The sequence below is a fragment of the Lithobates pipiens genome, unplaced genomic scaffold (assembly GCF_037356315.1).
Source record: "Lithobates pipiens isolate NorthernLeopardFrog02 unplaced genomic scaffold, aLitPip1_a1.2 Scaffold_8, whole genome shotgun sequence".
Taxonomy (NCBI): domain Eukaryota; kingdom Metazoa; phylum Chordata; class Amphibia; order Anura; family Ranidae; genus Lithobates; species Lithobates pipiens.
The window spans coordinates 136,423,544-136,491,916 of NW_027507903.1; the positions used below are offsets into that span (position 1 = coordinate 136,423,544).

Sequence of the window (68,373 nt, forward strand, 5' to 3'; positions counted from 1 at the left end):
TGCTGAGGCTGACCAAACATACACTCTAAAGCCGCGTACACACGTAGCGGTATGTCCGACGTACTTAGTTTGGCGGACTTCCCGCCAGACTGTCCGTCGGACTTTCCGAACGGGCTACTTGCCCACACACGGCAGTTTTTCAATGGACTAATACAGCGTACTAAGTCCGCCGTACTATCCGCCCTACTTTTGAAATGAACGGACTCGCCCACAAACGCGCAGGAAAGTCCGCTCATTTCGAGCGCGTCTCCAGGTAGGCGGGGCCCGCGAAGGAGACGTCGCTGGCCCCGCCGCCTGGTATGGACTTAAAGGGGAACCCCAACGCCGAAAAAAATCTGCGTGGGGGTCCCCCCCAAGTCCACAACAGACCCTTGTCCGAGCACGCTACCCGGCCGGCCAGGAAAGGGGGGGCGAGTGCCCCCCTCCTGAGCGGCCCCCCCACCCCAAAGCACCTTGTCCCCATGTTGATGAGGACAAGGGCCTCTTCCCGACAACCCTGGCCGTTGGTTGTCGGGGTCTGCGGGAGGGGGGCTTATCGGAATCCGGGAGCCCCCTTTACTAAGGGGGCCCCCGGATACCGGCCCCCCACCCTATGTGAATGAGTATGGGGTACAATGTACCCCTACCCATTCACCTGTAAAATAAAGTACAAAAAAAAACACAACACACGAGATAAAATAATTTATTGCACAGCTCCGGGGGTCTTCCGTCTTTGGGTGTCTTCTCGCCGGACTCCTCCGCTATCTTCTTGTAGCTCTTTTACTAGCGGAGGAGCCCGGCATTCTTCTTCGTCGCCGCGGCCTCTTCTTCCGACTTCGGGGGTCTTGTCCCCCTCTTCGGTTCTTCTGCCGGGCCACCGCGCCTTCTTATAGCTTTTTTACAGGCGGTGGCCCGGTCTTCTGTCGCCGCCGTCGCCGCCGCCTTCCGTTCTTCTTCTTCTTCTTCTTCTTCTTCTTCTTCTCCAGGAGATGTTGACTCGACGATCTCTCCGGCCCCAATGCCAGGGACGCGCTGCGCTGCCACTTATATAGTGACAAGGAGCTGTGTCACATGGGTTGATGTCACATGGGTTGGTCACATGGGTTGATGTCACATGGGTTGATGTCACATGGCGACAGTCCCAGCATCCTCCGGGACTGTGACACCGTAAGGGGGCGGGGTCACCATGTGACACCAACCCATGTGACATAAACCCATGTGACACCGCCCCTTGTCCCTATATAAGTGGCAGCGCAGCGCGTCCCTGGCATTGCGGCCGGAGAGATCATCGAATCAACATCTCCTGGAGAAGAAGAAGAAGAAGAAGAACGGAAGGCGGCGGCGACGGCGGCGACAGAAGGCGCGGTGGCCCGGCAGAAGAACCGAAGAGGGGGACAAGACCCCCGAAGTCGGAAGAAGAGGCCGCGGCGACGAAGAAGAATGCCGGGCTCCTCCGCTAGTAAAAGAGCTACAAGAAGATAGCGAAGGAGTCTGGCGAGAAGACCCCCGAAGACGGAAGACCCCCGGAGCTGTGCAATAAATTATTTTATCTCGTGTGTTGTGTTTTTTTTTGTACTTTATTTTACAGGTGAATGGGTAGAGGTACATTGTACCCCATACTCATTCACATAGGGTGGGGGGCCGGTATCCGGGGGCCCCCTTATTAAAGGGGGCTCCCGGATTCCGATAAGCCCCCCGCCCGCAGACCCCGACAACCAACGGCCAGGGTTGTCGGGAAGAGGCCCTTGTCCTCATCAACATGGGGACAAGGTGCTTTTGGGTGGGGGGGCCCCCCCTTCCCCAAGGCACCCCCCATTTTGAGGGCACGCGGCCTGGTACGGCTCAGGAGGGGGGGGGCGCTCGCTCGCCCCCCCTTTCCTGGCCGGCCGGGTAGCGTGCTCGGACAAGGGTCTGTTGTGGACTTGGGGGATTTTTTTCGGCGTTGGGGTTCCCCTTTAAGTTCATACCAGGCGGCGGGGCCAGCGACGTCTCCTTCGCGGGCCCCGCCTACCTGGAGACCCGCTCGAAATGAGCGGACTTTTCTCCGGGCGGGAAAAGTCCGCCCATTTCAAAAGTACGGCGGACTGGCATACACACGGCCGGATTGTCCGCCGAAATGCGAGTCCGGCGGGAAGATTGGAGTGCAACACGGCATTCTAAGTCCGCCGTACTTTCGGGTCAAAAAAGTATGCCGTAGGCTACACACGGTGGGATTGTTTGGCGGACTTGAGTTTGCCGGACTTTTCCACCGGATTGTTTGATCGTGTGTACGCGGCATTAGCCACAAGGGTTTTTAGGTGGACTAACTCGGTACTGATACACAATGACATTTTTTTTTCTTAGAACAAAAATGATATCATTTATTACATATAAAAAACATACATAGGTCTCAATATAAAATTTCAAAACAATATACAAATACTCAAAGGTTTCCCCAAAAAGTATCTGATGAAGGAATTTTTTCATAGATTAACCAGTCCTCTACTAGTTTAACAGTACATAGACCACTTCATCAGGAAGAATAGTCTAAAAAACAAGTAATATAATAAGACACAAGGCAATTTACAAAATATACAAAAGCATATGACAAACATAATACTCAGCAGTAGCACTGAGAAATTGCTTACTCAGCAGATCCACAGCAAAGGGAACCAGGCTCTAGCTGATGTGACAGCAAACAATTCCACTTTGCACAGCACTATTCCACAAATTCTGGGACCGTCATTACTAACAGATAAAAGTATTACATCCAAAGAAGATTTTATTTTTTTAGTTCTCAAAAAACAACAGAGCAATCTGGACACCTACGTCCTTAAACCCCCACTTCAGTCACCCAACAGGACAACCAGCCTAACATTGTAAATTTGACTCCCTCCCAGCTGACAGATGATGAGCTTTCTGTACTTCAGCTGGATCTGGCATCTGTCCACTTAATCCACTTATTGTCACAGAGACTATCAAGGATCTTTACCATTTTTCTCATAATCTCACATTTAAATTTATTTTGACAAAGATCGAGGACAGCTCTTGAATGTGAGCTTGCTGAGCAAATGAAACACTTCGCAATAGAGGCATTTCGGGCACTTTGAGACCTCCTGCATCTTTATGATGAAGGGACTACGGAGGATATCAAACCTTCCTCCCCTTCTCTTATGGCACCAACGGTATCCACCTGCATTACTTTTCAGACCCGTGAGACTAACCAATTCCCATTGAGATCCCATAAATTTCCTAATCTTATAACCTGCCCAGCCATTTGGGCCTTTCGGGGTGAAGCTATCAGGGACCTCAAAAAACAGCGCTGTCACGAGATACCATCAAATCTCAATATCAGACAAATTAAAGCACTTTACAAAAACGTTCTGATTTGGTTATCAACCAATCGGACAAAAGCGGCAATATCTTCCTAATGACACATACTCAGTATCAAACAATGTGCCTGGCTGTTCTGAATAACCACAATTGGTGTAAACCCATCTCCCCTGCCCTCATTTCCACTTTTGCCTCAGAACTACAGGATCTTTGCACCTTCTATGAGGGCCTCATTGACAAAGATAGCCTGGAGTTCATGGTTCCCAAATTTCCATGCGTTCCCACCTTTTATACCCTTCCTAAAACCCACAAGAATATTCATGTACCCCCTGGTAGACCAATCATCTCTGGAATAGGATCGATTACAGACAACTCTAGTAAATTTGTAGATGCTTTCTTAATGCCTCAGGTACTTAGTCTTCCATCTTATATACATGATACCACTGACCTTTTGAAATATATTGAGTGGATCCAGATCCCTCCAGGAGCAGGGTTTCCGAATGGCTGGATTATTCCTCAGAGAACAAGAACAGACTTCTTGGCCTCTGAATCAATTTATTTTGCGAATATTACAATTTATACTGACTAAAAACTACTTTACTTTCAATGACCAATTCTACCTACAGACTCAAGGAGTCGCTATGGGGACATCATGTGCCCCTGCTTATGCTAATTTGGGTGGATGGGAAAGACATATCACCTCTGACGACCTTTACATATTTTTTCTTGAACATGTCCTTCTTTGGTACAAGTACATCAATGACCTGTTCGTAGTATGGACCAGCACCAGAGATAGACTATTGGAGTTTATTCATGTTTTAAACAACAATAGTTTTAATCTAAAGTTCACCTTTAGTTTTGATGATAGGCAGATCCCTTTTTTGGATCTGACTATCATCAAACAACAGGATGGCCCAATAGGTACAAATTTGTTCCATAAACCAACGGCCGGAAATACGCTCCTACATGTGTCAAGTGCTCATCCAAGGCCATTATTGCGCAGTATTCTGTAAGCGCAATATTTGCGCCTACGAAGAAATTGTGCTTTGGAGCACGGACGATCATCTCTCCAGCGGGTCCAGCGATGGCTTATCTGAATCAGCGCAGCGAATCCATCCACCTTCTATCTCCACTGAGGAGACACTGCGGGGATTCCGGGGGCCTGACGTTTGTTATATGCGGAGGGCGGGGCCACCCGTCACCTGACCCCGCCCCCCTCTGACGCAAGGGGAAATCCGGGGTTCCCCGTGACGTATGGGTGACCCCGCACCCCTCTGATGTAACACAGGCAGGTTTCCGTTACAACAGAGGGGGGCGGGGTCACCCATACATCACGGGGAAGCCCGGGTTTCCCCTTGCGTCAGAGGGGGGCGGGGTCAGGTGACGGGTGGCCCCCCTCCGCATATAACAAACGTCAGGCCGCTGGAATTCCCGCAGTGTCTCCTCAGTGGAGACAGAAGGTGGATGGATTTGCTGCGCTGATTCAGATGAGCCATCGCTGGACCCGCTGGAGAGATGATCGTCCGTCGCTGGATAGCAAGAGTGGATTACCACCGCTGGAATCTTTTTTTTATTTTTTTTTATTTTTTATAAAGGAATTTTTCAAAAGTGTCTTTGTCTTATTTAACTATTTTTTTACACTTTCTTTGTGAAATGGTAGGGGTACTTTTGTACCCCCTTACCATTTCAAACGGGGGGCCGGGATCTGGGGGTCCCCTTGTTAAAGGGGGCTTCCAGATTCTGATAAGCCCCCCGCCCGCAGACCCTCACAACCACCGGCCAGGGTTGTGAGGATGAGGCCCTTGTCCTCATCAACATGGGGACAAGGTGCTTTGAGGGGTCACAGACCCCCAAAGCATCCTCCCAATGTTGAGGGCATGTGGCCTGGTACGGTTCAGGAGGGAGGGGGGACCGCTCTCGTCCCCCCCTCTTTTCCTGCGGCCTACCAGGTTGCGTGCTCGGATAAAGGGTCTGGTATGGATTTTTAGGGGGACCCCACATCAATTTTTTATTAATATGACGCGGGGTTCCCCTTAATATCCATACCAGACCTGAAGGGCCTGGTAATTGAATTTGGGGGACCCCCACGCTTTATTTTTTTTTTTTTTTTTTTTTTTTTTTTTATCAATGACTTTCAATGAGTGTTCTCTGTATTACGGAGCCGACAATTCATAATAGCTGCGAGTGATTTTAAAGGACTTTTTTTCCTGCATAAATGACACTTTGTGCAGGGACAGTTCTAAGCACCAGAAACATGCGCCCCTTCACAGGCATACTATAGACACCCCCCCCCCCCCACGAAATTTAAAGGAATATTACACTTTTATTATTTCACTTTAATCATTATTAAAATCACTGCTCCCGAAAAAACGGCCGTTTTTAAAACTTTTTTTGTATTGATACATGTCCCTTGGGGCAGGACCCAGGTCCCCAAACACTTTTTAGGACAGTAACTTGCAAATTAGCCTTTAAAATTAGCACTTTAGATTGTGAACGTTGGAGTCCTATAGACTTTAATAGGGTTCTAAAGTTCACACTAAGTATGCTATATACTAGCTCCGTCAAATCTTCTTTATACATTCGACAGACACCATAAGCCTTCAAAGACAGATTCGACCGTAATTCATGTGGATTTTCGGACGAATGCAATTTTTGAACGAAAAACAAAATAAATAAAAACGAATTTCGGGAGTACCTAAATAAATAAATGTTTCAGACAGAAACAAAATTCCAAAACAAAATATTTTACTCTGCACATGTCTAATATATAAATCATTTATTAAACATAAACAAGATAAAAGTAAGTACCACAGTTACCGGCAATATTATGGGTATAACACACCTCTCAACCCTAACTGCCGAGACAACTGGGGTCACATACAGGTTTATTCTCTTGTCCTACTATTTCAACATGTTTCACCAGGTCGGCTTCATCAGGAAAAGGATGAGAATATCCAATAGACATAAAATGACAAGATATGCAAAGCCTTAGGTGTGAAGAAGGAAAAAGGAAGAGAAAAGCATAACAATTAATGAACAACCATTCAAATATCAAATACAATGAATGTACAAATATGGCCTACAACAATACAAAAAAAAAAAAAAAAAAGGAGAAGAAAGAGAGTAGAAGGAAGGAAAGAAAAAAAAGGGGGGGGGGGAGGTAGAAGAAGGAGAGAAAAAAAAGGAAAAAGCAAAACAAAAACCAATCCAACTGCGTCAGAATACCCTTAGGGAGGGGTGAAACATCTATGATCTCACTGACAAATATAAAGGCAGCAATGCCTGCAATATGTATAATATAACATCAATATGAGAATTAGATTGGGCATAAAGTGAGCCCAGATCCATAGGACAACTCCTAAATGGAATATACTCACTAGAAATATCTCACATTTGTTATATATGCTTCTCACCTCTATATATCCTAACGTAGTGTGGCTCCAACCTCACAAAGAATCTTTCTACTGAGGGAGCACACCAGAAAAAAGAGGATCAAAAAGTCCCAATGCAGGGTAAAAAAACATCTAAGAAAAATCTAGGCAGCGAGAGAGGGAAAGGGAGTCCATCTAAATGAATCAACAGCAAACAACCATAGATCAATCAAAGTCCCAATGATTTCTCCTCCCAATTCACCGCAATAAAATAATCAAAAAGTACCTTACACCAAGTCCGTTTGTCTCAAGAGCTCCCAAACCACCTAAACTGGCTTGCAACATGTGTGCCCTTTATGTTGCCAAAACAGCACCATGTGGACACCGAAGGGGAGGTCCCCACAGCACGGACTAACACCCACATTCGGAAGTGAGAACAACTTCCGGTGTGCCCCTGAAGTGATGACAACATCCTGTAGGCTGTGACTCACAACATAAACAACATAAACATACCGTGCAGACGCTACCAAGTGAAGGAACACAATCCCCCTAGGGGTCAAGGTGAACTCGGGAAACCGTAGAAGATTGAGAACCTCAAAGCAGACCTGCAACCTGCAGGAAAGCCATAGAAGATTGCAGGTTGCAGGTCTGCTTTGAGGTTCTCAATCTTCTATGGCTTTCCTAGTTCACCTTGACCCCTAGGGGCAGGGGATTGTGTTCCGTCACTTGGTAGTGTCTGCGCGGTATGTTTATCCTTCTACACACCTATGGCTTTGCATATCTTGTCATTTTATTTCTATTAGATATTCTCGTCCTTTTCCTGATGAAGCTGACCTGGCGAAACATGTTGAAATAGCAGAACAAGAGAATAAACCAGTTCGCTCAGAAGTCAGGGTTGAGATGTTTGTTATACCCAGAATGTTGACTGTAACTGTGGTACTTACTTTTTTCTTGTTTATGTTAAATAAATGATTTATATATTGCTTTTTTACATTGTTGTCTGTTTGTGTATATGGTGTACCTTTAAAATCCCAGTTCCTCAACTCTTTGTGCCTTATTATTACTAATGATGTTGGTACGTTTCTTGATGATAATTGCTGCTGACCTCCTTCCCATACCTGTTTTGTGTTTATATTATTCCGTTAATGATAAACTTACCACCGTAGGCCGACATATTGGACTGTACCATCGCTTTGATGTTATGGCTGTCAAATTTTTAGTCCTGGAAGTAGTTAAACAAAACCCAAGAGGGGGCGACTGAAATAGGATTATTTTACAATGAGAAACAATGGGGATCAAACATTTCAAACATCTCAGTAGTCTGATTCACCGATTGTATATATTGTGGCTAGTTTAGACTACCAAAGTTTGCTGGCAATTAAAAAACTGTGTGCTAGGTGCTAAACAGCTCTATAATTAGGGAATTGTTACAAGCCAATCAAAAATTGCTGACTCTAAAAAAGCAACATACCTCAAAAGGTGTTGTCTGTTCAAGAGCTGATCGAAAAGATCCTTGTGTAGCCAAAAAGTAATTTACTGGACATCTCCACACCACAGGACGCCTGTGGATTGCAGGTTCCTGGGCAGAGATCACCGCGCATGTGCTAGAGAATGTGTGTGCATCGGACACGGTAAACATCCGAAGGGCTCATCCCCCAACTCTGCGCATACCATGGTAGCCAAGAGCGTAGCAATTGCCACTCCACCCTCAACATGAGAGACAAAGGAGGGACGGAATGCAAGGCAAGGGGCTTAAGTGGCCGCATAATGCACTGCATATATCCCTTTTCAATGGAGGGCCCCCCTCCTGGTGGTCATGTGGGTTGTTGCAGCGGTACTGCAAAGAAAGGGTGGAGGAAATGATAAGACAATGCATTGTATAAAGTAAAAGATATGTAATGCATGCTTGTAAAAAAGCATAGGTGCCAAGAAAAACTTAGCTGCAATGCTGGTTATTATATCAAGAAATGCAGGTATACCACTTTCCTGCTTGGCAGAATTAATTACACTTTACATAGCATTAACACAGATATTTAAACATGTGTTAAGTCATTGCTGAAATCCTTAAAAGAAGCCATAATTTATCAAAAACGAATCAGAACAGTGGAGCTAATTAGGTAGGCGAAGCTGGACCGAGTTGGGTACACCCTTCCCCCCTCCTTCTCTCCCCATCCTGTCTACTTCTCTTCCCCCTTCTTCCTTTCTCTTTCTTTTCTCTTACCTTTTTCATATAATACAAACTCTTGGGAAGTACACCCCTCCCAGCAACCGCATAAGGAGTAGCGTCCAATGCTTAGTTGTTCGTTAGGGTGTGTGTGTAGATACCCCTGCGATACCCTTAGGGAATTGGGGACTCCGCTCCCAGTGGGGACCTTAGCTGACTTAGGTTGGGTTCTCTGGGAGCGCAGGAGTGATCCATAGCCTGTATACAGTATAAAGGTCATCGTTTTCACTGTGTGATATTACTCTGTATGGTGCACCAGCTGTTGAGTGTTATTGCGTGTAAAGTGTACTCCTGATTGTTTCTTTGAACTTTCAATAAAAACGAATTAACAAAAGAACAGTGGAGCTAACGAACTGTGGATGCCCTAACGGGCATTTAACTTCTGTATTAAGTGGCCTAAAGCTACTGGCCTCTTAATATTTCTAGGATAGTTAAAATCAATTGAAAGAAGGACACCCAAGAACAGCAAAGAATCAGAGGTGGTACCCCACAGGTCCCTCTTAGAAAGGGCCTGCAGGATAACACCTCGTTGATTCCAGGAGGCCTGGTAGCCCCCAACCTCTCTATCCAAAAGGTCTCTTTCTGAAGAATTTTGTTATCCCAGTTGCCCCCACGTGGATCTTGGGGTATTACCTCCAACACAATGAAATTGATCATGCTTGAATCGGACTTGTGATATAAGCATAAATGTCTGCTAACTGGGGTAAGCATTTTAGCCCATTGGGAATAATGAATATGATCGTAGATCTGTTTTTTGAGGGGACGAATCGTTTTCCAACATAATATGCTCCACATTTACATCTCATTAAATAGACTACCCCCAGCGTTTCACAAGTAGCATTAAACCGTGGATAGAATTTTTCTCCATTGGGTAGGCAGAAACTAGTACCTACTTGTATTCATGGGCAATAAGAACATTGTCCACATATGAACATCCCCTTAGGAAGGGTTTCTGACTGGCAGTTAGGTCTATAGTGACTTGCAGTCTATCGCCTATGGAGGGGCTTTTTTGGAAGACAATTTCCGGAGTATTACGTACGTATTGGTGAAGTATTGGGTCCTCACTTAAAAAGTGCCAGTGCTTGGTCAAACATGTCCCGAGTTGTTGGTGTTGGGCAGAGCATCTGGTTATGAACTTGGTGGTCTATTGTTCGGCGTTAGGCTTGGTCTTTGGATACAGTAAAGTAGTTCTATCTTGTTTTAACGGTTTGTTGTATGCCTTTCTTCAGAGGCTTTTGCTGTAGCCACGTTCATGTAAATGTGTGCGAAGTTCAGCTGCCTGACTTTTAAATTGTGTTTCATGAGTGCAATTTCATCTTAGACTAATGTATTGTGCATACAGTATGCTGTGGAGCAGGGCTAGCGGTATTGTAACTGTTAGAATTACGTTGATGCATGATTCTCCAAAGCCGAAACTGTCACCGTCCATATCATAAGTATGTCATCAATATTCCTTAAAAATTCTTTAATGGAACATGATCACCGACAATGGGATCTTTACTCCTTTGTCCTAAAACTTTTGTCATATATTTCGAAACACAATTGTTTTTCCTTTCTCGACTCCCACTATCTCTAGGCACAGGGTGTTGCCATGGGCACTTGTTGCACACCAGAATAAGCCAGCCTGTACCTGGGGGGGTGGGAGCACGAGATTTTTTCAGATGAAAGTATGAGTCAATGCCTGGACCAGGCTCTCTGCTGGTTCAGGTATATTGACGACGTACTTATAATATGGGCAGGGACGGTTTCCGCTTTGGAGACTTTCATGCATCAACTTAAATCTAACAGTTACAATTTAAAATTCACCTTTGAGTGCCAACTTTGAGGGCTTAGCAATCAATCTGTCTTGTCTGCTGTAACCTATATTTACTTATGCCTTAAATGTTATTTGTACCTTACTGAGCTTTTGCTTTCCCACACGCCCAGCTAGCCTTTCCCTGGCTGCTTTTCTCTTCACCTCAACAGCAGACATGTGACTCCCCTGATAAGTGTAGCTCCCCTTTTGAGGGAACTGCCCCTTTCTTGTATTGACTATGTTTTAGATCTCTCCGCCCATTTGAGATGGGCAATTCGCACTTGCATGATAGCATGATCTCACGCATGCGCAGTGCAGGGAGCCAGACCCGATGTCTGTGAAGCAGCTTTTTTGAAGCCCTTTGTGCATGGACCCTTAGGCAGAACTGCATGTTGGTATGCACTACACCACGTTACAATGCGCTTTGTTGCATAATTATAAACACAATGTCAGTTGTTGGCATTTCAATAAAGTTGATGCATTGTAATTGGCCCATTGCCCTGTTCCCTTTTACAGTGCATACCAGCAGCCTTGGTATTATGTGGTTGGCTGGTGCGAACAAGCCTTGACTCATAGTTTGGGAGGACCTCCATGGCTCAGTCACAGCAACTCTATATCTTTTAGGCTCCATTGGCGATTTTTCATGATGTAGTTTGTCTCAGTTGTCTCAGGCCATATTGTCATTTTGCTACAGGTGGAATCCCTTGTTATTAGTTTATTCTCTATTATAAAGCAGTGGTTTCCAAACTGTGGGATGGGTGTGGCCCTTTATTTGCATTTATCCAGCCCTTGGGACACTATCCCCCCCCCCCCCCCATTGATACAAGGTACCGTTCCTCCCACTGATACCAATGATGGGGAACTATTTCTCTGCCGACTCAAGGCACTATTCCTTCCACCAATACCAATGATGGGGCACTATGCCTCCCACTGATACCAATGAGGCTGTACTATTCCTCCCAGGGACACCAACGATGGTGCACTATTCCTTTCTCTGATGCCAACAATGGGGCGCTATTCCCCACCAATGACCCCAATAATGGTGCACTTTTCCTCCCACTGTTACCAACAATGGGACACTATTCCTTCCAATGACACTAAAGATGGGGTTCTATTCCTCCTTCCGCTGACCACCATGTCTGGGGCATTGTTTACTCCCACTGAAGCTGGGACATTTTCTACTTCCATTAGCCACAGTCCAGCCTCCCTAAAGTCTGAAGGACAATAAACTGGCCCTTTGTTTCAAAAGTTTTGAAACCCCTGTTATAGAAAATTGAAGGAGCATTACTTGAAATTGTTGTGAAATTTGAACAAAATGGTGTAGCCTGGATATTTGCAACTAAAGAGATATACTGTTAGTTTGATATATAATTATGCCAGCAGCCAAACACAACTAAAATGATTTTGTTTGGAAGCTTTTGCCTTTAAGTCGACTATTCATTGGTCAGTTAATATTGCAAAACCAGTCAGTAGACCTAAAATTAGACCTAATTTTTTTAATTAGACCTAATTTTAACTTCATGTTTCATCTGTCAATTTATCAGTTTCTGATAATTGTGTCTTATCTTTATAAAATTTTATATGGATAGCCAGTAACACTGGCTCAGTTGTTTTTTGCCATTTCCAACTTCATGATATTGGTATACTATGATATGCTTATTTCTAGAGAGCTGCTAATAAAGTCCATGTGATACCAAAGACGGGGTACATTATACTTTAACCAGGCCATAACTTTAATCTACACACTGTAATGATTCTAATTCTGCATTAGAATTTTATTTTCACACTTAGATCCCTTTCATACTGAGGTGCTTTTCAGGAGCTTTGACGCTAAAAAAAACACCCAAAAGCTCAGGAAAACCTATTTCAATTAAAATCAATAAATGCTTTTACACTGGGGCAGTGCGCTGGCAGGGCGGTGAAAAAAGGCCCCCCCCCCCCCCCCCCCTGAAGTTAATGATAAGTTCTGGAAGTTTAGGCAGTTTAGAAGTGCCTAAATGTGAAAGTGGCCTTATGACAGTCACAGTGTTAAAATGTCTCCTTTATTAAAAGCCATCATTGTTTTAATAATTACTCATAGTTGAATACTGTCACTGTTCTTACGTATTTTTTTATTTGGTTTTATATTACTAGGTCCTTCCAGAGAAGCTTTCCACCAGAGTTCATCAGTAATCACTGTAACAAAAGGAAGTCACGTTATGCTGAATTGCTCTATAGATATTTCAGAACTTTACCATTATTCCTTATTTTGGAATATTTACAATAAAAAAGGACAACAAATAGAAAAATTTAATTTTCCACAAGTCACTCCAACACGTAATTTTGCTAATTTATCATTGGTGATTGAAAAAGCCAAAATAGTTGACAATGGAATTTACAACTGTTCTATCAGGAGAACTTTACCACCTCCTTCAAAGAGCTTTTTTGGTCCTTTAATCCAGCTCCTTGTCCAAGGTAAGATAAATGTGTAAGGGGGTCCTTAGGGGGATGGTGTTAATCTCTCTTGAAGTGTTCTAAATTTGGTCTGTCTTCTCTGTGATTGGTGGATTGCCCTAGTCAAGAGAGAGCATGTGTTGTGTGTGTTGGCTCAGTTGAGAAGAGCCTGGAGGATGAGAAGTCATGTCTATAGAGCTGGTGAATGACAAGTTGTCATGTAGCTGTAGGGGTATGGCACTGATGGCTAAATTCCCTCACATGTCATTAAGGATCTGAGGTAAGGAACAAACATCTTTGGGCCTCCATGTGAAGTAAAAGTAAAAAGGAAGCATTCCTATGAAAACTTAATTATGATGTGAGACTGACGCATATGCACCTTAAAAGAACACCTGGTATTTTAGGTGCTTTAGGAGTGAAAGGTGGCTGAGACATAATACATAGAGGTTGAAAGTGCAGAGATGAGTTGGACCACAGGAGAAGAAGCTGGGGCTAGAGAACATGAGGGACAGTTTGGTGCAAATTATCATAACAATATTTTGCCCAAATTATCCTATCAATATACACTATATTGTTTCAATATTGAGTTGGCCCACCCTTTGCAGCTATAACAGGTTCAACTCTTCTGGGAAGGCTGTCCACAAAGTTTAGGAATGCGTCTATGGGAATGCTTGCACATTCTTCAAGAAGTGCATTTGTGAGGTCAGACACTGATTTGGGCTTGCTGTCTCCACTGTAATTCATCACAGAGGTGTTCTGTTGGGTTGGGGTCAGGATTCTGTGCATGCCAATCAAGTTCCTTCACCCCAAACTTGCTCATCCATGTCTTTATGGACCTTGCTTTGTGCACTTGTTCAAATCATTTGGTGGAGGGGGGATTATGGTGTGAGGTTGTTTTTCAGGGGTTGAGCTTGGTTCCTTAGTTCCAGTGAAGCGCACTCTTAAGGTGTCAGCATACCTAGACATTTTGGACCATTTCATGCACCTGACTTTGTGGGAACAGCTTGGGGATGGCCCCTTCCTGTTCCAACATGACTGCGCACCAGTGCACAAAGCAAGCTCCATAGACATGGATGAGCGAGTTTGGGGTGGAATTTCACCGGCCTGACCTCAACCCGTTTGGGATGAATTAGAGCAGAGACAGCAAGTCAGGTCTTCAAAGCATTGTATATGAGGTCTTTTTTATAGAAAGTTTGAAGATTAAGTAATATTCTTTAGGTCTTTTTATAAATACGCTTAAGTTGTAATGGTGCAAAAGCTTAATATTCTTTTCTTTTTCTACTTATCTTTAGCTCCCCCAAAAATGGTTGTAAATCATGCTTTAAGCAGTGAACATGAAGTCACTGTAGTGTGCAGTCTGTTTGAATTTTATCCAGAAGATATAAGTGTAGAGTTGGAAACAACTTGTGGAAAAGTTCTAAAGCCAGTGAAAAACTCGACCTTTGTAAAAAATGTAGATGGGTCTGTTAATGCCACCTATGAGTTCTGGATGAATATTACCAGCTGTTCCAATCATCCATCAGTGACATGTGAGGCTAATCATGTTACTGGTATGGTCAAACATACAACTGGTCTTGCCACATATACTTGGCAAAATAACCATACGCCCATAAGTACAGGTATGTTATGTACAATAACCCAATTTTTTATATTGCATTTGCATCTTCCTAAATCTGAAAATTATATGCTGTAACTACATTTTCATTTGATGTTTTTATAAACTATGACTAGATGACTTGCAGTCTATAATTATGTAAAACACCTTTCTTTATTCCTGAACACTTCATTATCTCCTAATACTGATGAGTTAATGTACCAAAATTAGATTTATCTGATTTACAAATTTAAAAAAAATCTAGGAACTCAAATTTTTAATTTTAATTGCAATAAAGTGAAAGATGGACTGTTTTACTGGTTAGTTGTGGCTCTTTGGAAGGCTAATAGGCAAGCTATCATCACCCAAATGTCCCAAACCTGTAATTTAAGACCTCTTTTTTGTCAAATCTGATGAGGTATGTTAACGGGCACTATGTTGCACATAAGGTGTTGCATTAAGGTACGTTGGGATAAAAAATCAGACATGACGCACCACAACTTATGCTATTGCAGCTTTCTATAGTGTATCAGGGAGCTGTTCTAAAATGAGTCACGCATATGTGAAAGGGGACAGAAAGATCATATAAGATCTTATCATCTATAACAAGACGAGGTGGCCCGGCAGAAGAACCGAAAAGGGGGACAAGACCCCCGAAGTCTGAAGAAGGGCGGCGGCGAGTAAGAAAGCCGGGCTCCTCCACTAGCAAAAGAGCTAGAAGAAGATAGCGGAGGAGTCCGGCGAGAAGTTCCCCCGAAGACGGAAGACCCCCGGAGCTGTGCAATAAACTATTTTTACCCTGTGTTGTGTTTTTTTTGTACTTTTTTCACAGGTGAATGGGTAGGGGTAAATTGTACCCCATACTCATTCACATAGGGTGGGGGGCCGGTATCCGGGGGCCCCCTTATTAAAGGGGGCTCCCGGATTCCGATAAGCCCCTCACCCACAGACCCCGACAACCAACGGCCAGGGTTGTCAGGAAGAGGCCCTTGTCCTCATCAACATGGGGACAAGGTGCTTTGGGGTGGGGGGGCCGCACGGCCCCCCCTTCCCCAAGGCACCCCCCATGTTGAGGGCACGCGGCCTGGTACGGCTCAGGAGGGGGGGCGCTCGCTCGTCCCCCCCTTTCCCGGCCGGCCGGGTAGCGTGCTCAGACAAGGGTCTGATGTGGACCTGGGGGGACCCCCACGCCGATTTTTTTCGGCGTTGGGGTTCCCCTTTAAGTCCATACCAGGTGGCGGGGCCAGCGACGTCTCCTTCGCGGGTCCCGCCTACCTGGAGACCCGCTCGAAATGAGCGGACTTTTCTCCGGGCGGGAAAAGTCCATTAATTTGAAAAGTACGGCGGACTGGCATACCAACGGCCGGATTGTCTGTCGAAATGCAAGTCTGGCGGGAAGATTGGAGTGCAAAACTACTTTCTAAGTCCGCCTTACTTTCGGGTCAAAAAAGTCTGCCGGAGGCTACACACAGGGGGATTGTCCGGCGGACTTGAGTTTGCCGGACTTTTCCACCCGATCGTTTGATCGTGTGTACGCGGCATTAGTGGCCATATGCTAGACAATTCAGCAGCATTAAATGAGAGATTAAGGTCTAGTTCCCTTTCGTAGACATATGAGGGGGACCAGTTTTAGTACTAGCTAAAATTTGCTTCTAGAAAATCGAAACAAGTCATCTAGCATGAGGGTCAGAAATACATATGCGTTCACAAGGAAACACCTGGGATAGTTGGGAGTTGGAATTGAGATAAGGTTGGAAAAAAAATTTGGATTTGCAAATTTGCAAATGTCGGAACAGTTCCAACTGAGGAAGTCCAAATGTATCACACAAAGGTGTCCGTTTATGAAGCAGTGATCAGTGGAGATCCAGAGGATCGCCGCTGATCACAGCCCATAAACAGTTTATAAACCAGAGATAATGGGGGAGAAGTGTTTGAACTTGTTCTCCCGCCGATTATCTCCCCTCACTGAGAATCCTCATAGAATGACACAGTAACAGCCAGTTTATGAAGCTGGGATCTCAGTGCTTCACTGGCGATCTGTGTCAGAATTCACACTCCCCGATTCACCAGCTCAGAGGTGGAGAACCGGGGAGTGAAGAGAGAATGTGGGGGGATCTGAGGAGGAAAGAGGAAGATAATTAACTTCCTTATGCCTCGTTCAGACCCCCCAACACTGTAACCATGTCCCCCTGTCATATTTATGTGTATACATATATTTACATATATATATATAATGTGTATATGTATATATATATATATATATATATAATGTGTGTGTATATACATGTATATATAATGTCTGTGTGTGTATACATGTATATATTATGTAGGGGGACGCTTTATTTTACTAACATTAATCACACGGTGTGTCAGTGTATTGAGCTGTGATAATTTATCACTGCTTAATAAATTGACATCTCTGTGTATCGGTGAATTTCTAGTACTGTAATCTCGTAAAGTCTCACGAGATTCCAGTATTAGGGGCCGTTCTCCAGTTTTAGAAGCGTTTGTAGATCGCTTCACTTCTCCAAGGGTGAAGCGATCTACTCCGCTTTATAAACTGGCATACAGAGGAGAAAGATCTCCTCTGTGAATGCCGGAGAATGAAGCAGTGACTAGATTTCACTGTTTCATAAAAGGACACCATAGTAGGAAAATAATGTATGGAGGAGGCAGATACCATATTATATAAACGGGATAAATTAGCTGTTTTCCATGCTTTGCAATCCAGGCAAGGTAAAAATCGAGATTTTTAACAAAAGAAAGGAGTGGTAAATTAGGAGATTAAAGGCCAAGAGAAGTTTTGCATCTGTCCCAGATGGATAAAGAATGTTTTGTGATAGAATTTGCGAATAAAAGTACGATCATAACATGGTAGATACAGAAATAGGGTCACAGTCTAAAAACATAATTGTTAACCATAAAGCAATTTCTTTGATTGCCAAGTGTGAAAGATGTGGAGCATAATTGTAAGCAGAAATATTTGGGAGACCTAAACCTCCGTAGCATTGTAGGAGACCAAGTGGATTTAGAGAATCAAGGTTTTGTTTTACCACAGATAAAGTAGATAATTTTGCGCCGTATAAGCCGTAAAAATTAGATGGAACTGGGATGGGCAAAACTCTAAAAAGATATAAAAACATGGGCAATATAGCCATTTTAATTACATAAATTTTGCTCATCCAGGATAGAGAGATAGAGGACCACTGTGATAACAATTCAGCAATCTGTTTTGGTAATGGAGGGAAGTTAGCTGAGTATAAGTCAGTTATCTCAGGTGTGAGTTGTATTCCTAGGTATGGAAGTGTATGAGGTTTCCAAGAGAAGGGAATTGAATATTTAGCAAGCTGAAGGTCTTAAAGAGGGAAGGAAATGTTGAGTGCAGTCGATTTTTGATAGTTAACTATTAAGCCTGAAATGTGTGCAAAAGTTTAGGACAGAGAGAAGATTATGTGCTGTGATATGGGGAGATGCCATGAAGATTAAGATGTCATCTGCAAAAAACACATACTTTATGATGACATCCAGCTAATTCAACACATTTTATGTTTGGATCAGATCTATTTAAATGGGCCAATGGTTCATTGAGGAGTGCAAATAGGAGGGGGGGAGAGGACACCCTTGAGGGGTGGCTCTTCCAATAGGGAAAGGGTATGATTTAAAACCAGTATATTTGATAAATGCATTTGGCTTGTCGTATAAGGATGAAATCCACTTGAAGAAATTAAGTCCAAACCCTCAATTTTGAAGAATATATTATAAGCATTGTAAGTATGGCCACAAGACAGTGTCAAATGCTTTTCTTACAGCGAGCAATAAAAAACATGCAGGTAGACATCTAGATTTAGCGCCATGGGCATGTAAAAAAGCTCTACGAATATTATCACTTGCTTGGCGCAAGTTGGTAAACCCAACTTGATCTCGATTAACAAGTTTGCCCATTACTTAATTCAAGAGGGTCGCAAGTTTTTTAGCTAGTTTAATGTCAATATTAAGAAGGGAAATAGGATAGTAATTTGTCCAAGAGGCTGTATCAGATTTATATTTGGGAAGCATGGAAATTATGGCCATTAAGGATTCTGAACAAAAAGAATGTCCCCTCAACAACGTATTTAAGGCCTCATTTAGGATAGGAGATAATATATCAGAAAATGTCTTGTAGTAGGAATAAGAAAATCCATCTGGGCCAGGAATTTTATTAAGTTTTAAAGCATTAATAGCCACGATGACTTCTGTTGCAGAGATGGGACACTCAAGTCATTCACGGTGGGTTTGTGAGAGTGTTGGAAGGGTAATTTTTGAAAAAATGGAATCAGCAGCAGCACGGTCAAAATTATTATTGGGCGAATATAATTTAGCAAGATTTGAGTGGAATGTGTGTAAAATGTTGACAGGGTTACTTGTTTATGAATTACGGTTTAGTCTGAGTCACACAGATGTTGTAGGTTTTTGCAGTGAGCGTAAGGTTTGAGCTAATAGGGTACCTGGTTTGTTTGCTTTGAGGTAACAAAGGTGTAGTGATTTACGTATTCATTTTTCTGCAGCGTCACTGAGAAACAGGCTGAATTCTAAGCGAGCTCTATCAAGCTTTAAACATGAATCAAAAGACAGAAAGGGAAGTTAGGGATTTTAGCGGTGCTAATTAACAAGTATAATTAATTAAAGTACAAAATTTGTAATACAAAAATTTATTAAGTTTCAAGTTAAAATCAGTAGCAAATTCTGCTTAAAAAATACAGGATAATACAATACAGTGGTCGCTCTTGTCAAACACACATAGTCCCAACATGTTTCGCATTGGGTTGCTTCTTCAGGGGATGTGTGAATGTTTGAACAGTATCTTCTACCACTACATAGATGGTAAAGTAGGGGAATTGTCCACCTCAGGGGTTAGCCGCAGCAGCGCTGAATCGCAGGGGGCTAAAAAACCAGCCCAGGATAGTTGTAAAAATAAGGGCGCACGTATTGAGAATTGAGCACTTAAGGAGACACACCTGCACGAAAGTACCAACTGGGCGGCTGAGAAATACGAAGTCTGAAAAATCAGGCGTCACCCTTGGCTGCAGCCAAGGGTGACGCCTGATTTTTCAGACTTCGTATTTCTCAGCCGCCCAGTTGGTACTTTCGTGCAGGTGTGTTTCCTTAAAGAGGGATTCCGCCCAAAAAAAAATATTAAAAGCCAGCAGCTATAAATACTACAGCTGCTGACTTTTAATAAATGGACACTCACCTGTCCCGGGTTCCAGCGATGTTTCAAACTTTCAGGGATGTGGTGCCATAATTGTTAGGTGTTGTGTGACGCTGAGCCATTAAAATTATTCCATTTCTATCAAGCTTTAGTACAAGGGGAGGGAGAATTTTGGAATGCATCGTGCCCATAGATTTAAGGCATTTTTACATTTTTGGTGTAGGAGCTTATGCTTGCATTTGAGAAATGATGCTTGCCGGTAAAGCGTACCTCGAATTACAGGTTTATGGGCTTTGTGAGTGAGAGGAAATATCTGCCGAAGTTTTATTAATGAGATAGTCATTAAGAACATGTTTAATATCTTGACAATGGGACGGGGGAGTTAGAATAGAAACATTAATGCACCAAGACGAATCCTGGGATCTCAGGATAGGGGAGGAGATGGTAGTACAAACTGTACTATGATCAGACCAAGTAAAGGCCGTAATAACTGATGATAGGGTCTCTGGGGCAATGCCAACACTATGACCAATCCTAGAAAATTATTTGTGTGGATGGGAGTAATATGTAAAGCGTTTACGAGCTGGATTGAGCTCACTCCAGAAGTCTAATATGTTATGCTTAGAGATAAGTTGCTGAAATGAAAGCTTAGGGGAACAGGAGGAGGGAGAAGGGGGAGATTTATCGAAGGAGGGAAAAAGAACTTGGTTTGAGTCTCCACATAATATCACTGTACCTAACTTGTGTGAATTAATTACATGAAAAATATGGGAAAGAAATGATAATGGAAGTTTATTAGGTGCATAATATGATACAATGGTTACAGCAACATAAGAAATGTGCCCAATAAGAATGAGGTAGCGGCCTTCAGGATCTTTCATTTCAGATGAAAGTACAAATGGTAGTAGCTGCCAAGGCTTTATATACCTGTGGATAAGAGGAGCTGAAAAACTTAGGAGTAAAGTGTTCAGTAAAATGGGTCTCCTCTAGGCAAAGAATGTGGATTTTAGCTGTGGAAAGTGAACAGAATGCTTTAGTGCGTTTTTGTGGTATATTAAGGCCTTGGACATTTAGGGTCAAAATGTTTAAGGGGTCCATACTGGTAACATAAGGAGTTGCCTAATAAAAACTTTAAGTTCTGACAGTAGGGTGGCATACAATTCAGTATAGGGGGTAAGAAAAAGGAAAGGAATGGGCTCTTATATCGAGCAGATATTACTAAGATTTGTAAAATAATAAAGATAGCTAACAGCTCAACAGAGCGGCGTACTAGGGGAGCGACAATCGGTCCACCAGAGGCCAAAGAGCTACCATCAGAAGCCCACATAATAATGGGGATCCGAGGGTAGGAAACTGGAGGCACAAAAACACCACCAAAGGGAACACTGCCAACAATAGTAATACATTACTAGAGGCGATTCAGTTCGCATTGTGCGCTATACAAGTATTTCATTCATTCATTCATTCATTCATACATAAATAGAAAGGATAACATTGTCCCAATGTCACAAAAAGTTCCATACCCATCAATATGTCATGAGAAAGCATATGAGGGATGGAAGGGATGGGGTAAGGTGAAACGAATAATAGCTTGAGGCTACGTAAAGAAATATAGCGAGCAACTCGCTGCTGTCAGCAAAAAAATCAAGTGAGTTCTAAACTGGTAAGACAAAAAATAATAATTTTTACCAAACATCTAGGTAATTGGAAGTTAAAGATATAAGAATACCTGACATCAATCCATAGAGTCCTTAGGAGTTGGCGTAGGAGAAGAAAAACTACCACATTTTGATTGCCCCTGGCGACCTTTATTTTCTTCAGCACGAGTTTATTTTTGCAGGATAGGGGTAACTATTCAATTTTGTGCATGGCTTTCATTGAGAATGAATTCTAGAAGCTGAATGTTTTGTAAAGAAGATTGGAGTACTTCAGCAGAATGGCAGACATATTTAGCTCCTTGATAAGTGAGGCGAATTGAAAATGGAAAGCCCTATTGATAAGTGATTTGATGTTGCTGTAAAACTTGAAGAAGTGGCTTCAAAGCCCGATGCTTAGAGATGGTGAGCTGAGATTATGGATGAGCCGAACAAACCCCCCCCCCCCTGTTCACTTCACATCCAGAACATGTTGAATAGGCAAAAACTTGGTTCGAACACGCGAACACCATTAAAGTCTATGGGACACAAACATGAAAAATCTAAAATGCGAATTTTAAAGGCTTATATGCATGGCATTTTCACGAAAAGTGTTTGGGGACCTGTGTCCTGACCCAGGGGTCATGTATCAATGCAAAAAAAAGTTTTAAAAATTGAATTTTTTTCTGGCACAGTGATTTTAATCATGCTTAAAGTGAAAGAATAAAAGTGTAATATTCCTTTAAATTTCATACCTGGGGGGTGTCTATAGTATGCCTGTAAAGTGGCGCATGTTTCCCATGTTTAGAACAGTCCGAGAGCAAAATTACATTTCTAAAGGACAAAAAGTCATTTAAAACTACTCGCGGCTATAATGAATTGTCGTCCCGGCAATACACATAAGTTCATTGATAAAAATGGCATGGGATCTCCCCACAGAAATTTAAAGAAAAATGCGTGGAGATCCCCCTTCAGGTCTGGTATGAATATTAAGGATAACCCTGTGCCAAAATTTTTAAAAAATGGCGTGGGGTCCCCCTCAAAATACACACCAGACCCTTATCCGAGCACGCAACCTAGCAGGTCGCAGGAAAAGAGGGGGTGACGAGAGAGTGCCCCCCTCTAGAACCGTACCAGGCCACATGCCCTCAACATCGGGAGGATGCTTTGGGGTAGCGGCCCCCCCAAAGCACCTTGTCCCCACAACCCTTGCCCAATGGTTGTGGGGGCCTATGGGCGGGGGGCTTATTGGAATATGGAAGACCCCTTTTAACAAGGGGACCCCCAGATCCTGCCCCCCGTGTGAATTGGTAATGTACCCCTACCATTTCACAAAAAAAGTGTCAAAAAGGTTAAAAAAGAGACGGTTTTTGACAAGTCCTTTATTAATTTCTTCTTCTTTCCCCGCTTCTTCTTCTTTCTTCTTCCTTCTGGTCTTCCTTCGGTGTTCTTCTTCTTCCTCCAACTGCTTCTTCTCCATCTTCTTCTTCCTCCACTTCTTCCTCTGGTTTTCTCGTCTGGCATCTTCCTCCGGCTTCTACTCTGCTTCATCCTCCACAGAAGATGCCAGACGAGAAGACCAGAGAAAGAAGAACATGGAGGAATAAGAAGAACACCGAACATTTGTACCCCATTACCAATTCACACAGGGGGTGCAGGATCTGGGGGTCCCCTTGTTAAAGGGGGCTTCCAGGTTCCGATAAGCCCCCTGCCCACAGACCCCCACAACCACCAGGCAAGGGTTGTGGGGACAAGGTGCTTTGGGGGAGGCCCTCCCAATGTTGAGGGCATGAAGCTTGGTATGGTTCGGGGGGCACTCTCTCATCCCCCCCTTTTCCTGCTAGGTTGTGTGCTCGGATAAGGGTCTGGTATGGATTTTTGGGGGCCCCACACCTTTTTTTTACATTTTGGCGCAGGGTTCTCCTTAAAATCCATACCAGACCTGAAGGGCCTGGTATGGAATTTAGGGGGACCTCCACGCATTTTTTTTTACATTTTGGTTTAGGGTTCCCCTGTGGGGAAATCCCATGCCGTTTTTATCATTGAATTTTTATGTGTATTGCCGGGACTTTTTTTCCTTTAGAAATGTCAGACTGTTCTAAACACAGGAAACATGCGCCACTTTACAGGCATACTATAGACACCCCCCAGGTATGAAATTTAAAGGAATATTACACTTTTATTGCATTATTAAAATCACTTCTCCTGAAAAGACAGCCATTTTTAAAACTTTTTTTTGCATTGATACATGTCCCCTGGGGCAGGACCCAGGTCCCCAAACACTTTTTATGACAATAACTTGCATATAAGCCTTTAAAATTAGCACTTTTGATTTCCACCATAGACTTTTAAAGGGTGTTCCGCGGCTTTCGAATTTGCACGAACACCACAAATTGTTCGCTATTCGGCAACCGGGCGAACAGCCAATGTTTGAGTCGAACTCATGTTTGACCTGAACATAAAGCCCATCCCTAGCTGAGATAGATCAGCAAAAATTTGATAGGTATGTCCCTGGAAAATCTTTTGCTCATGCTGCAGCTAGAAGTTGTTCCTTGGTACGGAAATAGTGAAATTTGGCAATATCGCATGGTGGCCCATCAGCTTTGCTAGGTGTGAGGGCTCTACGAACCCTGTCCATCTCCATTTGTTCGACTGGTATGGAAGGCTATAGTTCCTGAAATATGGATAGCATAAAGGCTTGGAAATTAGTGACAGATTCAGGTATTGGACGCATATGGATATTGGAACGCCAGGCCCTATTTTTGTAATCTTCTAAACAAGATTGAAGGACTAAGTTTTCCTCTTTCAGGTTTTCAAATTCAACTGCATAAGCTTGGGTGTTATTTTCAAGTACATCAACCCTCAGTTCATTATTTGCAGTGTGTTGGCCCAGTTCTCTGATTTCCTTAGTCAGACTGTCTGTAATAAGATCTGAGGTCTGTTTAAGGGCTTTGTGAAGCATTTTTTTCAAATTGCCTCAGAACAGAAGAATGAGCAGGGTCTGTAAAAGATGTAATTTGTAAAGTTTGTATAGATTGATCTGAGTCATATTCCCCCTGTGTTGCCAAATATACCTTATGTCGCTGAGAGAATTTCACTGAGTGTGAGGTACCAGTGGGAGGGGGTGCTGCTAGTGCCATTTTGACTGAAGCATTTTTAGCTTCATTTTCAGGCGAGAACTCCCAAGAACCATTACATTAAGTGGCAGGGGTTATTAGCAGACCAAATAACAATATTTACCGGGTTAAGCTGAGCCTGGACACGGTATAATATGGCAGAAATGTCCCTTCAGGAGCAGAGCTCTAAGCTGTCATGTCTGATCAGACTTTGTTCAATAGGAGTAAGAAGAAACTGGAAAACATCTGAAATGGCATAAGAGCTCTACCTGATAGCTGGGTATAACAATACAACATAGGCATATGCAATATTTACTATTTACTTGACCATAACAAAGAATAATTAGGAATGTGTACAACACCACAATACAGTATGTTCCGGCAAGATGTTGCTTTTATTAATCCCAGGCACATACAGCTCTTACAATAGTGAATGTCAAGTTATATGAGCTAAAGGGGGCCTCAAATGTAGCCCTTGAAATTACCAAAGGGCTACACATAATGTTCAATCAGTGGCGGAATTACCAGGGTCGCACCAGTCGCATTGGCGACTGGGCCCTCTGGTTCCGTCACTGTAGGGGGGCCCGCGCCGCCTGGGAGAAAGTACAGTACACTCACGGTGTACAGTCATTCACGGGGAGTCCGCTCAGCCCATCCTCTCCTGCCGATCCGCCCATCCTTACCGAGCGCATTCACGGGCACACTGCAAGGCTCCGCCCATCCTCTCCACCCATCCTCTCATCCCACACTTAGGGGCACAGTCCCCGCCCATTTCATCCATCCTCTCCACCCATACTCTCTGCCTGAACTCACGGGCACAGTCCCCGCCCGCTCCGCCCATCTTCTTTGGCCCTGCCTGCACTCACAGGCCCCGCCCATCCCCACTGCTCAGTGCTACTGCTCATCCAAGCAAGACCCAGCAAGGAAGGGGACAGAGTGATCTGCAAGTGAGTGGCACCCATCCCTCAATATCAACACTGCCACTGATCCCCACACCACCACTACTGCACTGATACCCCCACACCACCCCCACTACTGCACTAATACCCCCACACCACCCCCACTACTGCACTGATCCCCCCACACCACCCCCACTACTGCACTGATACCCCCACTACTGCACTGATCCCCCCACACCACCCCCACTACTGCACTGATACCCCCACTACTGCACTGATCCCCCCACACCACCCCCACTACTGCACTGATCCCCCCACACCACCCCCACTACTGCACTGATACCCCCACACCACCCCCACTACTGCACTGATACCCCCACACCACCCCCACTACTGCACTGATACCCCCACATCACCCCCACTACTGCACTGATCCCCCCACACCACCACCACTACTGCACTGATCCCACACACCACCACCACTACTGCACTGATACCCCCACACCACCACCACTACTGCACTGATACCCCCACACCACCACCACTACTGCACTGATACCCCCACACCACCACCACTACTGCACTGATACCCCCACACCATTACTGCCACTGATCCCCACACCACCACTACTGTACTGATCCCCCGCCCCACACCACTACTGCCACTGATACCCCCCACACCACCACTACTGCCACTGATACCCCCCACACCACCACTACTGCCACTGATACCTCCCACACCACCACTACTGCCACTGATACCCCCCACACCACCACTACTGCCACGAATACCCCCACACCACCACTACTGCCACTGATACCACCACCACCACTACTGCCACTGATACCACCACCACTACTGCCACTTATACCACCACCACTACTGCCACTGATTCCCCACACCACCACTACTGTACTGATCCCCCGCCCCACACCACTACTGCCACTGATCCCCACACCACCACTACTGCCACTGATACCCCCCACACCACCACTACTGCCACTGATACCCCCACACCACCACTACTGCCACTGATACCACCACCACTACTGCCACTGATACCACCACCACTACTGCCACTGATCCCCACACCACCACTACTGTACTGATCCCCCGCCTCACACCACTACTGCCACTGATCCCCACACCACCACTACTGCCACTGATACCCCCCACACCACCACTACTGCCACTAATACCCCCCACACCACCACTACTGCCACTGATACCCCCCACACCACCACTACTGCCACTGATACCCCCACACCACCACTACTGCCACTGATACCACCACCACTACTGCCACTGATACCACCACCACTACTGCCACTGATTCCCCACACCACCACCACTACTGCCACTGATCCACCCCACCATGACCACTACTGCCACTGACCCCATCCTTGCCACTGATACCATTCCCCTCCCCACCCCTCAATCCCACCCACCACCCCCAACCACCATCCTTGCCATGGATCCCATCCTCCCACCACCGCTGCCACTCACCCCATCCAATCCCCCCCTTCCACTACCACCCATCCCACCCTCCCCCAACCATCACCCTTGGCACTGATCCCATTCCCCCACCACCTCTGCCACTCATCCCATTCAATCCCCCCTACCACTGATCCCCCCCACCACAACCCTTGCCACTGATCCCATCCCCCTCACCGCTGCCACTTATCCCATCCCCCCACCACCACCGTTGTCACTGATCCCATCTCTACCCGACCACCACTGCTGCCACTGATCCCATCCCCCCCACCGCTGCCACTCATCCCATCTCTCCCTCGCCGCTGCCACGCATCCCACCCCCCACCACCGATGACACTGATCCTCTTTCTCCCCAACCGCCACTGATCCCATCCCCCACCAACACCGCTGCCACCCACCCATCCCAGGGGCGTAACTACAGGGGTTACAATTGCAATAGCACACATGTTGCCCCTGACCACCTGGATGGGGGGGCATTTAGAGGAACAAATACCCCTCCATTTTTCTCCTGCAGCCACTAAAATTCTGCTTCTCCTCCTCTCCTTCTGATAGGCATTCAGTGGCTGCATGAGGAAAATGGAGGGGATTTGTTCCCCCTTCTATCCAGGTCCTGCTGCCCCTGAGATCAGTGGGAAGGGCCCTGGCACGGAGGTCAGGGGGGCCCTCCATCATTTTTTGCACCGGGGCCCTGAAAGTTCTAGTTACGCCACTGTGTTCAATATATGTAATGTTTTTGAGGACTGTAAAACTGCAGACCTAACAGGTAAAACGAGGGTCAGAGAGTGTGGACATGCTACATTTTTGGCTGGGGATATGTTATGGAAGACAAAACAAAGCAGGGAACACATTACACGAGGCTAGTAGAGATCAATGCTATTACCCTACTCCATGTTTCCACTACAGACTGCTGAGGTTCAAGGGCCACACATCACATAAAGGGATGCAGGTTGAACACCATAGTCTTACAATTATTTAATGCAGACCCATCTAACAATGAATCCTTTCCACATCCTCTATTAGAGGCAGTTGCTCTCAGCCAATTTAAGGTGATGCAATTCATTAAAAACATTCTACAGCTGACAGAAAAAAGACAGACTGAGTGCACATAACTTTATACTTTGTAAGATCACAGCAGAATTCTGCCTGCCTGGAGTTGTTCTTTAAAGACCAGAGAGATTGCTATGTTAGGAGATATTTGTTTTCTTATAAATTGCGTTCTAATATGAACTTAAGAAATAAAGTACTGTACAGAATGATTACAAAAACCAAAATCACAATTTGTTTTCTTGGTAACATCCTCAGTGATAATGTTCCACAACCTAATTTTAGATACTTCTGTTCAAGATGTTCAACTAATGCTGTACACAATCGGTGGAGTCCTGTTGTCACTGCTTCTGTTTTTCTTCTTCTACAGAACTGGTAAGATGTTTTAATATTTAACTTTGCAATAAGCATTCTGTGTTAAAATGGGGGAAGCTCACCAAAAGTTACAGTTATAAGTGTATTTTTTTGGATTCTACAGAAATAATCTTCCAGGAGAAATCACGCTTTTGATATCACTTTTCATGGAGTCTTCTGTGCTGCATTTGTGGTGAGCACAGCATAGTGTGGCGGCATTAACCACTCAGAGTCCAGAAGCAGTAACAGAACTTCATTATAAATGTAGTTCAAACCAGTACAACTAACCAGTGGGAAGTCAACCCAACTAAGTGGACTTACAGTATGTTGCAGAGAACAGTGTAGCAGTGGGTTACTGATGCAATAACAGTATCTGTCTTGGGGGGATGGAATGCAGTCTGGTTGGTCTGTGCCCAAACGGGGAGGTTTCCAAGAAGTTTAACGTGTCCCTGCTCTTTCCTTACTCATCTGGAAACTATCCCTACTGCTAATACTGTCCCTGACAGACAGCTGACCTGACCCTACACTACCTGCATGCAAAATGTGCACCAAGCCTGGGAGCCAGGGTCTTAAATAGACTCTTCCTCTTCCAAGATGACCACCGGAGTCACATGGGGCAGCACCATCTAATCTTATAGCTTCCCCAGTGATCCAGGAAACCATGGAGGAGCCGTGTTGCTCTTGACTTCCTCTGTCTCTGCAAATCCGATGTGGTTGAGTGCCACCTGCAGTGGAAAAAGTAGACTGTACCTGCCTACACATTCACAAGCTCTCAAACATTTCGGAGATAACAGTTATGACATCACATACCATGTTGTTGATGAGCTTTCATGAAAACTGCAAATATGAGTATAGAGTAATTTTACCTGAATGGTATATACCAAAATTGATAAAGGCCAAAACAATAGTGGTAAACAATATAGATAGAATTGGGAAGAGCCGCTAGCACCAAATATAGCATACCCTATCACCGTGACAGCAAAGCTTGGCACCCCAGATGTTTTGGAACTACATTTCCGATAAAGCTCATGCACTCTGCAGTGTAGTTAAGAATGGTGGGAAATGTAGTTCCAAAACATCTGGGGTGCCAAGCTTCACCATCACTGCCCTATCATAAATCAACAAAAAAAATATTAAAAAGTACTAAAACCATGAAACCTAAATATAAATGACAAAACATCCAAATTAATGTAAATAACAGGAAAATATTAAACAAATAAGTAACAGGATTGGCATTTAGCCGGAAAGATCCTATAATATACATTTACCTACAGGATTAAGTGTTATCAATAAAATCACATGGATCAAGTCCCATCACTGTTGTGGGATGTACAGTATTTTTCAATCCCAAAAATATGGTATTTTCAATATTGTGGTTGTTTACACCAATTTATGATTACAGTTAGAAATCTTAACTAATTTGGATCTTTTGTCATTTATATTTATGATTTCATTGTTTTAATTAGGTATGTACCAACACCATTTTTTTTTAAATGAGTACAAGTACCAATACTTTTTTTTTAGTACTCGCCGATACCAATTGCCGATACCTACTGCAACTGTTTCATTTTAACTTCAGCTATCACCAATGGTACAAAGCATTGAAAAGTTATTTAAAAATTAAAAAATTGACTTTTTTTTAACTTAGCGCTTTTTCAATGTGAAATGTGTAAATATATGTTAATATACTGTATATATGTAAAAATATTCACTAACAAAGCAAACAAAAAAAAGTTGTAATTGTTTATCGTTTATAAAATGAACAGAAGAAAAAAAAGCAGGAAAATAATAATTAAATGGAGGAAAATAGGGCATTAAGGCTGATTAGAGTATATTAAGGGTTAATAGAGGTTAAACAGAGGAACATTTGTTCATCCCTTTGATCTGCAGATGAAGAAACAGAAATATACAAAAAGAAACAATGCTTCTTTTTGTTTTAGTGTTTGGCCTCATTCCCACAAGGCGGATTCGCTTCCATGGAGTCCGCCTCTGTCCATTGGCTCAGCAGGAGATCTCTCCATTGATCTCCGCTGAGCCGGCGGATGACAGGTCCCTCTCTGTTCACTGAGCGTGGAGGGGCTTGTCGAGCTCCGCTGGTTTTTATGGAGAGATGGGGTTAAAATGGACAGCATGTCCGTCTTCACCCGATCTCACCCGTTCCGATCTGCCAGTGACGGATCCAGACGTAGGGCCATCCGTCTGCTTTTGGTGAATTGGACCGGGTCGGATGTCAGCAGACATGTCACCGCTGACATCCGTCGCTCCATAGACCAGCATGGACAAACTGACAGGTGGATCTGAACGGTCCGACAGTGTGAAAGGTGCCTTTCAGTGCTGAGTAATGTTGTTAATAAACATTGCCGGCTCCAATTACCGGACTTCTTTAACACTGGGGAGACCCACTGACAGCTCAAAGGACCGAGCCTGAAAGTATTGGTTTCAGGTATCAGTGCATCCGAGTGCAAATATTCGTATCGGCACTGATACCGATACTAGTATCGGTGCAACCCTAGTTTTAATACTTTTGTAATTCCAACTGAACACATATGAAATCAGAGTTCCAAGTCAGACAATTGAGATGGCATTGATTTCTAGACATGTGCAGACTAGAATATTTTGTTTCGTTTTTTTCGTTTTCGTCCGTAAATTTTATTTATTTAGTTACTCCCGAAATTCGTTTTTATTTATTTCGTTTTTCGTGCAAAAATTGCATTCGTCCGAAAATCCACATGAATTACGGTCGAATCTGTCTTGGAAGGCTTATGGTATCTGTCGAATGGATAAAGAAGATTCGATGGAGCTGCTAAACTATATAGCCTATAGGCGGAGCATTCGATTGCCGAAATGTACGATTGCAGTGTCGTATAGTTGCGACGATCCCGTCGAATATTATTATAAACGTGCAACGATCCCGTCGAATATTATTATAAACGTGCAACGATCCCGTCGAATATTATTTTAAACGTGCAACGATCCCGTCGAATATTATCATTATTTTTTTTTTATTTACTTCCCCCACCCAATTCCAGTATCGTTTCTCTCTGTCGATTCTGTTCTCTCTATGTCGAATATTTACTCTCTGTTGAAGCTTTTCTATATAATAGGACTAATAGAGGTAAACGAAACTTAGGCACATTCGACCACAGGTTCAATAGACATATGGAGTCACGTCGAATCTCCTATTCTATATCGAACGGCCACTTCGAATCTTCTATTCTATATCGAACTGTTGTAACAACGAAAACGAAAAAAAGCATTTATTTATGTCGGATCTTTCGTTTTTCGGAATCTGCACTTTCGTTATCGTTTGTCAAAACGAAAACGAAAATACCTGAAATTCGGACGAAAATGCATTCGGACGAAAACGAATGCACATGTCTATTGATTTCTTTGATTTGTTCAACTTGGAAACTCATGTTTACTGTCTGTATGACATCTCATAAATGCAGCATGTGACATCACAGCTGGAAAGTTCTGAAAAGTTTTAATGCACATGATTACAGCTTATGCAGACTTGTACATATCCAGTTCCGGAAATAGGGAATGAGGGAGAAAAACAGACACCAGTGTCAAAGGCTGGCCGCGCCGTGTTATCACAATGTTTGTTCTGCCTCTGTGTGGAGAGAGACATGGCCGTGTCACACCGCACTGGATATGTACAAGTCTGCATAAGCCTTGACAGCTGAAGGAAGCTCCTGTGCTCAGCTATTCCACCTTTCTTGATGTGATGCCAGCCACAGGATCTGCTGTGACCTGCAGTCCCACTCCATCTCCTCAGCTCAGTTAGCAGACCTGAATGCAACTCATCTTTCCTCTATGTGAGTGGATATTGTTTGTTTAAATAAATTGTTTTATGATACATACTCAGAGGCGCCCCTTTTCCTTGTTTTTACATATACTTTAAGCACTTCAGCCCCGGGGGGGTTCACCCCCTTCCCGACCAGAGCATTTTTTGCGATACTGTGTTGCTTTAACTGACAATTGGGCTGTTGTGCTACGCTGTACCCAAACAAAATGTATGTCCTTTTTTTCCTACAAATAGAGCTTTCTTTTTGTGGTGATTGTTCACCTTTTTATTTTTTGTGCTATAAAAAAAAAGACTGACAATTTAAAAAAAAAAAAGCAATATTTTTTACTTTCTGCTATAAAACATATCCAATATAAAAATGTAAAAAATCGAATTTCTTCATTAACCGCTTGCCAACCGGCACATAGATGAATGATGGCTACAGGGTGGTTGCATAACTCTCTGAGGGTGTACAGTGACGTCCTCCCAGAATCCCGCTCGAGAACATCGCTCGAGAACATTGGTGACCGCTGGGTCGAGAGGACCAGGCGCATCACGGTCAACGGCCGCTGATAGCGATCGTTTACCATGTGAATGCTCCGTCAAATGATGGAGCGATCGCATGTAAACAAATCGGCTTGATATCTGGTTCCTCTTTCCCCTCTCCGTCCAGTGTGAGCAGAGAGGGGAGAGATCGGTAGCAGCAGCGCTGTGGGCTGGATGTGTAGTGCCCACAGTGCTGCTCTGTGACACAGAGCCACATCCATCCATCCATGCTCAGCCATCCCTCCGTGCTCAGCCATAATCTGTCATACCCTGCAATATCCTGCAATACTCTGCAATACCCTACAATACTCTGCAATACCCTACAATACCCTACAATACCCTGCAATACCCTGCAATACCCTACATTACTCTGCAATACCCTGCAATACCCTGCAATACCCTGCAATACCCTGCAATACTCTGCAATACCCTGCAATACTCTGCAATACTCAGCAATACCTTGCAATACTCTGCAATACCCTGCAATACTCTGCAATACCCTGCCATACCCTGCCATACTCTGCCATACTCTGCAATACTCTACCATAACCAGCCATACCCTGCAATACCCTGCCATACTCTGCAATACCCTGCCATACTCTGAAATACTCTGCCATACCCTGCCATACCCTCCCATACTCTGCTATACTCTGCAATACCCAGCCATACCCAGCCATGCTCTGCAATACCCAGCCATACTCTGCAATACCCAATCATACGCTGCAATACTCGGTGATACCCAGCCATATGCTGCCATACCCAGTCATACTCAGCGATACCCAGCCATATTCAGCCATACCCAGCCATACTCGGCCATGCTCAGCCATACCCAGCCATACTCGGCTATGCTCAGCCATACACAGCCATACCCAGCCATACTCGGCCATACTCGGCTGTACTCGGTCTCTGTATGTGGCCAGGATGTGGAAGTTTCACACATGTGGGTATCGTTGTACTCAGGAGGAGTAGGAGAATCTATTTTGGGGTGTCATTTCTGGTATGTACATGCTATGTGTTAGAAATATTGTATAAATGGACAACTTTGTGTTAAAAAAATGCATTTTAACCACTTCCCACCCACCGCCCATCATATGACATCCTTGATTGTGTGCGGGGATATCTGAATGATGCCTGCAGCTACAGGCATCATTTAGATATCAGCTTTTTCAACCAGCGATTTCCTACACCATAAGAATGATCATAGCAGCTGTTCCTCTGCTTGATCGTTCTTATGGGAGGCGAGAGGAGACAGCCCCCCGCCGCCCTCCGGTGCTTCTACCGACTCATCACTACGATCGAAGCCCGGATTGTTTTTTTTTATTTCAGGCTTTCCAGCCTAGAGGTGAGATGTGGGGTCCTATTGACCCTATATCTCACTGTAAAGAGGACCTGTCATGCCCCATTCCTATTACAAGGGATGTTTAAATTCCTTGTAATAGGAATAAAAGTGATCAACATTTTTTTGGGGGAGAAAAGTGTCAAACTAAAATAAATAAAGTAAAATGAACAATAAAAAAAAGCAGAAGCGAACGTATACATAAGTCCGACCCGCATATGAAAACGGTGTTCAAACCACACATGCGAGGTATCGCGGCGAACGTTAGAGTGGGAGCAATAATTTTTTTCCTAGACCTTCTCTGTAACTCAAAACATGTAACCAGTAAAAAATGTTAAACAGTCGCCTATGGGGATTTTTAGCAAAGTTTGGCGCCATTCCATGAGCATGTGCAATTTTTGAAGGGTGACATGTTAGGTATATATTTACTCGGCATAACTTCATCCTTCACATTATGCAACAACTTTGGGCTAACTGTACTGTTTTGGGGTTTTTTTTAAGCGCAAAACAATTTTTTTTTTCCCCAAAAAAATATTTGAAAACTTGCTGTGCAAATACCATGTGAGATAAAAAATTGCAACGACAACCATTGTATTCTCTAGGGCCTTTGCTAAAAATAACATATATAATGTTTGGGTTCTATATAATTTTCTAGCAAATAAATTACCATTTTTACATGTAGGAGAGAAATGTCAGAATTGGCCTGGATGCTCCAGAATGCCTGAAGGTGCTCCCTGCATGTTGGGCCTCTGTATGTGGACACGCTGTGTAAAAGTCTCACAAATGTGGTATTGCCATACTCAGGAGCAATAGCAGAATGTGTTTTGGGGTGTAATTTGTGGTATGCATATGCTGTGTGTGAGAAATAACCTAATATGACAATTTTGTGAAAAAAAATCTTGATTTTGCAAAGAATTGTGGGAAAAAATGACAACTTCAAAAACTCACCATCTTTCTATCTTTTCGAAATACCTTGGAATGTCTTCTTTCCAAAAAGGGGTCATTTGAGGAGTATTTGTACTTCTCTGGCATGTTAGGGTCTCAGGAAATGAGATAGGTCGTCAGTACTTCAGGTGTGATCAATTTTCAGATATTGGCACCATAGCTTGTGGACTCTATAACGTTCACAAAGACCAACTAATATACACCAATTTGTACCTATCTTTACCAAAGATGTGTAGCAGTATAAATTTTGGCCAACATGTACGAAGAAAAATTACTAATTTGCTAAATTTTATAACAGTCTTTTTTTTTTTAATAAAAAATAAAAAACCCAACGGTGATTAAATACCACCGAAAGAAAGCTCTATTTGTGTAAAAAAAAGGAAAAAAATGTCATATGGGTACAGTATTGTATGACTGAGTAATTGTCCTTCAAAATGTGAGAGCACTAAAAGCTGAAAATTGGTCTGGCTAGGAAGGGGCTTTAAGTGCCCAGTGGTCAAGTGGTTAATTTAGGCCAATATGTATTCTGCTCCATAATTTTGGAAAATAAATCCCAATAAGCGTATATTGATTGGTTTTCGCAAAAGTTATTGCATCTACAAACTATGGCATATATTCATGGACTTTTTATTTATTTTTTATATTTTTTACTAGTAATGGTGGCGATTAGCGATTTTTAGCTGGACTGTGACATTGTAGTGGACAAATCTGTCACTAAGTGACACTTTTTGGGGACCAGTGACACCAATACAGTGATCAGTGCTAAAATAAATGTTCTATCACTGTATAAATGACACTGGCAGGGGAGGGGTTAACATCAGGGGCAATCAAAGGGTTAAATGTGTGCCTAGGAGGTGCTTGCTAACTGTGTGGGGGATGGTTTGACTGAGGGAAGAGATAGATCCATGTTCCTGCTTAGTAGGAACACAAGATCTCCCTCTTCCCCACTGACAAAACTGCGATCTACGATTCTCTCTACGAGCGATCGCCGGGTTCCCAGCAGACATCGTGTCCACTGGACCCGCTTAATAGCTCTCGCTGTGTCTGATCAGTGGGAGGGAGCGGGTCACTGGAGAGGGGATGCACGTGTGTTGTTATGGCGATTTATACCTACCTCACTTATTCGCTTAATGATATATACCATAAGTGATTAAAACCTTTTGTCTATAGAGTCTAGCCAATGCATTTGCAGCTATAACCAATAAAATCAATAACAGAATAATAACGGTGCTAAAATATAAAGATATCATTTATTTATACTTACTATAATACAGAAAAGAAACTTATATTAATCAGATATTACCAAATATGACGTAGCTGGTAAACCTTTAAAAGCAATGATGATACCAATAAGATACAAAGTAAGTAATACAAAAAAGAATATTGTTACAATGAACACACAAATGCTATCAGTATATTAGGACACTTTGTAGGACAGACAAAGTTACAGAAAAGAAAAGAGAAACAAAAAATAATACTGATACATTATGCAGACATCCTGGTCTCCTGCAGTAAAAATTCACAGAACGACTGTATCATAATTTGCCAGTAAAGTACCAGATTTGACCAAGTCATGTGATTTGATAAGAATCTGAAATCAAATAACTAACCGAATTTAATGTTCCTAAAAGTCTCAAAGCTCAAACCGCAGAAAAGTGTGCCCTCTAGTGATATGTTTATATACTACAACATGTGTGCACATGTGTAGGTATAGTGTTTGGTTGCTATGAAATGGAACTGTTTCCATATTAGCCCCTGTTGCTTCTTGCTGAATACATATAAGATACAATGAAGAAACATTTTACGCTTTTATCAGTAAAGACCAAAGTCAAAGAGCACAAATCTGCATCAGACAAGTTTTAAAGGAAAATTTCTGATGGTTGCAGAAGATAGAGCATTCTGCATATTGTTCTATGGTTTAATGAGTCTTGTTACCTGTGTCTATAAATGGATTGTTAAATATTTTATTTTTCCATTAATAGGAAAGAAGTATTGTCTGAGCAAAAGGTACAGTATGTCTTTATTCCCCCCAGCACTATACATCCCTTTTCAATAGGAAAGAAGAAATCAACTGATCTATTAAACCTGGCTTGTGATGATGTTTGACATTAGTCTGAGATAATTAAGAACTAAAGTGGAAATACAGCTATACACCTAACTATGATAAAAACAGTGCAGCGCATAAACTAACAGCGACATAAACAGAGAACGCAAATAAAAAGTCCATAAGAGAGCACCATCAAGTGTCCATACACGGTGATCCTATCAGTAGCAGGCAAGATGAAACGTTCAAACAAGTGATAGCCTCCACCAGTTGTAAATACTAGCAGCTCACCTCACTGAGTGGACCCCTGAAAATCAGTTGGGTTAAACAAGCAGCCTCTTTATATAGGTACATGTACTGGTCCGCTCGATGTCTGCATCACTGGAGATATGCTGGAGATATGCTTACTAACAATGCAGGTCTCATGCATCCAAATAATAGACTCCAAAATGATCCATCATGTGCGTACATGCAATAAAAATTAAGGGTACAAATAGTGCTCTCTGTATATTAAAATAGAAGCGTATTTATTAAAAATATATATTGCACTTACAAAAGTATGCAATGTCCCTCAGTGGCAAGGATAAACAGCGTAATAACAATAGCCACGAGGATGAACGGAGGACGTGGGTGACGTCAGATAGGTCACATGGTTCCGTGCGCATTACGTCCCTGGAGGCGGGACTTCATCAGTTGTGATGGAGTGACTTACACCACCCACTATTCATACCATGTCGTGATGTCGCCCATCATTGGCAGCGTCACGTGTAAATGAAGCACCATAACAACAAAGTAAACAGCCTGAGCTGGAACTTCCGGCCATACGCCAAACCACTTGGTAACCAGGGAGATTTACGGATTACGGTACACCATGGCGACGCGGCAAACAATCAACACAACCAAAAATATACAACTCACCTGGAATGTGAGTGAGGAACACATTGTCTTCCTCGACCTTGAGATTTCTAGGGATGGTGATCATTTCCGCTTATGTAACCATTTTAAGCCAACTGACTGGAATTTCTATATCCCTCTGCCACCATAGGTCATGGTTATGCAACATCCCCAGAGGTCAGTTTATTAGGCTCAGGCGGAATTGCACTCATGAGGAGGACTTTGTGTCCCAGTCTCAGGTCCTTGTCTCCAGGTTCAACAAAAAGGATATGAGAAATTTGCCATAGATAGTGAAGTAGAGCGGGTGAGAGGTATGAATAGAGAAACATTGGTTGCTAATCAAACTAAAGAAAGCAATACTGATGTCGCAAATTTTAAAATGGTATTAAATTATAATGTTCAACATAAAAATTTTGAAAGGATTATTCAAAAAAACTGCTCTATCTTAAAACAAGACAAAGTACTGGGCCCTCTCCTGCCACAACGGCCATTATTTATATATAAAAAGGCTCCATTTCTTCATGATCGTTCAGCTCCTAGTGTTGTTGCTCCACCAACACAGTCAGATAATCGTTTGTTTTCTTTTCTTTCTGGTTTTTATGCCTGCGGGAAGTGTACTGCTTATAGGCATTCCAAATGTAATCTTAACCACTACAATACAGGGCACTTCACCCCCTTCCTTCCCAGCCCAATTTTCAGCTTTCATCGCTCTCGCACTTTCAATGACAATTGCGAGGTCATGCTACACTGTACCCAAATGAAATTTTTATCATTTTGTTCACACAAATAGAGCTTTATTTTGTTGGTATTTATTCACGACTCCGTTTTTTATTTTTTGTGATATAAGCGCAAAAAAAGCAGAAATTTGGAAAAAAAAAACAATATTTTCTTCTTTCTATTTTAAAAGAAATCCAATTAAATCAAATTTTGTTGCAAATTTAAGCCAAAATGTATTCTGCTACATGTTTTTGGTAAAATAAATTATGTTAAGTATAGAGCAATTGGTTTCTGTGATCACGGACATATGTACGCAAATGATCATGTACATATGTGTGCAGGTGATCACGGACATATGTGTGCAGATAATCATTGGGACATGTGATTTTAGTGGGACATATGTGGAGGACATGTGTTTTTATTATTTGAGGACATGTCTTTTTATTATTTGGGGACATGTGTGTTTTGGGAACATGTGTGGGGACATGTGTGTATTACACTAGACTAGTGATCAGTGAGTAAAAAGCTGTAAAAACAGCTCATACTCACTGATCACCAGCCGACTGCAGCGATCTGCTCTCCTCTCCTCAGCGACGACTTCCGTGTGAGGAGAGGAGAGCCGATTACCTAGCAACCGGCTGTTTGTTTACATCACATGATGGCTGTGATTAGACACGGCCATCATGTGATCAGGAGGGCCAATCACAGAGCCCTCTTGTCGATCCGAGCTGCGCGATCCCCCTCCTTCTGATGGACGTTCCTGAACGTCCAGTCAGAAAGAGGCGGGTCCCACCCGGCAGTATATGTATATTGGCTGGGTGGGAAGTGGTTAAGAAACGTAAAAACTTTGTGTCCTCAGCAACAAACAAAGAGTATAAAACTCAGCAACTCATTACGTGTGCTACAATTGGTGTTGTTTACAGGCTCGAGTGTGTATGTGGCCTACAATACATTGGTAGGACCTCTAGACCTCTTCATGTTAGATTAGGCGAGCATGTGAACAACATCAAGAATGGACTCAAAACTCACAATGTTTCCAGGCATTTTAAATTAGTTCATAATCAGAACTCCAGGGGTCTGAAGTTCTGGGGGATAGAAAAAGTTGTGAAACATTGGAGAGGCGGCAATTTTGTATGTCAACTTAGCCGCAGAGACTCTATCACTAGATACATGAAATAAAAGTACTTGTACCGACAGGCTTGAATATTGAATTTGATGTTAATTGTTTTATTTCAGTTTGTTAAAATATACATTTTTGTATTATATATTATTTTTTATTTTTTGGAGTGGATTGTGTTTTTCCCTTTATTGTATGATGTATACGAGGATTAACAGAGACGCGGGTTGATTTTATAATTAATTTTAAAATAAATGTTTTCTTTATATAGTATCTATAATGTATGATATAGAATTATTTTATACTCAATCTTATAATATGGCCCTTTATAATAAATGCACTAAATGTCCATCGGCGTCTTTTTATATAAGCTCCTGAATAATGTTAAAATAGCTTTTTGTATTAATGAACCGTGATTGCTGGTATATTTACTGGCCTTTTGGCATCCAGGGAGTTTTTATGTGTTTTCCGGTTTTGTGTATGGAAGCCCGATTAGCATACACTGGATGTATTGTGTTGGGCTCTTTACATCCTCCGGCTATATGGTTGTTAATGTGGACGCCATGGCGACGTGGTTTAGATTGGCCATAGTGTTGATTGTTTTCCGCTTCGCCATGGTGTCCCGCAATGCGTAAATCTCCCTGGTTACCCAGTGGTTTGGAGTATGGCCGGAAGTTCTGACTCAGGCGATTTACTTTGTTGTTATGGTGCTTCATTTACATGTGACGCTGCCAATGATGGGTGGTGCCATGACATGGTATGAATAGCGGGTGGTGTACGTCACTCCGTCACCGCTGATGAAGTCTTGCCCCCTGGGATGCAATGCATACTGAACCACAAAACCTACGTGACGTCACCTACGTCCCCCGTTGGTCCTCGTGGCTATTGTTATTACGCTGTTTATCCTCGGCACTGAGGGACAGTGCATACTTTTGTAAGTGCAATATATTTTTTTAATAAATACGCTTCTATTTTAATATACGGAGAGCACTATTTGTACCATTATTATTGTTGCATGTACACACAATGGATCATTTTGGAGTCCATATTTGGATGCATGAGACCTGCACTGTTAGCAAGCATATCTCCAGTGATGCAGACATCAAGCGGACCGGTACATGTACCTATATAAAGGGGCTGCTTGTTTGACCCAACTGATTTTCATGGGTCCACTCAGTGAGGTGAGCTGCTAGTATTTACAACTGGTGGAGGCTATCACTTGTTTGAACGTTTCATCTTGCCTGCTACAGATAGGATCACCCTGTATGGACACTTGATGGTGCTCTCTTATGGACTTTTTATTTGCTTTCTCTGTTTATGTCACTGTTAGTTTATGCGCTGCACTGTTTTTATTATAATTTCTTTTAGGGATTTGATATTTTGGTCCTTGGTGTTCAGCTGCTGTTATGTGTTAAGTTTTTGCGCTGATTGATTTTTCTTTTATATACACCTAACTAACCTTAAAACTTACCCCTCCCTCTCCAAACATGTATGTTAACTAACCACTAAAGGACCGGAAGGATTTTCCCCCTTAATGACCAGGCCATTTTTTGCAATATGGCACTGCATCACATTAACTGACAATTGCACGGTCATGCAACAAAATTGATGTTTTGCATTCATGCTTTGTTTACAGTATTATAAAGTATTATAAATATACATGCATTTTCTTTTTTTCCCCAGAGTGTGCTTCTCACTAAGACAGGAAGAAATTAATAATTTAGGTAAGTAAAAGTCAGCATCATCCCATTCATTATTTGTCATGGCAAAAAATAGATTATTCTAAAAAATGTATATACCAAATGTCACACAAATAAAGAATGCAATACTTTAAAAGGATGTACACAATATAATAAAAAAAAGAGATAATGTAGTATCTATAGTAAGAACCAAAGGTATCATATACAGTACATAGGCATTACAATAAGTACCTAGCTGACATAGAGGAGTGTAGACATGTGCAATTTTTTTAGTTTCAAATACATTTTTTAACAAATTTTGACAAATTCGGAAATATCCACATTAACAAAAACCCATTTAACAAATTTTTAAGAATATTCGTAAATTCGAATATTCGAAATTTCTGAATTTTCGGATTACGAATTTTCAAATTAAAAAATTTAAGAATTTACGAAATTTGAAAATTTGCGAATTCGAAATCGAAAATCCGGAAATGTGAAAATCCAAAAATTCGAAAATCCAAAGATTCAGAAATTCAGAAATGTGAAATTTGAAAATCCGAATATTTGAAAATCTGAAATAATAACTTAACTATTACTAATTACTAAGTTATAGGTATTAGAATTTCCTTTCAAATTTGGCTTTTAGTGAACGTAATGAATACGAATTTATCCAAAGTTACAAATTTTCCAAAATAACGAATGCCGTAGCTAAACAAATGGAATGTAATGAATTAATAATAATAAATAACAATAATAATGAAAACATTTTATTATTATTATTATTATTATTATTAATAATTAATTAATAATTCATTCCGACATTCGTTATTTCGGATAATTTCTTAACTTCGGATACATTTTTATTCATTACGTTCCAAACAGACAAATTTGAAAGGACATTCCAATACCTATAATTTAATAGTTAGTATAGATATTTATATATAAAATAAGATGCAAAGTGGGTGGAGGGAAGCTTCAGAATGGCAAAGATGTTTTTATTACAAATTATGTGAGCAGACTGCAGTTCCTCTTTAAAGGAATGCCAATGCGGACGGGCGGGAAGGTGTTAAAATACTGAAAAATAAATAGATTTGTTGTTTATCATTGAGGTTATGCTTCTATATAACATTTTAACGTGTTTTTCTTTTTTTCTTCAAATACGCATTGTGTTTTTTATACAGGAGCTTCAGCAGAATCTGTACCTTCAAACAGGAAAGAGGTGGGAATTCTGGAAAAACCGGTAGTTTGTCCTCTATGGTAGTTTGTGTGAGGGTAACACAATAGATATTATGTTACAGAGTAATTAGGAGTTTGAACATCCTCAAGAAACTGAATACAGCAAGAACAGACATAAAACAAACAAAAATATAAATGCAGTCCAAATAACTGCACATGATTTGCAGAGTTGGCTTGTTCAACAGGGATATACATATTTACTGCAGGTGATTCTTACTGGTGAATGTGTTTGAATATACAGAAAATCAGGGCCGTCTTTAATACTGATTGGACCCTGGGCAAAACTTTTCTTGGGGGCCCCCTCCCCATGCAGTTTCGCTCTCCACCTGCTCTGAGACATACAATAAATAGCAGTTAGACTCTAAATCAGTTTACTGAATCAGATCTGGCAGCTATTGCGATTGGTTGCCAGAGGTTTCAGTGTATCATTACCGCTCACTGACTGGTTGCTAGAGGTTACAGAACACATTACAGCTCACTGGTTAGTTGCTGGAGGTTACAGCACATGATTTCTGCTTGTTGATTGGTTGCTAGAGATTACTGTGGATATGACCTCAGGGGGGCATGATATACATATCAATACCGCCGGCCGCCACTATTTACATATGAATGCTGGTAATTTACATGTAAACACAGGGTCTCCAAGTGAGTCATCTGGGACACAGCACAGCACTAAAACCTCAAGGGGCAAGCAAATTTAAACCAGGATAGTTGGCAAGTATGAAGCAGCTGCTTTGGGCCCCACAACAATGACAGAGCCCAGGGCAACTGCCCCTTTTGCCCTGCCTTAAAAACGGCCCTGCAGCAAATGACACCACCAGTAAATGTTTAATGAATCTCACATTCACTGATTTATAAATAGGCCCCCAAAGGTAATTGTCAGGCCCTAATTAACACATCCCACAAAGTGCAGACAGCAGATTCCTGCAGCTGGAATCACAGGTGGTTGTGGATAGCTGTAGCTGGGAACACTGTACAAACAATAGCAGGCTGACAGGCACCACAGCTGTCCCAGGCTGTCAGCCTCCATCCGCATGTGTCTGTTCATCCAGCGGTTACCTGCATCTAGGGACAGATGCCTAATGCTGGATGCAGGCAGATTGCTCCTGTACCAAACTATGAACAATAAAGAGAAGTTCAGTTAAAGTGATTGTAAAGTCTAATTTAAAAGAAACAAAGTATATCTCAAACATGTTATCTCTTCCAACCTGCCTCTCTGCCAATCCCTTCACTGGCTTCCCCTACCCCACCGTATAAAATTCAAAATACTAACCATAACATAAAAAGCCATCCACAACATCACCCCCAGCTACTTTACCAACCTCATCTGAAGATATCGCCCAAATCGTCCCCTTCTCTCCTCCCAGGATTTCCTGCTCTCTAGCTCCCTTGTTACCTCCTCTCATGCTCACCTTCAGGACTTCTCCAGAGCCTCTCCCATCCTCTGGAACTCCCTGCCCCGGTATATCCGATCAGCCCCTACCCTGTGCACCTTTAGGAGATCCCCGAAAACTCACTTATTCAGGGAAGCCTATCCCACACCCACCTAACAACTGTCCCCGAGCCACCCCCATCAAATCATTCTCTGCAGCTATTACCTTTTGTACCCCCACCCCCTCCCTTTAGAATGTAAGTTCTACGAGCAGGGCCCTCCTGTACCTTTTGTTTTGAACTGTACTGTAATTGTGTTGTCCTCCCTATACATTGTAAAATGCTGCATAAACTGTTGGCACTATATAAATCATGTATAATAATAATAATGTTATTCTTACCTGCTCTGTGCAGTGGTTTTGCTCAGAGTGGCCCCGATCCTCCTCTTCTCAGACCCCTCTTCTGTGATCCTGGACCCTCCTTCCTGTTCAGTGCCCCCACAGCAAGCAGCTTGCTATGGGGGCATCCAAGCTGAGTCACAGCTCCCTGTGTCCATGCAGACACAGAGCCCCAACCCATCCCTGTCCCCTCTCTTTCTCTCTCTCTCTCCCCTGATTCTCTGACTGACTTTGATTGACAGTAGAGGGAGCCAATTGTGCCGTTCTGCTGTTTTAGCCAATGAGAAGGGGAGTCTCCGGCAGCTGAGACATTCGTGCAACATCACTATATAGAGATGGGTTCAGGTAAGTAAGGGGGGCTGCTGCACACAGGAGGTTTATAGAATGCATTAAGATAAGAAAACCTTCTGCCTTTACAATCCCTTTAACACCTAACTAACTCTAAACCTACTAGCAGCAACATTCTAAAACAAATCTATCTAGCCTTTTAAAGAAGAAATTGCTATACTTATCTGTTCTACAGCCTCTCCAGTCCAGTTCCACACTGAGCTGCCAGCGGTGGCCTCAGAGTTTTGGCGTGTGCAGGAGAGTCAGTCGACAACGGAAACCCATAGTAACCTTATGGTTGACATCAGCTCCCAGGCACTTCCCAGCCGTTGTCGGTTCTCTCCTGCGCACACAGCAGCCGCTGCACTGTATCGGCTTCAGAAAAGGTATGTATATCGATTTCTTCTTTACACAGCTAGATAGATTCATTTTAGAATGTGGCTGTGAGTAGGTTCAGAGTTATGAACTTACACTTTAAAGTATTTACATAACAGGCTGCATAACAGCTTTAAAGCAATCCATCTCTGACCTCTCTAGCTGCTTGTACTGTGAAGTAATGCATTCTCAAATATCCTTAACCACTTGCTTACTGGGCACTTAAACCCCCCTCAGTCCCAGACCAATTTTCAGCTTTCAGCGCTGATGCACTTTGAATGACAATTGCGCGGGCATACAACACTGTACCCAAATGAAATTTTTATCATTTTTTTCCCACAAATAGAGCTTTCTTTTGGTGGTATTTAGTTACAGCTCGGAGTTTTATTTTTTGCTAAACAAACAAAAAAAGATGCAAAAAAAAAAAAAAATCATGTTTTAATAGTTTGTTATAAAATTTTGCAAACGGGTCATTTTTCTCCTTCATTGAAGTGCGCCGATTAGGCGGCACTGATGGCTGCATTGGTGGGCACTGATGGGCTGCATTGGTGGGCACTGATGGGCTGCATTGGTGGGCACTGATAGGCTGCACTGGTGGGCACTGATAGGCATAGTTAAGGCGGCACTAATAGGCACAGATAAGGCGGCACCGATGGGCACAGATAAGGCGGCACTGATGGGCAAAGATGGGCACAGATAAGATGGCATGGATGGGTGGCACGGATAAGTGGCATGGATGGGTGGCACGGATGGGCACTGATAGGTACCACTGATAGATGGGACTGATGGGCACTGATAGGTGGCACTGATAGGTGGCTCTGATAGGTGGCACTGCTGGGCACTGATGGGCGGCACTGCTGGGCACTGATGGGCGGCACTGCTGGGCACTGATGGGCGGCACTGGGTCGCAGAACCTTTGAGGCAGATTGTGGGCACTGTGGGTGGCACTGTTGGTGGCACTGCTGGATGGCACTGTGGGTGGCATTGTGGGTGGCACTGTAGGTGGCACTGTGGGCACTATGGGCACTGATGGGGGCACTGATGGGGGCACTGATGGGGGGCACTTACTTTTATTCAGGATGGCACGGCGGTGGGCAGGTGGGCACTGGCAGGGGGCAGGTGGTCAGCTGTATTGCTGGCCGTGATCGGGACTGATGTCCCGATCACGGCCGCCGGTGATCGGCTTTTTTTTTCTCTCCTCGCGCTGTCAGCGCGAGGAGGAATAATAGCCGATTACCGGCTCCGTTCTATCACATGATCAGCTGTCATTGGCTGACAGCTGATCACGTGATAAGGGGTCGGGATCGACCCCTTGCACGGATCGGTGATCAGGCGAGTCTCACGGACTCGCCGATCACAGAGCGCGCCGCGCGCGCCCCTCAGGGGGCGCGCAGGCCGCTCGTATCCGGGACGACGTCAATAGACGTAGTCCCGGAAATGTGGGTCCGCGCTGATGCCGTCATTTGGCAATAGCGCGGATCCCAAGTGGTTAAAGGTTACAACAAAATCTCTAAAGGGGGTTTAACAGTTTAGAGACATCTTTAGAGCTTCTACACAATGCCTATCAAGGAAAATGAGGCTTTGTTTTAAAGGTTTTCACTGATTGTTCAGAATATATAGGTAAGTTATTGTGCATAATCTGAGCAATTTAAACTGCTGTAAACAGAAGCAGTGTAAGTACCTAAATTTGTCTTGGCATCAGTGGCTTGCAGTGCCTGGCATTGAGAGAAAGAAGCAGCATGAGGAGCCAAGCATTTCATGTGCTGACAAAGAGCATGCTGATAGGATGAGAAGGCAGAGTGACTAACTCATAACTTGGCTGCTTCTCCTTCACTGTCTAAGTATAGACATGGGTGGGTCAGTGATGGCATGAGCTCAGAAGTGGGTTGAATGATGCTGGCTGTCAGACTAAAGACATTTAGCAGCTGAAAAGAAGTACTGATAGGGAAAAAGGTTGAAGGTTAATAATGCAACAAAACCTGTTTTTTTTTCGCACTGTTGTTTTTTTTTTTTTACAAAGTTCTGCTTTAGGCTTGCCACACTAGTCAATACACAGGTATGCAGACACACTGTGGAAGCATTGGTGCTGACAAGTATAGTAAGGGTTCATCTAGGCTGATCCCTGGATTAGGCAAGTACACAGAACAAGGGCATAGTATAGTTGCAAAGTTTAGTTTAGGGATTACATTAGTTAGGACCAGGGATTAGGGGGTTTGGTTTGCGTTTTAGAGTTAAAAGCATGGTACACTTTCAAATGCTTTTGTTGTTAAAGAGGAAGTAAACCCTGATGGGTTTACTTCCTCTTTTTTTCCCTGCAAAGGTAAAGCATAATGGACTACTATGCATCGCATAGTAGCTCATTATGTGTCACTTACCTGACACAGGAGCCAGCGAAGTCGCCGCTGTCCCCTGTAGTCCGCCGCATCCATCTTGCTGGTGGCGTCTCGCAGCTCCGACGAATGACAGCGGCGAAGCCGCGATGACGTCACTCCCGCAAATGCCCACGGGAGTCGCGTCTCGCAGCTCCGCTGCTGCCATTCGGCGAAGCCGCGATGACGTCACTCCCGCGCATGCGCACGGGAGTAGACAAATTAGGCAAATCCATTCTTGGACTTGCCGCATTTAGTGCGCCTGCGCGCCGCTTTCTACGGCGCATGCACCGTAGACAGCGGTGCCCATTTTCGGGCAAATATCTCCTAAACCATATAGGTTTAGGAGATATTGCTTGGACCTACAGGTAAGCCTTAATCTAGGCTTACCTGTAGGTCAAAGTTGTTTGAAAAGGTTTACTTCCTCTTTAACTAGCTATTAGTGCAGTTTCATAGTTAGTAAGGTTGAATAAAGACACCAGTCCATCCAGTTCAACCTGAGTAAGTGTCTACAATTGTCCCTACCCTCAAGGAGCCCACTATCCTAGGTCCCAATTCATATACTAGGGCCAATTTTGGACAGAAGCCAATTAACCTACCTGCATGTCTTTGGATTGTGGGAGGAAACCGGAGCAGGCACAGGGAGAACATGCAAACTCCAGGCAGGTAGTGTCGTGGTTGGGATTTGAACCAGCAACCCTTCTTACTGCTAGGTGAGAGTGCGAACCACTACACCACTGTGCTACCCGGTTATATTCCCTATTTTCTGTTTGCTATACCTTGTAATAATGGGATCACATGTTGTGGCTGAAATTTGTAGTGTCATGGCTGATCTATTCCCCTATATCCATGTATTCAATCAGCTAGCTTGTCCCTACTCGCTAAAGGGATAGGCAACTTCTTGTTATGGGTCACAGAGGGTCCAATCCATACCTTAAAATTTCCTATGTTTGAATCACAACTTTAGGAGTGTTAATGTGATGAAATAAAGGAATTGAAAAGCACTTGGAGAAATATCAGGAAGGTGTGGCGGGTGAGGATTAACACGGAGTTAACTGAATCAATAACCTTTCATGGAAGGGGTGGGTGATAAAGGGTTAAAAGTAAAATTGAAGTTCATATATTAGGAAGTCCATAAGATGCAGGAATAGTCATTATATAGTGGGATCCCAGGAACATACTGTATGTGTAGGCAGCCAGCAGTCTGAGTAAGAAGAGACTCTATAAGCAGACATAGGGAGAAAACAGCAATTTGATGAAAGATTGCATGGTGAGCTAGCTGTTAATTATTCTGCCAGTTTGTGTCTATATTAGATCTAATTACTGTCTAGCTTTCACCTACAGAGCACTAGACTGAGAGACCCAGAGATTGTGGAATATGTCATTTCTTACCAGTAGATTCTTAGATTAATCAACATGGGGACAAGGTGCTTTGGGGGGCTACTCCAAAGCACCCTTCCCATGTTGAGGGCATGTGGCCTGGTACGGTTTAGAAGGGGGGTGTGCTCTCTTATCCCCCCTTTTTTCCTGCAGCCTGCCAGGTTGCATGCTCGGATAAGGGTCTGGTATGGATTTGGGGGGGGGGCCCCTAGGCCATTTTTTTTTTACATTTTGGGGCAGGGTTTCCCTTAAAATCCATACCAGACCTGAAGGACCCATGCCCTTTTTTTCAATGAGTTTAATCTACAGTATATTCCTGAGACCCGACAATTCCTTACAGCCACAATCAGTTTTAAATGAAAAATTTTCCTTTAGAAATGTCATTTTGCTGTGGTACTGTTCTAAACACGGGAAAATTTCGCCCTTTTACAGGCATACTATAGAAACCCCCCCAGGCACGATATTTAAAGGAATATTTCATGTAGCGCTGACTCCTGAAGAGCATGCGCTATGTGTTTTGTCATTTAACTTTACCCTTGAACCGCAGTTTGGTTTTGGGTTCAATTATCCTAAATTTAGACTTCAGCACCAGTCTAGCTGGACTGCCAGGTGTTCTGCCTGACCATAGTTGGCGCTGTCATCATGGCAGGGTGCAGAATGCAGTTTAGTTGGGTGCGTTACATTTACTCTTTCTCGGAACCAGCTCAGTGGGAGTGTCACTCTTGCTGTGCTTCCTGGGAGAGGGTACTTAAGGTGCGGATGTCACCTGTTTCGGGGTTCCGGTCCAGAAGTGCTTTCTGACTGTTTGGTCCTGGTCCTCCTGGTCAGCCCCCAGGACTGCCATGGCCTGGGGTGCGGATCCACCTGACTTCAAACCTCGGGGCTGGCTAGCCCGAGGTAAAGAAACTGAAGGAAGGATTCAGAGGTGGTCCGGTGCCGTCTCGGTTAGTGGAGAGGCCCAGCAACTGTGAAGGTTTCCAGGGGAGGACTCTTCAGGAGAAGGCCATGCAAGGGTTGGCTTCTCAATAAGAGCCTGGACCAGTTGGAAGACCCCAATTGAATCTAATCTCATGCGGTATCACCAGACCGGCTGCAAGATACTGGTACCATATGAGGGTTCTCACTTTAGTACAAACTCTTCAGCTTTTACTGAAGTGTTCTACACCGAGTCTGTGGCAGAGACTTGTATCTGACTTGAGCACCTTGTTGGCTGCTAGGCCTGGTGAGAGAAAGACTATCCAATAAGAGTGAGGATCCAGTTGTGAATGGCTGTTCTCTGGATTACCTGATATGAGAGGTGTGTTTTTCTCCTACTGGCTTAACACTAGGAGTACCTGGACTTTTTCCCTACCTAAACCCTCTAATCTCATGTTGAGAGACTGTGTTCGGTAACTATCTTTTGCGAATAAAAATCCCTTTGAGTGGATCTGGCGTCAGTCTCTACAATTCTTGGGCCATCTACCTCGGGAAACCCCTAGATGCGCACAAGGTGAAGAAGGTAGCAGTAAGCCCAATTAAATCAGCGTGGCCTTCAGGGGTTAGTGCTACATTCATTTTTATTGTTTCACTTTAAGCATTAATAAAATCATTGCTCCCGAAAAAATTTCAGTTTTTAAAACTTTTTTTTGCATTGATACATGTCCCCTGGTGCAGGACCCAGGTCCCCAAACACTTTTTATGACAATAACTTGCATATAAGCCTTCCAAATTTTTTGCCTGTTCCGTATGTTCTGGTGCGAACCAAACTGAGGGGTGTTTGGCATCCCTACTAAACACCTAGCATTTTCAAAAACAGGAGTAAATAAAAGCTATGGAATGTTCTTATGGGCCTACCAAAATTTGAAAATCCTACATTGTGAGTATGTCTGATAAATCACTCTCTGATTTTTTGTTTTTTTTGCAGGATGAGAGCTCAGATGTTGTCTATACAATGCCAATATTCAACAGAGGAAAAACAAGAAAAATGAAAGTCAACAAGTGTGAAACTGAATATATTGTCTTAAGACGCCTGTGACCCTGGTCCATCATGGAAACTAAACCAGGAGCAAAACATTGGTATAAATGTAGCGCTTGGTTGCTACTAGTAACTAACATCCACCATGTCACCCTGCTGCCAGACCTCCATCTATCACTTCTGAGATAATGAACAGTCATTTGCGTTGTTTTGTTTTATTTATTGGGGGATATAACTTGGTTGAGGGAAAGGAAATATGGGATGCCCATAGAACAGTTGCTTTGCCATCGTGGTTAAGAATTAGAACAAAAGATTGAGTCATGAAGTATTGATGTACAAATAATATCTACGGTCACTTCCCCTGCATAACATAATGCAGACGATTACTCCTCCTCTGTGTATCTCCTGCAGACTGTTGCTCCCAGGACTTTCACCCTCCTGCACAAAACTTCCACTGTAGATCATTACTTTTCCTGTCACATAATCCTCTTTGGACAAAAGAGACTCCTCTGAACAGTCCCAGTTGCTGGCTAGAGTTGGTTGCACTGTTACTAGGCCAGAGGTCTGCAGCCTAGTAATTTAGTAGCATGTGCTGCTTGGTGGACTACTGTTCCCAGATAGTCCAGTATGCAAATCCTGTGCCCTTAGGCCACAGCGATTTGACACTTTCCCCACAGTCTTTCCTCTGGCCTCGCACCCAGCTCCTCTGGCATGCCTTGGCATGCCTCATCAAGAAATCCACTGTGGCCCACTCACCAACCTTCTCCTGCCCCGAGTCCATGATGGAGAACTTTAACTGGACGTACATTCCGACAGCTTCTCCTGCCCCTCTGTTCCAGAACACTTCATCCATGATCGTGTATGGATAAAGATCCTACATCTATGACCATGTGAAGATGAGGCTCCTTCTCAGCTCTCCCAGGCTTTTCCGCAATGCCTCGCCCCCCCCCCCCCGATGGGGATGGGGCCCCTGCTGCTGCCTAGTACTCCTTTCTCCACATCTCCCAGCTGACAACCCCTCCCAGTGGCTTGTTACCTCAGCTTATATGGGGGGCCTGCCCCCTGCCAATTCCAGTTGGGGATTGGTCAGTGCTCCTCACATGAGCTGCCTGCCACTCCAGTCCCAGGCCCTGCCTCTCTTCCAGAACATTCTCCCTGGAAGCAGGGGAGGCGCCTCAGAACTAAAGCACAGGTGGTCACACCCACTGCTGCACTTACCACTCCCTGCCCCCCAGATCAAAACAAGCAGGCCTAGCCTGAAGCATAGGCCTGCCTAAATTAACCTGAACTGACAGTTTCCCTTACAAACTCCTCACTCTAGCACCTACCTATGGTAGAGGGTTCTACATAAAAATTAGAGCAAGTGTTGACACCAGGTTGTGACTATCAATGTCAATTCTAAAAGCAGGGTTGAACATTTAAATAATACCTTATTATAAAACACTTATACTGTATACCAAGTCAGATATAATTTTCTAACCATTTACATTTGTATGAGTTTAAACAAAAGTTCTTATTAGTGTGTTTGATTAGACCATATTGCATGTAAACAGAAGTCTGTTGTGAAATGCAGGAAACCAAACTTTTGAAACGTTTTATACTGTGAAAATCACTCTCTTATTAATTAGAATGCCTAATTTATGTAGTGAATAATAGACTTGTGCACAACGGAAAATTTAGTTTAGTTTCGGTTCGTTGTCATTTGTAAGATACATTCTGTTATATTCGTTATGTTACGTTAATACGTTTTCGGATAATTCGTTATTATTCATAGAGTGTGGAATTCATTCATTTTTATTCGTTGAAATTCGCTATTTATGTATGTATAGACATTCGTGATAATGATTCGTAGTTTGCAAAGTCGTTTATTGAATCTTTTAACACACACAATGACGTCTCTTCTCCTCGGCTCAAATACAATACAACACCCTTCTAACTCAGTTCTCAGGAATGCACTTTGCCAGTAATCCATCCTCCGGCACAAAATTAATTAGCTGATTGGACTATAAGATTTACTTTGAGCTGACCTTTTGTTTCATTAGATCTTTAAAGAATTACCGAATCATGTCAAATTCATTCGTTATATTTCTTTCGTATTCGTTGTTATTCGTTATTTTTTTATTCGGACATTCAGATGCATGCAAAATTCGGCCGAATTTCGATTAGTTACGGTACTAATTGCACAAGCCTAGTGAATAAGATTTACATATTTTGTCATCCACCTTGTACACGTGTAGCGTAAATATTTGTTGTTCATTTCACTTCACAGTTTAGAAGCCAATTGTCCATTTATATACAAATTGAAAAAATCGCTATAGTTTAACATACTTTGTGGTCACCAGATTCTTTTATTCGTTTAAAATAAAAAATTTTACCCAGTGAATTTTGGTCCAGTATGTGGCATTTAGTTTCGATTTACCAAAGATGTTCAGAACTTTCACATAATAAATAATTCAATTGTGTGCATATGGAATAAATAAACATGAAACTGCCATTCACATGATTGGATAATTTATTGTTCAAAGATTCTTAAAGGCTAAGTTCACTTTTTTTATATATATACAATCCAGCTCCCCTGTGTACCAATATACCATTATTGTACCTCGGTTGCAGACAAATACAAGGTTTCTCTGCTTTTGAGAACAAGGCCTTACCTTAGCCCTTGCTATAGTTCTTAGAACACTTCAGAGGCTCCCTGGTTTACAGACAGAGACAGAGGAACCAATAAGACACATAAAGGAGTTTACCAGCTGACCTCATTAGCACACTTTCACCCAGGAACTAAGTTTTCACAGGACCCCCCAGCATTTCTCCATGGGTGCATTTGCCTAGCTTCCCCAGGGTCCCTTTAGATTGGCTCAGGCTGCATGCTAAACTCCCTGGGGCCACATGCAGCCCATGGAACACCCCTGATGTAGTGCAAGTATCTGCCTGATTGGATACAGAGGGATTGGATAGGTGGTGTGTACTTCTATTATATTGTTTTGGAAAATCTAAAGGAGATTGTACAGGGATTGTTCAATAAAATTTTATAGGAAGTGGGTGGAAGGTGGTATTGTAATGAAGGAGGTGTGGTCCAGAGTGGTGAACACACCCTCTTCTGTGATGCAACAAGTGAAGGTGACCTTACAGGAAGTGAAAGCTGAGGAAGTGATGAAATCCAAAAATCCTTTCAAAAATACAAATAAGCTGGTAAGATTTTAAACCTCCTGTGGATAAGGTACAGTAAGTGAGAGAAAACCACAATGGTATGTCTGGGCCAGAAATGGCATTGAAAAACACTTCTATTTATTATGAAAACTGAAATTCTCCCCAAAAAAGGTGAACTTATCCTTTAATCCCTTGACCACTGGGCACTTAAACCCCCTTCCTAACCAGACCAATTTTCAGCTTTTGGTGCTCTCACAATTTGAATGACAATTACTCAGTAATGCGACACTGTACCCATATGAAAGTTTTGTCATTTTTTTTACACAAATAGAGCTTTCTTTTGGTGGTATTTAATCACCACTGGGTTTTCTATTTTTTGTGCTATAAATCAAAAAAGACAGAAAATTCAGATTGGCAGAGTATTGGTGAGTATTGGCAGAGTGTTGGTGAGTATTGCAGAGTATTGCAGTGTTGCAGACTATTGCACAGTGTTTCAGAGTATTGGCAGAGTATTGCACAGTATGGGCAGAGTACTGCAGAGTATTGGTAGAGTATTGCACAGTATGGGCAGAGTACTGCAGAGTATTGTCACAGAGCAGCGCTGTTGGCAATACACATCCAGCCCACAGCGCTGCTGCTATCTCTCCCCCTCTCCTCTCGTACTGTACAGATCAGTACAGAGAGGGGAGGGAGGAACCGGCATCATGACATGACACCGGTTTGTTTACAAGTGATCGCTCAGTCAAATGATGTAGCTACCAGCGGCCGTTTACCGCGATCCATGATGCGTCAGGTCTTCTGCCCCAGGGGGAGATTCTGGGAGGACATCCATGGACACCCACCAACCGGAAAAACCTGACCTCGCTATAGTCAACTTTAAGCTATGGCCCAGTCGGCAAGTGGTTAAATACAGGGCCTTTTTCCAGCAGGAAAGTGGGGGAAATGCAGTTCCGGCACCTCCAGCACTGAATGTATGTAATAGCAAGAGGTGTGGGGTGTGCTGGAGGGTCTATTGATGCTAGCTGCTGGAGGGTCTATTGTCACTGGTGGGTATCTGTTTTTGTGTGAGGATCTATTGTTGCTGGTGGGTCTTATATTGCTGGTAGGCATCTACTGTTGAGGAAGAGGTCTATTGTTGCTGGCTGCTGGAGGGTATATTGATGCTGGCTGCTAGGAGATCTGTTGTTGCTGCTGGGGGGGAATCTAATGTTGCTGGGGTGGATCTTTTGTTGCTGGGTGTGGTTCATTGTTGTGGTCCATTGTTGCTGCATGGAGGGTCTATTGTTGTGTGTTGGATCTATTGTTGCTGGGGTGGGATCTTTTATTGTGTGTTGGCTCTATTGTTGCTGGGTGGGTCTATTGTTGCTGGCTGCAGATCTATTTGACTGCTTTTCTTGTAATCATTAAGATATTCCATACAAATTATTTAGCACCACAAAATTATATTTGGTTCTGTATTTTCAAAAGGGCCGGTACTGGGAGTTGGGTAGGAACAGTGCTCAGAGGTAGGTAGGGGGCGGAGACAAGGGGTGACTCAGAAGGGGGAATTTCTGTACTTATTCTGTGAGAAAAAAAGCCCTGTTTAAATATATTTACCAACAATTTTATTCTGCTAAGAATGGAGCAGAACATTAGAAGATATAGACTAATGTTTGCAGATTTCCTTTTTTTTATGCATCAATTTCTATGCATTCTGGAGGATAACTCATGTATCCCTGATATAAATTCTATTCTTAAAGCAACAGAATCATTTTTCATAGTTATGCACATTCTCCAAAAACTCTGGATAACAGTATTTCTGGTTATTTTATGTGTGTGCTATTGATATTCAGCTACTCCTTTTTTCTTTTTGTTTCCATAGGCATGCTTTGAGCTTCCAGAGAAAACTCGAGACAGCCTTCGTCTCTGGGACCTGAAGCCCCCCTATCAGATGAATGTTTCCAGCATGGCTCAGAGACTGACCACTTTCTTTTCTTTATAATGGAGAACGCAGACTGGGCTGTGACTGGATTGTAAATTATGTTCAAATAAAAGGTTCACTCCAGTGCTTTTTCAAGAGTTTATCCGTCAAACCAAAGAAGCTTCTCTTTCAGGCAAGCAGATGCCGCCATTCATTATAACCGTGTCACCATCTCTCTCTTCATGTGGCAAAGCTTAGCAATGTGACAGCTACCTAAAATAATTATTGTTATGTTTTACTGCTGTGTTGTTTCAATACAAATCATCATAATTTTAAAGCTCTTGAGTCTTGAAGTCATGCAAAGATAAGCTTGATCATTTTAGTTCCACTTGAATGAGTATTATATTCTGCAAGCGCTTACAAAATTAAAGTTAAAGCTGAAGTTTAAGCATGCGTTTTAATGCTTAGTAACATTGGTCCAGCTCTAAATGGACAAAGTAGAGATTTTGACATCAACACTCTCACTTCATCTTGTCCAATCAGAACTCCCTATATTCATTGATTGAAATACAAGTTATTCTCTGATTGCCAGAACTGCCAGTAGTGCAAATGGATCCCAAAAAAACAGGGATATGGTCATATCAGATTAAAAACAGATAAAACGAATAGACACGTAAAAAAAAGTTATAATAGACAAGGTTAGGGGAGATTTAGGTTATCCAGGGCCGTTTATAAGGCAGGGCAAAAGGGGCAGCTGCCCTGGGCACTGTCATTGTTGTGGGGCCCAAAGCAGCTGCCTAATACTTGCCAACTATCCTGGCTTAAATTTCCTAGTCCCTTGAGGTTTTAGTCCTGTGCTGTGTCCCAATATCTCAGTGTGAAGTGCTGCTACTAATGCTGCCCAGCTCTCCCCTATTGTTGTGTAAAGATGACTCCCCCCCCCCCCCGCAGACCCTGTTTACAGGTGAATTACCAGCATTCATATGTAAAGTGAGGTACCATTCATATGTAAATAGGAGTGGATGGTGGCATTGATAGGTATATCATGCCCCCCTGAGGTCATATCCACAGTAATCTCTAGCAACCAATCAACAAACAGGAATGATGTGCTGTAAACTCTAGCAACTAATCAGTGAGCCGTAATGTGTGCTGTAATCTCTTGCAACCAGTCAGTGAGCAGTAATGATACACTGTAACCTCTGGCAACCAATCGCAAATTGCTGCCTGATCTGATACAGTAAACTGATTTTGAGTCTAGCTGCTATTTATTGTATGTCTCAGAGCACGTGGGGAGCAAAACTGCATGGGGGGGAGGGGGGCAAGAAAAGTTTTGCCCAGGGTCCAATCAATATTAAAGACGGCCCAGAGGTTATCCTTGACCAAAATTATCAGGTTTTAAAATGAGTCTTTACTAAAGCCTTAGGCTGGCCATATATTACAGTGAGGGAAAAAAGTATTTGGTTCTCTGCTGATTTTGTACATGTTTGCTCACTGACAAAGAAATGATCAGTCTATAATTTTAATGGTAGGTTTATTTTAACAGTGAGAGATAGAAAAACAACAAAAATAAAAAAAACACACATCAAAAAAGTTATAAATTGATTTGCATTTGAATGAGTGAAATAAATATTTGATCCCCTATAAATCAGCAAGATTTCTGGCTCCCAGGTGTCTTCTATTCAGGTAATGAGCTCAGATTAATGCTGGCCATACACGAGTCGAATTTTGAAATAATTTTCTTTTGAAAATCAGAAAATTTGTGCGTTTTGTGATTCAATGGTGCCACCATTGATTTAGAAATTCAACCAACCAAAACCTTCAATTTTACCTCATGTTCCTACAGAAAAGAATTTTCCTGTCTGGGAATCTTCTTTTCTTTCCGGGAATTTTCTTTTCTTGCACATGCGCATTTCTTTTTCGATTACATTTCTCGCACGATTCTCCCATCATTGATTAGTAGATCATTCGTTTTTTCAAAAAAATGTCAGATTATTAAAATTCGATGGCCGCACGAAAATCCTCCGTTGCTGCAGCCCACTAATGGTGCGAAATTCGTACAAAAATTCTTAGATAAGATTTTCGAAAGAAAGTTCTTTTGAAATTCGACCCCTGTATGGTCAGTATAAGAGCACTCTCAGCTTATTGCCTATATAAAAGACACCTGTCCACAGAAGCAATTAATCAATCAGATTCCAATCTCTCCACCATGGCCAATACCAAAGAGCTGTCCAAGGGTGTCAGGGACAAGATTGTAGACTTACACAAGGCTGGAATTGGCTACAAGACCATCGCCAAGCAGTTTGGTGAGAGGGATTATTCCCAAATGGAAGAAACACAAATTCTTGCAAGATCTCCACCTTGTGGAGTTTCAGAGATCATGAGAACGGTGAGGAATCAGCCCAGAACTACACAAGAGAATCTTGTCAATTATTTCAAGACAGCTGGGACCATAGTCACCAAGAAAATCACATGTACAGGCCCATCTGAAGTTTGCTAATGAACAGCTGAATGATTTAGAGAACTGAGTGAAAATGTTGTGGTCAGATGAGACCAAAATGGAGCTCTTTGGCATCAACTCAACTCGCCGTGTTTGGAGGAGGAGGAATGCTGCCTATGACCCCAAGAACACCATCCTCACCGTCAAACATGGAGGTGTAACCAATATGCTTTGGGGGGATTTTTTGCTAAGGGGACAGGATAACTTCACCACAAGGGGCGATGGTCCCCAGACCTTAATCCCATAGAAAATATGTGGAGGGAGATGAAGGTACGAGTTACCAAATGTCAGCCTCAAAACCTTAATGACTTGGAGAAGATTTGCAAAGAGGAGTGGGACAAAATCCCTTCTGATGTGTGCAAATCTGGTGGCCAACTACAAGAAACATCTGACCTTTGTGATTGCCAACAAGAGTTTTGCCACCAAGTACTACGTCATGTTTTGCAAAGGGGTCAAATACTTCTTTTACTCATAAAATGCAAATCGATTTATAACGTTTTTAAAAATGCATTTTTCTGGATTTTTTGGTTGTTATTCTGTCTTTCACTGTTAAAATAAATCAACCTTTAAAATTATAGACTGATCATTTTTTTGTCAGTGGGCAAACAAAACGTACAAAATCAGCAAGGGATCAAATACTTTTTTCCCTCACTGTACAACATTTCCTTATTCAATTTCCTTTCTCAGTTTACCTTCAACTATGTAGTGCAAGTCCCTGTCTGATTGCATACAAATTAAAAATGTTTAGGTTTGACCTCATATTATATGATTTTGGTAAATCTAAAGGAAAACTGTACAAAGAATTGTATGGCCACCGTAACTCTGGCCTTATTTAGAAGAGGTTCAAGCACTCTGTCTGATGACTATCAGGTGACATTATCTTTGTCTGATTTACATACATTCAAGAAAGACTTTTTGGAGCGTCCTGTGTGCATGGAGATGTTTTATCTGTTTCCAGAAGGAAAAATTTAACAACGAAATGGATTAAGTTACAGTATTTAGACTTTGCAACTCTGTAATATTTCCAGCGTAATTCCTCAAAGCCAAATTCTTGAAATGCTTTCCCAACTGTTTCTTTGTTAATGGGGCGTGACCGTTGAATGTTAGTTACATTTTTCTATTGCATTTCTCATCTGTCATTCTTTAAATATAAAGTGGTTAAAAGTGAAATGACTGTGTGTAGTGCAGCAACGTCTAGTAACCAAATTTCACTGTGAGCTAATCTGAATACCGTATATACTCGAGTATAGGCCGACCCGAATATAAGCCGAGGCCCCCAATTTACCCCCAAAAAAACTGGCAAACTTATTGACTCGTGTATAAGCCGAGGGTGAGACATGCCTGTCCATCCCTGTGTGTGTGTCCGTCCCTGTGTGTCCGTCCATCCCTGTGTGTCCGTCCATCCCTGTGTGTGTGTGTGTCCATCCATCCATCCATCCCTGTGTGTGTGTGTGTCCATCCATCCATCCATCCCTGTGTGTGTGTGTGTCCATCCATCCATCCATCCCTGTGTGTGTGTGTCTCCATCCATCCATCCATCCCTGTGTGTGTGTGTCTCCATCCATCCATCCATCCCTGTGTGTGTGTGTCTCCATCCATCCATCCATCCCTGTGTGTGTGTGTCTCCATCCATCCATCCCTGTGTGTGTGTGTGTGTGTGTGTGTGTGTGTGTGTGTGTGTGTGTGTGTGTGTGTGTGTGTGTGTCCAGCCTACCTGTGTCCCGAGCCTCCGTCCCGTGCCTTGCCTCCTTGCCTCCGTCCCGTGCCGTGCCTTGCCTCCTTGCCTCCGTCCCGTGCCGTGCCTTGCCTCCTTGCCTCCGTCCCGTGTCGTGCCTTGCCTCCGTCCCGTCCCGTGCCGTGCCTTGCCTTGCCTCCGTCCCCTGCCTTGCCAGGATCGCCGCTCTTCGTCGGCGCCTCGGCGGACATAATACAATTCGAAAGCCGCGCCTCCGCCTTCGCCTGTGATAGGCGGAACACTGAATTTCCCAGCAGCCTGTGTTCCGCCTATCACGGGCATCGTCTCATCCTCGTACTACGGACGAGGATGAGACGATGTCCGTGATAGGCGGAACACAGGCTGCTGGGAAATTCAGTGTTCCGCCTATCACAGGCGGAGGCGGAGGCGGAGGCGCGGCTTTCAAATTGTAGTATGTCCGCCGTCTGTCTGCTCGATACGCTGATCGAGCAGTCAGACGGCGATGACTCGAGTATAAGCCGAGGGGGGCACTTTCAGCCTCAAAAAAGAGGCTGAAAATCTCGGCTTATACTCGAGTATATACGGTAAACTAAAACCTATTACCTAACTCACTGTGCAGACAGTCAAAGTCTACACAAACCCCCAGAAGCATCTACCAGGAGATTGGGTAATACTGTTCATGGTACAGTTGTGTATTCATATTTAAGTGACTGATCCGAACATAATGACAGTAATACATGATCTAATAATTAGGCTCAGAGCAACCAACTTCTGTTATTTTAAAATTGTTTGTAAGAAATAGGGCTGGCTTAGAGAATTTTTTGATTTATGATTCTACATTTAGACCTTCAAAGGTGTTTATATATGTAGCCTTATACATGTGTCACGTAGGGTGGAGGCTGATATGTAATTATCAAATAACCTCTTTATGCCCCTGTAAAGTTTTAAATGAGTTTAATACCTCGTCTGTGCAGCAGCAGCCTCCCAGTCCCCTAATATATACCTGAGCCCCATCTCGATCCAGCAATATGCATGGGAGCCTTGGCTCTTCAGGGACTTTCCCTCCTCATTGGCTGAGATATCAATGTCAATATCAGCCAGTGAGCCAATGAGGAGTGAGAGGAGGCAGAGGCGAGTCATGGCTCTATGTGCGAATGGACACACAGGATTGCGAAAAAGCCTGCTTGGCTGCCTCCATTGTAAGTTGCTTGCTCTGGGGGGCACTTGGCAGGAGGGAGGGACCAAGAGCACCAGCAAGGGACCCAAGAAGAGGAGGATCAGGGCTGTTTTGTGCAAAACCACTTCACAGAGCAGGTAAGTATAACAGACTATTGCATAAAAATAAAAAAAATACATAAAAAGAAAGAAAGATTTAAATATCAATAATTGTAATCATATACAATATTACTTTACCCTTGGATGCCCATATCTTCAGGACTAAGCCTAGATAGGTGAAATGCATTAAAGGGGCTGCCCTAAGGTGGTAGTGTGCAGCATGGAGATTGTGATCCCTCCTCCAATCAGAAAATGCTTTGCATTCAGTGAGAAACTGCAAAGTGTTCTCTGAATGGTGCCCATGCCAAGCACAGGACCCAGAAGCCACCACTAGTGATTTCCAGATTTCACAGGGATCAATTAGGTATGGTATATTTATAATTACATTGGTCCAAGCTTGACCAATGTAACCATGCAAACATATCCATACCTGAAAGTCAGCTCTAAATAAAGCTTGATTATACATCTCTGAGTGTATTTATTTTCCACATCTTGGTTTTTGGAATAAAATAAAACAACCTTAGGAGGGGGCAGGGCACTTTGAAAATAGAAAGGGAGTAAGGGGGGCAAAGAGATGCTAGATCTAAAGGACCACCTGTAGAGAGAAGTATAGCCAAAGCTCATCCTGCACTCCTGTGACCCATTTTCTGCCAGGCCAGGCTCAGGTAAGACTTATAGTCAGGATCCACCCAGATGCCTGGACCAGAAGCTGGCTCAGCTTTTCAGCATACTGGAGAGAGCCTGAGCTAGCCCCTCTCGCCCCCTCCACAGCCCAGCGCTCCAGTGAGTGCAGGAGGGGGGTGCAGAGTGGACAGCCAGTGAATGACAGTCACCAGCTCTCTGCTCAGGGATCGGTCAGCGATGTTTGATCTCTTAGTTCTCAGTGTTAGAGCCGGTAGGGGAAAGATGCAGCATTGGACTGATGCTGCAGCCACCTAGGTAAGTATGATTTAAAAAAAAAAGCCATTCCCATACTTTTCTTTTAAATCCTAATTCTGGGCAATTAAAAAAGCATCCCTAACAGTGGGGTTGCACCTGCATTGCAAGGGTTAATAGCTTGTTTCACCTAGGGAAGAGGAGAAACAGTTTTACTTACCTGACCCTTCGCTCCACCTGGCAGATGGAGTGCCCTCATGCCCCGGTGGTGTACTGTCCCTCGGCATGATCACATTCAAAGTTCATCTGTGCACCCTGCTTTGGTCTTCATATTGTTGTTAAACTGGGAAATAAAATTCTTGGCAGTCAGATTAAATTATTTCTGGCAGCTTCCCCATCTGTACATTCAGCTTTTCTGCATTAGAAAAATGACTCACACCTGAAAAAAAGGTCAGCTAATTTTGTCATGCCTTCACAATTTTAGGTGGATGAAATTTCAGCTCACTCCTATGGCAGCACTGTATCCTGGATGAGAACATGATGGAGGATAATTAAATGTCAGTTCTAGGTACTATTCTCTATCCACTATATTCAGCTTTAATCAGAGATCGTAGTATGCTATTGGCTACATTCAAGTGTGAATACAAAATCTTGTGCATTATAAATGTAAAACGATTCACAATTGATAGACATACAATATGCAATTTAGAAAAGGTTCAGGGAGTGATGCTGCTTTCCCATGTCGGCTCTAACCCAGAGAGAACATGACAAATGATTGCTCAGTTCTTGGTCTGCTTGGAGCAGAGAGTGGTGACTGTTATTTACCAGCTCTCCCCTTCTTCTCTGCTCCTCCAGCACTCACTGCAGCACCAGGCAGGGAAGGGGGTGGGCACAGCTGTCTCCAGCTCTCACCAGAGCAAGCTGGTGAAACTAGCTGTCAATCAGGAAGCTGGGAGGATCCCGACAATATTGTCAGGACTTTTCCAGAGCCTAGACAGGTTCTGCCATGTCAGCCGTGATATCGGCCGATTCTGGGTCACACACCTAGAGACCTAGAAACAGGTCTATATTGGAGGAAGAAAGGCTCTCGCCATATGTCCAGCAACATCTGAGTAGTAAGAGACATATCTGCAGCAGCCTTCCAACAGGTTACAGAAGCATCTACAGACAAAAGACTAAACACTGCAGATACTACAGATGGAAGGACATATTTCCTGGTGCAAAGAACAGATCAATACAGGCGCATGTTCTGGGTCTATCTGGTGAGTTATTACCATAGGGGAGTTTTCACACGCGGTGTGGTGACGGGATACGGATGATTGGACATACACTCTATATGAACGCTATTGATGGACTTGTGATTTGAACGATGTTTGGACAGTTGATTATGCATTTTATGACAATTTTTTAAGTGTGGAACAATTTTCAGCCCTGCTAATGTTATAGCTGGACTGTAACATATATTTGATTATTTGTTTTATTCATAAAAATTATCAAAAGGTATATACCAATGCACTAACAAAGCAATCTGTGCTGACTATGAAATATATACAAATAAATAAAGTGCTAAATGGAAATAAAAAGCAGCTAAACTTCTAAAGTGTTACCAACACCCATAAAAACTGTGTATAAAAAGTGAAGTAGTGCTGGTTAAACCAATCTAATAAATGGGTGAATAAATATCTGACCAATTATCAACAAGGGATAAACGTATCCATAAACAGTGATAAGTAAGTTCAAAGAAATATCAATAATAATCCCATAACACGTGATCTAAATCAATATAAATAAAAATGAAAAAAAATCCTGGTGTGAGAGAAAAAAATAATAATTCAATTTAAATAAAGTGCAATATTGATGAAATATAAAGTGCAATATTGGAAAAATATATATAGTCCACGGAATATGAGCAATCCAAGGAAAAAAAAAATATATGTATATATAAATATACATGTATATATATATATATATATATATATATATATATATATATATGAATAGTCCAATAAAGCAACAATAAATAGTGAACTAATGCTTTAAAAATGGACTATAAGTAAAGTGCAGTGCCTTGTGCAAAAATTGGCATATCATCCAAAAAGGAGGGTCATAAAAATCAAATAGAAAAAATATATAGAAACCAGAGTACTGACTCCAAATAGTCTTGAAACATTATCACTCTTTTTCTATAAAGACAAATGGGAGTGAGGGGGGAAAGAGCTGGTGTGGAAGTCCAACAAAGGGAATCATATAGTTCAAATTGAAATAATCCTGCAATAATAACACTGTTTTTATTTGAAGACAAATAAAAGTGTGTGTGTGTGGGGGGGGGGGGACAGGTATAGGAATCCATCAAAAAGTAAAGTCAGCAGTCCACTTTGGAATGTAGAAAACCACATATAGCTTGATACAATCCTCCCCCAGTGGTGCCAGCCCCTTACCTCACAAAAAGACCCTTGATGGGTCTAGTAGTGCATCAAAAGCCATTCAGGCAGTGACTCAGGATGCTTCTCAAACGCCCAGAGGGTCACAGTGCTGGTTCCCGATCTCCAGGATCTCTTGTCCTAATGGGAATGTCTCCAACCACCACGATATCACAGACAAAAGAAAAAAGGAAGGTCCTCCATGGTGTAGTATTGTTAAAACATATATTTTCACATTTATTAAAAAAATGGCTTACATAAAAAAAATGGCTGCGTCACAGAGCTCCTGCCAACGTGTTGCATCACAACACACATGACTCTCTCAAGGGTGAAGAATGTTCACTGTAGCAGGAGCAAGTACTCACTCAGTCCCAGAACGGTGGCTCTTCCTCACTTTTGTCCTCCTGGCACTTATCCAGACCCAGGCTCTAACTCTCTTTTAGGGCACGCACGTAAGCTTAGCTAAAACTGTGATGTCTTCCAAAAATAAGGACTTCTGAGACTTCTCCTCTGTCTCTCTGCCCCAGAGGTAGAGCCCCCAGAAATGCCTGTCTGTGCCCCCTTTAGTCAATTTCTCATATTGAGCATTACCACCAGAAGTGAAACAGATTTCTAAATGTTGTAGTTGTCGCCAGAACAGGAACAGAGGGGAAATCTTCCAATGAGGACACTAGTTCTGGCACTGGTTCCAAAATGAAAAAATATATTTTGCCTTTAGTTCTGTTTTAACTTTTAGCGGGTATGTGTGGGATGATGGAGACTTAAAGACAAGGGGCTTTACAGGTGTTTTTGCACTAAAAGTGGCGCCGGTAAACTTCCTGTTCTGCAGCCCCAGTGTGAAAGCACACTTAGCCCTTTTTTGGCAAGTGTCACCATGGCCGCTTTCTATAGGGGCACTCATGCGGGCTTGGTCCATTGACACAGATAGCTGAAGTGGTAGCCAATGGTTCACGCAGGTTTCAGAAAATCCTGTGAGAATGGGGGAGAAGAGGAAAGAGCTGCTGCTGTCTTGCAATGCTGGATCGAAAATGGGCTCAGGTAAGTATAAGGGAGGTGAGGAGGGAACTCTCTGACACAGAAGGTTTTTTTCCTAAAGGCATACAATGTGTTAAGGTGAAAAAATCTTTAGGCTTTAGCAGGGTGGGACAAGAGAGGGGACAAGAGGGCACCTGCCCTGGGCACCATGTTGAGGGCGACTTAGCCACTATTGCCGCTCCTCACTGACAGGAATGATTCACTCCTCCTGTCACATGGAGCCAGCAGCCAGCTTCTGCTGGAGGAGAGGATTCAGCTTTTTCCTTCCTCTAGCCTGTAAGGGAAGATAAAGAGCCTGCACCGAGACTGAGAACTCAGACTGCCTTTTTTCCTCTCACCCCTTATCATATGACTTGTCTGAAGCTTCCTGTGTGTTAACTGTGTGTACAAGGGGAAAGAGGGCAACTAAACCTTGAAGTACATGACGTTAAACTTGCAGTAACACAATAAAATATACAGGATTAAACTTGCAGTAATGCACAGAACTATACGGCGTTAAACTTGAAGTAACGCACAAAACGATGTATCATTAAACTTGCAGTAACACAATGAAATATACAGTGTTAAACTTGCAGTAACGCACAGAACTGTATGGAGTTAAACTTGCAATAACACAATGAAATATACAATGTTAAACATGCTGTAACACAATTAAATATATGGCGTTAAACTTGCAGTAACGCAATAAAATATATAGCTTTAAGCTTGCAGTAACGCAATTTAAAAAATATATAGCATTAAACTTGCAGTAATGCAATGAAATATACAGTGTTAATCTTGCGGTAACACACAGAACTATATGGTGCTAAACTTGCAGTAATGAAATGAAATATACTGTACAGCATTAAACTTGCAGTAACGCACAGAACTATATGGCGTTAAACTTGCAGTAACGCAATAAAATACACTATGTTAAACAGCCACTACACTCACAATGACTGAACTATCTCTACATTCACACTAATGTAAAGATGAATGGTGGTTGCACTACACTCACAATGACTAAACTATCCCTACATTCACACTAATGTAAAGACTACACTCACACTGTCCTATCCTTAGTTGCACACTAAACTGATATTCTACACTAACAATAGAATCAGAATAGCACACTAAGAGCCATGAGTAATGATTGGATACAGTCATCATGACAGTGTCCAATCATGGCTCTGACAGGGCTCTGTGCCCTGATTGGGTGAAGCTTTCATTGCTTCAGCCAATCAGTGCTTTCAATGCACTGTGCGGCAGCGCAGTGCATTGTGGTCATTCGGCAGGCCTCTTGCTCGGGCTGAATTGTTCGCCCATCCCTAGTCACAAAGTAACTGCATGCAATGCACTCTGCTGCAGCACAGTGGGTCAGTGAAGTTAAAACAGGCAGCGGGGAGGTGAAATATCACTTCCTCTGAAAAGTGATTTGACACGGATCATTTTTTAGAGGGGCAGGAAATCATATCTGCACATTTGAATGAGCCCTTAGAGCCTATACAACCTCCTATACTCCCTCAGAGCCATCCTAGATCCCTATAATTCTGTGCACCCCTCAGAGCCCACCTCCCTTTCTCTCCTTCATTCCACTGACAGTCCTCCTCAGACTGACACCAGCGGCAGTTTTTCCCCATTGACCCTGATGCAGCACCCTCATAGCTTCCAGTGACACCACTGATACAGGGACTTTTTTTGCTTCGCTACTGTAAGCCCCTTTTTTGTGCACTGATTTTAAACTCTTCAGTTTTCTGCAGGGCACCACTGTGCCATTATTAGCTCTGCCTCCTTCACTTGGGGAAGTGCAGTTTGCCATCTTCACCCTAGGCGCTGTGTAATCTTATCCCAGCACTGAGCACAGGGGTCTCCTCCAGCAAGATGGACCCTGGGACTCTGCACCTGACTGCCAGGCCTCAGAGTATTTATAGGCTCTCCAACCACCTACTAAACACACTTCTCCAGGGATTGGCTGGAGATCCATAAATATTCAGGTGGCTTTTTATGCTCTCCCTCCCACCATACTTCCAGAACTCTCCAGAAGGCAGGGGGTGTAGCAGAGCAGCAGCTTGTGAGACACTGAACAGCCCAAAGCAATCAACCCCTGCTCCTCTGCTTATAGAGGAGCCAACTAAATTGCCTAGCAGCCTACTCTAAACTAGTAGCCATGGAGAGTTCAGCAGTCATGCTGCACTTTCCTTCCTCTGACATCAAACAGTTTACAGCTAACGACAGATTACTTTCTGAAGACTATGTCACATCATTGATCTGACAGATCCTATGTAGAAAAAGATGAATGCTGCAATCTGATTTTATTATAACAATTCCAGTTCCAACAGTTTTATAGGTGTGATCTTTTAGAGTTAATTCTCAACCACTCTGTTGGGCAACGTTGCCAATGCAATCCCAATGCATAGACAAGCAAATTTGTCTTATATTCTATTGTTTCAGTTCACATCAACATTCCGTACAGTATGCTGAAAAGAAGTTGAACCGGTTACATTTTTCCATTTCAAATATTTTATTGAGAATAATACAGTACAAGTTATCATACAAAGTATTTGTAAGAAAACAAGATGTACAAGTATGTAAAACAAGGCTTCTCAAAAGCTATACAGAAAGTATATAT

The 68,373-nt window shown here is 43.0% G+C and overlaps 1 long non-coding RNA gene across 1 annotated transcript; it reads left to right on the forward strand.

Moving 5' to 3' along the window:
- Positions 1-31,981: 31,981 nt before the first annotated feature.
- Positions 31,982-56,414, forward strand: LOC143964406 (uncharacterized). Its single transcript, XR_013271133.1, has 6 exons — positions 31,982-32,256; positions 37,035-37,059; positions 41,508-41,548; positions 42,688-42,725; positions 50,866-51,017; positions 55,928-56,414. It is a non-coding gene; the product is annotated as an uncharacterized LOC143964406 (long non-coding RNA).
- The last annotated feature ends 11,959 nt before the right edge of the window (positions 56,415-68,373 follow it).